The sequence below is a fragment of the Pristiophorus japonicus genome, chromosome 1 (genome assembly GCF_044704955.1).
Source record: "Pristiophorus japonicus isolate sPriJap1 chromosome 1, sPriJap1.hap1, whole genome shotgun sequence".
Classification (NCBI taxonomy): domain Eukaryota; kingdom Metazoa; phylum Chordata; class Chondrichthyes; family Pristiophoridae; genus Pristiophorus; species Pristiophorus japonicus.
This window is the reverse complement of record NC_091977.1, coordinates 50,442,321-50,503,097: the sequence shown is the minus strand read 5'-3', so window position 1 is coordinate 50,503,097 and position 60,777 is coordinate 50,442,321. Positions and strand designations below refer to the sequence as shown.

The 60,777-nt window shown below is 44.1% G+C and overlaps 1 protein-coding gene across 1 annotated transcript; it reads right to left on the bottom strand.

Moving 5' to 3' along the window:
- Positions 1-44,130: 44,130 nt before the first annotated feature.
- On the bottom strand, positions 44,131-58,644 carry LOC139260987 (G2/mitotic-specific cyclin-B1-like). The gene is made up of 9 exons (XM_070877067.1): positions 58,624-58,644; positions 52,639-52,773; positions 51,475-51,585; positions 48,316-48,483; positions 45,951-46,109; positions 45,498-45,734; positions 44,921-45,061; positions 44,712-44,822; positions 44,131-44,241 (listed from the first exon to the last, which is right to left on the bottom strand). Exons 1-9 carry the CDS (start codon positions 58,642-58,644, stop codon positions 44,131-44,133), a joined length of 1,194 nt encoding a protein of 397 aa, XP_070733168.1.
- Between the last annotated feature and the right edge of the window lie 2,133 nt (positions 58,645-60,777).

The window sequence follows — 60,777 nt, the reverse complement described above, 5'->3', positions numbered from 1 at the left end:
ATAGTGTTCATGTGATGCTGCATCTAGTAGGGATTGTTACATTTCTCTAGTTTGTGATCGGTGGAAACAAGCTGCAATTGACTTCCACTGTTAACTGGGAACAACAGGTTAACTTTGCATTGGAGTACAGTTGAGTTGAATTTAAAAACAAATGGTTTCTGCAATGCTGATTACATGACACTTCTTTCTTATCCTAGCTCTTATTTGTCTGAGAGTGTAAGCAAGACTCAACCCAAAGATAGTTTGATGGAAAGACTTGCAACAAACTCTAGTATTGTGTCCAAATTCTGGGCACCACACTTTAGAAAGCATGTGAAGGCTTTGGCGAGGGTACAGAAGAGATTTGCTAGAATGGATCCAGGGATGAGGGATTACAGTTACATGGGGTTGTTCTCCTTGGAGCAAAGAAGGTCCGATAGAGATGATTAAAATCATGAAGGGTTTAGATAGAGTAAATAAAGAGAAACAATTTCCAATCGCTGAGGGATCAATAATGAGAGGGCACAGATGTAAAGTGATTGGCAAAAGAACCAGAGGCAACATGAGAGAAAACTTTTTTACGCAACAAGTAGTTAAGATTTGGAATGCACTGCCTGGGATACAGATTCAATAGTAGCCTTCAAAAGTGAATTGGATAAATACGTGAAGGAGAAAAATTGCAGAGATATGGGGCAAGAACAGGGGAGTGGGACTAACTGGATTGCTCTTTGAAAGAGCTGGCGGAGACGCAATGGGCCGAATGGCCTTCTGTGCTGTATTATTCTATGAGATGATAGACTCAGTAAAAGGAGAACAGTAGATGGAAAAGAGAAACAAACCAGAAAAACATGTGGGGAGAACAGGAAGAGGGAGAGAACAATGTTTGTTGAACCTTAACCCTTCGTCTTAGGCGGTCCCTCGTATCGAGGATGACTTGCTTCCACGCCAAAAAGGGCTGAGTTCACAGGTGTTTCAATGAAGGATCTAATATTCCAGATCCTGAACTACATGTTGAAGGGTGTGCATGGATTTTTTTAACGTGGTGGTTGTTGCACACCGGCCACCACACGGGCTTGACAGCTAGGTCCTGGCCCAGTGGCAAGGATTAACCAAGACGACAGGAAACCACCTCTGCTGCACGGGCCAAGTGTGCACATATTACAGTGTGGGCTGGCCTGTGCTATCCCTGAGCCCTCGCCTCTTCTGGGCCCCGATCACGTCACTCTACAATGTCTCGCCGCTCCTCTGCTGCTTGCCGCCTCTCCGGCTGTACCTGCCCATGTTCCAATCACTAACCTGGATTATGATGACGTCTAATCCAGTCACCCTCTCCACTGCCGTCATACCTCTTGCACCAGCTCGCGCTGCTCCCTGCAGTGATATGCTCCTTTTAAGGCCCCCAACCTGCCACTGGTGTACCTCGCAGGTCGGGCCCGCGTTGGCTGCCGACCATTACAATTAACATAACCACAACATTAATGTCCAACTACAACATGTGTGACTTTTTAAAATTTCATTTCATTACATTTAGTTTCTGGGCCACGTTCACCTGTGAAATGGGGATGTATTCAAATGTGAATGTATGTGCTCACTCATGGCAACAAATCCCTGGATTAAAGCTTCATTCATGGTCAAAGGAAATAGAGTTAGGCAGCTGTGTCATTAACTAGGTGCCCATTAATGTCTGTTTTAGTTTTCTTTTCATCCAAATGTGGTTTGGGTCTATGGGCTAGGTCGCCACAGGAAAACTTGACATTAATTGAAATTAAAAACATTATGGAATAAACTGTCAGGTCAGAACACAAATAAAGACCAATGAATTGTGACGTTAGTTAAGGCAATTGTCTGGAAGGTCCAAAACTGATCTGAATGAGCATACATGCTAACCTATAAAACTCAGAAAAACTGACAACTTAAAAACAATGTACAACTGACAATCAGCATTGAGTAAGGCAACTGAATATGTTTTTTTGTATTGCATTGTATTCCAGCAATTTTGATGGTGTTTTGGAATCACATTCCACAATTCGGTTTGTTTTTCTGTGAAAACTGACACCTGATGGTCTCGTGTAGCACATATAAAGCAGTTACAGTGGGATATTATATCCAATATTTCATACGTTATTATAAAAAAAATAGAAAAGTACATAAAAGTGCAATTTTTGCAGTGGTGGATTAAATTTTTTGTGAAAGGTAATGTAATCTCTGGTAGTGCAAAATGTATTTCTAGGAAGAGGGAATCTGAGGGTTATCAAATCCATAGAAATTACATGTACTGAACCGGTACTCAATTTTCTAACTTTAAAGTTTGATGTAAGCAAAGGGGAGTATAAAATAAGTTTCCCCTTCCATAAACTGACCACAATACTGTAAGATAAAACTTACCTGCATGCTGTGATAGTGTTTTAATAATGCTTTTGTTTAACGATATCATAAAATTAACTTAAATGCATGTAAGCTTAGCTAACCATGGTAAAAGCTGTGAAACAAAGCATGATGGTAAATTGAGCCAATATTATGTTAACTATTGTAACTGCTGAAGTAGCTTTGTTATGTTAGAGCTAGGACGGTCAAGGCCAGAACATTAATTAGCCACAAAATAAAACAAAGATCTACAATACATTTCTTATCACTAAAGCTACAGACCAAACATAAATAATACAAAATTGTTTATATAGAAGTTGTCAGAGGAAAATATTCCATTTGCAAAAATACCAGATAAGATGTTGAAGGTCGAAAGCTAGATATTAATTGCAAGAGTTGAAACCCAAGAAGCTGCAAGCTGTCACATGTTTGTATGTGGGGAAAAAGGAAGAGCAGCAGCTATTGAACCCTGAAGGCAGCACAAACACAGAGGAAGAATGGGAGAGAACTACAGTCAATAGAACACAGCAAGAGACTGCACTGGAGTCACTCGGTGGGCACCGCCGGGGTTTTGTGGAACATACTGTCAACTATCGCCTTGCTGAGTATGACGTCTTTGTACTGGATGTAAACCACTTAATAAAATCTGTTGTGCTTATTTCATCATCGGGGTCGAGGATGACTTGCTTCCACGTTAAAAATGAGTACTCAGGTGACTGATGAACTCATTTTAAACAGTGGAAGATGCCTGTGCGTGAATTCTTTTAACGTGGGGTGGCCGTTGCACACCAGCCACCACACGGGCTTGACGGAGCAAGGCCTTGGTCCAGTGGCAAGGGGATCCAAGACGACTGGAGACCAGGCTCTGCCGCATGTGCCAATACATACACACAAACTCAAACATACTCTTACTGTCCTCCTTCCTTTCTCCTTCCCACAGGACCTCTCTCTACGTGGAATTCATAGGACACAATGTGAGCCTCACGACCTCACAGCCTCACTATTGGCCTGTGCTGAGCCTTCCTATGCACAGTATTATTTCAGCCCCAGGTGCACCCCTCACTGCAGAAAGGTGCAGAAGGTCCCCATCAATGTGGGGATTGAGGAAGAGAGACTAAAGTTATGTACAAACCAACCAACAGAATGGAATGTACTGCAGCCTTTGTATTGCATATGGATCTTTTTCGGGGTTAGGTACCAAGACGTCTAAATTAGATGGAAAAGACATGCCACCCTTCTCTACTTGAAGAAGTAATATCAGGAAAACATGGAGGATGTGGATATTAATGGGGCACATGCCTGCCATTTTATATTAATATAATGAAAACATGATATTGGAATTTAAAGTAAACTTTTCTGTAGCACACCACAAATGCAATTTTACTCTGTGATCAAATTAAGTCTAGTACTTAAAAATCAGCATTTCACATAGTATTTAAATATAAATTTGTGATAACATATTTCAATTCAAATAATTTACTGCTGGAGTAATTTTAATTAAGAGATTGACCTGCTACTGCTATTAATAAGCATCAGAGGCCAAAACAATTCAAGTCATAATTTTTCGGGCTAGAAAGCAAGTTTCATGCACAGGGTTAAGATTAAGAAACCTGAACTCCTGTAAAAAAAAAAAAACACTTTTAAAGTTCATGTATATGTGCATATGATTAAAGTATTGTAAATATAATAAATGTAAAGATACAATCCAATCAAGCTGGTGATTACAACTACAGGATAGGTTGATATGGTGCTTATTTACAATATACCTGTACCCAGCGTGGTTTGTTGTGGTCACTGACATAAGTCTCATATCTTACAATACATGTTAATGAATCATAAGAGGTCAAGTCAGTGCTTGTCTAGTTGCTCTGGGGTTTAGGTATGTTCCCTGATCCCTGTGGTTCACCATTTATCAGTAAATTAATAGAAAAACCTACATACTAATGTAACTTCTTAAATCAACCAAGATCAGAAATAGCTATTATCAAGGTAATTGTTTTTATTGAGGCATTTTGTAAGTGTATATAAAACCCACCTCAGTACAGATAATTCAACCCCCACGCCAATTATAATGCCACACAAATAACAACCATGGGATGTGATTTTAATAGTCTGGAGCAGCGCTATATTTTTTAGTATTTTGAATGATAAGGGAATCAAGAGTTTATGGGGAGTGGGTGGGGAAATGGAGTTGAGGCCAGGATCAGATCAGCCATAGAAACATAGATACATAGAAACATAGAAAATAGATGCAGGAGTAGGTCATTCGACCCTTCGAGCCTGCACCGCCATTCAATGAGTTCATGGCTGAACATGCAACTTCAGTACCCAATTCCTGCTTTCTCGCCATACCCCTTGATCCCCCTAGTAGTAAGGACTACATCTAAATCCTTTTTGAATATATTTAGTGAATTGGCCTCAACAACTTTCTGTGGTAGAGAATTCCACAGGTTCACCACTCTCTGGGTGAAGAGGTTTCTCCTCATCTCGGACCTAAATGGCTTACCCCGTATCCTTAGACTGTGACCCCTGGTTCTGGACTTCCCCAACATTGGGAACATTCTTCCTGCATCTAACCTGTCTAAACCCGTCATAATTTTAAACGTTTCTATGAGATCCCCTCTCATTCTTCTGAACTCCAGTGAATACAAGCCCAGTTGATCCAGTCTTTCTTGATATGTCAGTCCCGCCATCCCGGGAATCAGTCTGGTGCACTCCCTCAATAGCAAGAATGTCCTTCCTCAAGTTAGGAGACCAAAATTGTACACAATACTCCAGGTGTGGCCTCACCAAGGCCCTGTACAACTGTAGTAACACCTCCCTGCCCTTGTACTCAAATCCCCTCACTATGAAGGCCAACATGCCATTTGCTTTCTTAACTGCCTGCTGTACCTGCATGCCAACCTTCAATGACTGATGTACCATGACACCCAGGTCTCGTTGCACCTCCCCTTTTCCTAATGTCACCATTCAGATAATAGTCTGTCTCTCTGTTTTTACCACCAAAGTGGATAACTTCACATTTATCCACATTATACTTCATCTGCCATGCATTTGCCCACTCACCTAACCTATCCAAGTCGCTCTGCAGCCTCATAGCATCCTCCTCGCAGCTCACCCTGCCACCCAACTTAGTATCATCCTCAAATTTGGAGATACTACATTTAATCCCCTTGTCTAAATCATTAATGTACAATGTAAACAGCTGGGGCCCCAGCACAGAACCTTGCGGTACCCCACTAGTCACTGCCTGCCATTCTGAAAAGTCCCCATTTACTCCTACTCTTTGCTTCCTGTCTGACAACCAGTTCTCAATCCACATCAGCACACTACCCCCAATTCCATGTGCTTTAACTTTGCACATCAATCTCTTGTGTGGGACCTTGTCGAAAGCCTTCTGAAAGTCCAAATACACCACATCAACTGGTTCTCCCTTGTCCACTCTACTGGAAACATCCTCAAAAAATTCCAGAAGATTTGTCAAGCATGATTTCCCTTTCACAAATCCATGCTGACTTGGACCTATCATGTCACCTCTTTCCAAATGCGCTGCTGTGATATCCTTAATAATTGATTCCATCATTTTACCCACTACCGATGTCAGGCTGACCGGTCTATAATTCCCTGTTTTCTCTCTCCCTCCTTTTTTTAAAAGTAGGGTTACATTGGATACCCTCCACGCCATATGATCCAGAGTCTATGGAAAGTTGGAAAATGACTGTCAATGCATCTGCTATTTCCAAGGCTACCTCCTTAAGTACTCTGGGATGCAGACCCTGAGGATTTATCGGCCTTCAATCCCATCAATTTCCCCAACACAATTTCCCGACTAATAAGGATTTCCCTCAGTTCCTCCTTCTTACTAGACACTCTGACCCCTTTTATATCTAGAAGGTTGTTTGTGTCCTCCTTAGTGAATACTGAACCAAAGTACTTGTTCAATTGGTCTGCCATTTCTTTGTTCCCAGTTATGACTTCCCCTCATTCTGACTGCAGGGGACCTACGTTTGTTTTTACTAATCTTTTTCTCTTTACATATCTATAGAAGCTTTTGCAGTCCATTTTAATGTTCCCTGCAAGCTTCCTCTCGTACTCTATTTTCCCTGCCCTAATCAAACCCTTGATCTTATTGAAAGGCAGAGCAGGCTCGATGGGCCAAATGGCCTAATCCTGCTCCTATTTCTTATGTGTTATGTATACAAGTACACTGTTGCTATGTAATTAAAATACTGATCAGTAAATATATTGAAAAGGCTGGGATTGGCCCACAACACAAGACTCAGGTTATTTTGAGTAGTAAATGGTACACTTACAAGGAATACACAGTTAAACACTGGAGGAAAAACTTAGTGTAGTTCTATTTTCATCTGAAATTTTTGAGCTAGTTGAATTTTGTTAGAAATACCAGTTTGCATGTTGAATGTCACAGACCACTCCATGGGCATGCAATGGTCGGTGTTCGTTGCAGTTGCACTAATCAATCGTTTGCCTATGTTGATTGAAGGTGAGCAGCAAGCGTCTGCCCATTGGTCAGCTGCCGTACAGGTAGCATGTTCACACTGAATCCAGGGTACTTCAGTGCCATATTCGGTATGGACGTTTCCAGCTTTATTATAAGTTCCTGGAGCTCGTGATTAAGATTTTGTAGTTCTTGATTTTCTAATACTGTGATATTACGTTCCCTCACAGTCATATCTCTTTCCCGACTCAGAGAAGCCAATTCTTCTTCCAGTTCTTTTATTCTGAAGTTGAAATTAGTTATTATTACAATAAAGCAGCCAAGACATAATTGTACAGATGCAGCCTTGAACATGCTAAAAAAGATGATGAATGTTAGACCAACATTCATTTTATGAATGATTTCTCCCCCCTCTGGTTGTTTAATTTTTTTCTGTTTAAATGCCCACCCCCATACCAAGGGCCATTCCCAGAGACTGATCGCTGCCAATGTTGCTCTGCAACCAGGAAGGAGGTCTGGATGACTTACCCTCAGATTGCCCCTTACATTTTGACAGGGATTGTAAATTCATCATTGTTGGGAATTACAGAGACCAGGGGGCCGAAATTCAGGGTCCGTGTAAGGCCCGTTACCGCCGTTTTGTGGCGGCCATGCGGCGGAATCGAGTCGAGTTCATTGTCCGCCCAGACCTAAATTCAGCTCGGGGATTTTTCGGCCTGTCCCCACTTCCGCCCCGCTGCTGCCGACCGCCGCAAGCACGTCATCAAAGTGCGCCCCCGCTATCCCGCACCTCCATTTCAATCCGCCCCAAACTTGCTGAAAACAATCCATGAGCTGCTGAACGGAGCCCCCGACAGCTTTTTCTGTCGGTGCACCTTGTCTCTCTGCCCGAATGCCGCTGTCGCCATCTTATTTTTTTTGCCATCTGGACTATTGTTCCCCCGAGTTTGGCCAGGCCGCCAACAGGCAGCCTGGCATCCCCACTTGGTTGCCAGGCCGCTAGCCGGGCCAAAACCCTCCCTGGTGACCCAGTGGCCGAAGCTAAAAAAATTCCCAATTCTCTTCCCTTTAACGGAGGGGAGAGAGCGTGGTGACGCACACGCGCAGTGACATCACCACCACTGCCGTGACAGCGGCGGAGACTCGATCCCGCCCAACTTCCGCCCCTCAGCATGACTTACCGCCGCCCTTCCGCCCCCCCACTATCACCGACTTCCGGTCCAACGTTAAAACATCTTCGTCCTGAAAATCCATCGGATGGCTGCCTCATCGCTCCCGGTGGAAAAAAACAGGTAAAAATCATAGGTGGCCAGCTTTCTGGTGTGCCTGAATTTTGCCCCCCAGCTCTTCACGGGAATGTTAATGTGGGAATTTAGCGCTGTTGTACTTATTTGCTGTTCACATTTTGGAAACAATTTATGTTTTTGATGTTACCTCTGTAAATATTCTTTCCTCATATGCTCCACCTTTTGACTTAACTCCAGATTGTCTTCTTTTAGATTTCGGTGAACTTCTTTAGAAAGGAGAAAGACTTCCTTCAAGGTTTGTTTTTCACAAATAGATGTGTGTTCTACAAAGGTCAAATTAAATTAATATACAACTAGAGTATCTCAAGTGGCATCACACATGGATTAAATCATGGAATAATTGAGTATGTAAATTTTTAAAATTCCCTTACCCAACAGATTTACATAAATTAAAAAATTATGTTAAATGAACCCGACGTGACCCTCCTCGCGGATAGAGGCAAATCGACACACAGCCACTCTTTGGCAGATCGTACCCAAACCCACTCTCAGCTAGACCTGACCTGACCCTGCTCCCGGCAGAACGCGATCTCAATCTAGCCTCAGGCAGATGCACCTATCCTAACCCTGAACTTAGGCAGAGCCCAACCCGACCAATCATCAGATGGACCAATCGTCAGACAGACCCCGACCCACCGTCAGACAGACCCCAACCCCATCGTCAGACAGGCCCCGACCCCACCGTCAGACAGACCCTGACCCCATCGTCAGACAGACCCCGACCCCACCGTCAGACAGACCCCAACCCCATCGTCAGACAGACACTGACCCCACCGTCAGACAGACCCTGACCCCATCGTCAAACAGACCCCGACCCCACCGTCAGACAGACCCCAACCCCATCGTCAGACAGACCCCGACCCCACCGTACAGACAGACCCTGACCCCACCGTCAGACAGACCCCGACCCCGACCCCACCATCAGACAGACCCCGACCGTCAGACAGACCCCGACCCCACCGTCAGACAGACCCCGACCCCACCATCAGACAGACCCCGACCGTCAGACAGACCCCGACTGCACCATCAGACAGACCCCAGACCCCACCGTCAGACAGACCCCGACCGCACCGTCAGACAGACCCCAGACCCCGACCCCGCTGTCAGACAGACCCTGACCCCACCGTCAGACAGACCCCAGACCCCGACCCCACCGTCAGACGGACCCTGACCCCACCGTCAGTCAGACCCTGACCCACCGTCAGACAGACCCCGACCCCATTGTCAGACAGACCCCGACCCGACCATCAGACAGACCCCGACCCCATCGTCAGACAGACCCCGACCCCACCGTCAGACAGACCCCGACAATCAGACAGACCCCGACCCCACCGTCAGACAGACCCCCGACCCCACCGTCAGACAGACCCCAGACCCCGACCCCACCCTCAGACAGACCTCCGAACCCACCGTCAGACAGACCCCCCGACCCCACCGTCAGACAGACCCCGACCCCACCGTCAGACAGACCCCCGACCCCACCATCAGACAGACCCCCGACCCCACCGTCAGACAGACCCCGACCCCACCGTCAGACAGACCCCCGACCCCACCGTCAGACAGACCCCCGACCCCACCGTCAGACAGACCCCGACCCTATCGTCCGACAGACCCCGACCCCACCTTCAGACAGACCCCCGACCCCACCATCAGACAGACCCCCGACCCCACCGTCAGACAGATCCCCGACCCCACCGTCAGACAGACCCCGACCCCACCGTCAGACAGACCCCCGACCCCACCGTCAGACAGACCCTGACCCCACCATCAGACAGACCCCGACCCCACCATCAGACAGACCCCCGACCCCACCGTCAGACAGACCCCGACCCCACCGTCAGACAGACCCCCGACCCCACCGTCAGACAGACCCCGACCCTATCGTCCGACAGACCCCGACCCCACCATCAGACAGACCCCCGACCCCACCATCAGACAGACCCCCGACCCCACCATCAGACAGACCCCCGACCCCACCGTCAGACAGATCCCCGACCCCACCATCAGACAGATCCCCGACCCCACCATCAGACAGACCCCGACCCCACCGTCAGACAGACCCCCGACCCCACCGTCAGACAGACCCTGACCCCACCATCAGACAGACCCCGACCCCACCATCAGACAGACCCCGACCCCATTGTCAGACAGACCCCCGACCCCACCGTCAGACAGACCCCGACCCCATCGTCAGATAGACCCCGACCCCACCATCAGACAGACCCCCGACCCCACCATCAGACAGACCCTGACCCCACCGTCAGACAGACCCCCGACCCCACCGTCAGAGAGACCCCCGACCCCACCATCAGACAGACCCCGACCCCACCGTCAGACAGACCCCGACCCCACCGTACAGACCACGACCCCACCGTCAGACAGACCCCGACCGTCAGACAGACCCCGACCGTCAGACAGACCCCGAACCCACCATCAGACAGACCCCGAACCCACCGTCAGACAGACCCCGACCCTACCATCAGACAAACCCCAGACCCCGATCCCACCGTCAGACAGACCCTGACCGTCAGACAGACCCTGACCCCACCGTCAGACAGACCCCGACCCCACCGTCAGACAGACCCAGACCCCGACCGTCAGACAGACCCAGACCCCGACCGTCAGACAGACCCAGACCCCGACCGTCAGACAGATCCAGACCCCGACTCCTCACAAGATCTACCCACCCAAGGTCCACTATTGAGTTAGAATGGATAGATTGGCATTATCGGTAATGCAGAGTACTGTATAACCTACCTGGCTCAGGTGTCAGATTACTGAGCTTCACTGAGTTCCAATCTTCCGACACCAGATTTTTCATCTTGGAGCTACGTTGAATCGCTCCTCAAAAAAAACAAATATATTATTGGTGCTGGGTAGACGGCATAACTTACAAAAATAAAATGTAAAAAAGGAGCACAAGCAATACCAGGAAAGAAACTTGGGCATGCGTGGAGTGGCGCTCCTTAAATGAACGTCTGAGGCTAGTGGAGGCTCAGCTGTATCTATGCGAGTACGCTGCAATTGGTTTGTACATTTTGCCATTTTATTCACAGAAGCATCGGATGAACATAAGAACGTAAGAAATAGTAGCAGGTGTAGGCCATCATCATAATCATCATAGGCGGTCCCTCGAACAAGGATGACTTGCATCCACACAAGTTCACAGATGTTTCAATGAAGGACCCTTCGATCCTGCTCTGCCATTCAATAAGATCATGGTTGATCAGATCTTGGCCTCAACTCCACTTTCCTGTTTGCTCCCCATAACCCTTGACTTCCTTATAGTTCAAGAATCTGTCTATCTCAGCCTTGAATATACTCAAAGACCCAGCCTCCACAGCTCTCTAGGTAGAGAATTCCAAAGATTCACAACCCTCTAAGAAATTCCTCTTCATCTCTGTTTTTAATGGATGACCCCTTATTCTGAAACTATGCCCCCTAGTTCTAGATTCCCCCAGGGGGAGAAACATCCTCCCTGCACCTACCTTGTCGAGCCCCCTCAGTATCTTATATGTTTCAATAAGATCATTTCTCATTCTTCTAAACTCCAATGAGTATGCGCCCAATCTGCTCAACCTATCTTCATATGACAATCCCCTCATCTCAGGAATCAACCTCGTGAACCTTCTCTGAACAACCTCCAATGCAAGAATATCCTTCCTTAAATACGGAGACCAAAACTGTACGCAGTACTCCAGGTGTGATCTTACCAATACCCTGTACAGTTGTAGCAGGACTTCTCTATTTTATACTCTATCCCCCTTGCAATAAAGGCCAACATTTCATTTGCCTTCCTGATTACTTGCTGTACCTGCAGACTCACTTTTTGTGTTTCATGCACAAGGACCCCCAGATCTCTCTGGACTGCAGTATTTTGTAATCTCTCCATTTAAATAATAATTTGCTTTTTTATTCTTTCTACTGTACTGGATAACCTCATATTTTCCCACTTTATTCTCCATCTGCCAAATTTTTGCCCACTCACTTAACCCGTCTATTTCCCTTTGCAGATTCTTTGGTAGAAATTGCCCACCGCCCAAAATGTGGCGCTCCCACCCTGATTCGATGTTTTTTACCGCAGTAGCGGTCAGGTCGCCTCTTTCGTGACATTCGGCTTTGTTTTTTTTTGTTTTGAACCGGAAGTCGGTCATAATTAGGGCCGGTGACTATACCTGAGGGACAAAAACGCAGCGGTAACTGCAACTGAGGGGCGGAAGTTGGGGGGGTGCGGAGTCACCGCCACCATGATGTCATCCCGGTGCTGCGTTAATACGGCTCTCCCCTTCACTTAAAGGGGAGAGCCTCTGCGCTTTTTAAACTTTGGCCCACTGGCCACCAGGGAAGGTTTAGGCCGGGCCAGCGGCCTGGCACCCAAGAAGGGGTGCCAAGCTGCCTGTTGGCGGCCCGGCCAAACCCGGGGGCATACTTGCTGGCTGACATGGCAGTTGCCGTCGCGGGGTTAGATCGGTGGTGCGCACAGTGATGACGTGTTTAACAGCGATCGGCAGCAGCGGAGCGGTAAAGGGGAGATTGGGGTACCGCCAGGAAAACTCGGGAGGGCAATTGGCTTATCAGCGGCCATTCCAGAAAAAGTCGGCGGCCACTCCACTCCACAGCGTGGCCGCCGATTTGCGATGGTAACAGACCTTAAGTAAAGGGGAAATTTCGGCTCCTGGGTATCCTCACAACTTGCTTTCCCATCTATCTTTGTATCGTTAGCGAATTTGGCTACAATAGACTCGGTTCCTTCATCCAAGTCATTAGTCACTGGCCTAATGGTTGGTAACAATTAAACCAACACCATTTTCAAAAATAAAGACAGAAAATGTTGGAAATGCAGTCAGCATTTGTAAAGAGAGAAGAGACAGGGTTATTATATTTTGGGTGTGTACCTGTTTATCTCTTAGCCATCAGCCTGATGAAGGTACGCACCTGAAACATCATAACCTTTTCTTTTCACTTTGCACATTCTGACTGACACGCTGTGTATTTCCAGCGTTTGGTTTCCAGGATTTGCAGTTTGTTTGTTTTTTTCCTGTTGTTTAGCATTGTCAAACACTTTCCTCTCACTGAGCCCAGATGGAGAGAGCCATGTCAGCTGTGTCTCAGAGAATACTTTTTTGATACATTGAGATTGTATGGATCTTCTTGCTGCGATGTGATCGAGACGAAAATTGAAATTAGGGAGGTTTTAGCTGATATAATTGGTGAAGAATGAAAATAGAAAATAACTAATTGGAAAGGAGGAAGCTTAGAAACTTAAGCAAAGAGGAAGAAGAAAATTAACAAACAAATTCAATGATCATGGCATAGAGAATGATCATGACAGATATGAAATGCTATCAAGGTTAGCAGTACTCCCATGCTGTTCCTCATGATAAGCTGGAGGATATGCTGTTTGTTTAACAACAGGAATGTTACACTCTAGGGTTGTAATTCCGGTGGTGGATACCCGATCTGCTGAAGTGCATCATGCATCCCTGGAAAATCATCTCCAAGGTCTCAAACGTGCCGAAGGTGCCCAGTGCACTCCGAAGCATGCGGAAAGCACAAGAGGGTTGAGAGCCTTCACATAAGGTGTGGCCATGGCTCATTAGGCCCCAGTCTTCTATGGTAATTAGGGAGCTGTTCCATAATGTGGCTGGAATCCCTGAACAGCACTCAAGCCAGACTTTTGGAACGTAAACTGGAAAGAAGTCCACCATTCAATCCCGGCCTTTTACAATCCTGCACCCCCTTTGCATATTCCTGGCCTTTGTATCCAACATGTCCAGCGTCCTTCCCTCCTGTGTCTGCCACACAATAGGCAACCAGTAGCCCTTCACTAGCCGGTGATACACGACTGCGCGAGCCTGTAGTGTTCATGGTGAAGAGATGCACTTGGATCACCAGAAAATTATGTAAATGGCTGACCTTGCTTTGTTCAATTAGGTCAGCTCATTTGTGCACATTGTTGCCCTCACCATATAGAATCTCCTGTGTTCTCCTGTGGCAAATCAAACGGTCAAAAAATATATAGACTTCTCTGCTTGTGCTCTCGGGCAAAAGCTGGAGCGTGCTGTGGGACAATCCTATTTTTTTTTTAATTATTCATTCTCGGGATATGGACATCACTAGCAAAGCCGGCATTTAATGCCCATCCCTAGTTGCCCTCGAGAAGGTGGTGGTGAGCTGCCTTCTTGAATTAGGCATAATAAATCTGAGGAATTTCAAAAAGAAATAAGATGTGAAGTGGATGGAAGAATTTTACATCAGAATGCTGTAGATAGGAGCGTTTAACCTACACTATAATTAAAAAGAATAAATCTTTGATAAAGTGGAGAAATTAAACCCTTACATTTATTTGAATGCTTTCTGCTGCTGGCTCTTCATTAGTGGTTACTAACTAATTCAAGTTGCTTTTCTTTTGTTAATATTTAGTCAGTTGCATATTTCAACCTCTTAGTATTTAGTTTACAATTATACATACATAAAATACAGCTTATTTAAGCCCGGCGTATTTAGGTGCGGGTTGGCAAGAGAGTGTGCAGGGGCACTGTTCGAGCTTAACCAGCTAAAACTGCACGGCCTAGAAGCAACTTGCATTTATATAATGGCCTTGAAATCCCGGCCTCCCCAGGTCCGTGTGGAGTGTGTACGGACCAGAGAAAGCATCGCAAAAGCTGTTTTTTGGTGTACAATGTGCATGGTGAAAACCAGCTTTTCCCATCTGTCAAGTGTCTGGCTTGACAGATCCTCCGCATCTCGAGGTGAAGGACATTCCCACGGCAGAGATTGGGCTATTTGCTCATCTCTTGCCCTGCGAATGTCCTTAAGACCCTTGTGCCTGGTAAAAAGCAGGCACATAACCTACTTTTACCAACATGAGAGTTTTAAAATATACAAAAAAATATAAAAATAACATTTTAAAAACACATTTTAATGTTAAAAACCCTGCTCACTAAGATAAGTTTATTAAACCATAATTAAAACTTTAAAAAAAAACGATGTATTATGTATTTATGTGAAGTGTTTTAAAAAAAAAGTTATGTAGTGTTTGGGGGTGTTTCTCATTCATAGTAATTGGAGTCTCGGACTTGCGAAACTCCTATTACTATGAATGAGAAAATAGTTTACCATGATTGGGTGTCCAGGCCCACATGACTCCTACGGACGTCCCAACGTGAACACGCTCCGTTGCGCAAGAAGAGGAGGCCCCAGGACCGGGATCTCTGCTGGGCGCAGCAGGAACAGGTAGGTGCGGATCTTTTTAGCCATTTTAGAAACATAGAAACGTAGAAAATAGGTGCAGGAGTAGGTCATTCGGCCCTTCGAGCCTGCACCGCCATTCCATATGATCATGGCTGACATTTCTGGCGAGGGCCCGCGGGAAGCAGAGGACCGAGATTTCAGGGCCAATGTCTTTAATATAAAAGAAACGTCCCAAGGCATTTTACAAATAGGTGTAGGGAAACAGTTACCAAGCCAGGAAGAGATCAGGAGGGTTGACCAAAATCATGGTTGAAAATATGGGTTTTGAGAAGGTTTATAAAAGGTATAATGGAAAAACAGTGAGGCATGACCTCATCTCTCTCATCTGGAGGGAGGAGAGCATGCCGGGAGATCCTAGAGATGCAGTGATCGTGACCATCTTTAAAAAAGGGGGAAAGTCCGACTGCGGCAACTACAGAGGAATCTCCCTGCTATCAGCCTTGGGAAAGTCGTGCCAACCCTCTTCTCGATCTTCCTCGCTGCAATACTCCATCTCACGCTCAACAAGCTCCCCACTGGAGTGGAACTAAACTACAGAACCAGTGGGAACCTGTTCAACCTTCGTCAAACTACAGTACACGGACTACGCTTGCATCTGCGCACATTCAGAGACTGAACTCCAAGTCATAGTCAACATCTTCACCGAGGCGTACGAAAGCATGGTCCTTACACTAAACATCCGAAAGACAAAGGTCCTCCACCAACCTGACCCCACCACACAGCATTGCCCCCCAGGTCATCAAGATCCACGGCATGGCCCTGGACAACGTGGACCACTTTCCACACCTCGGGAGCCTATTATCAGCAAGGGCATACATCGATGACGATGTTCAACATCGCCTCCAGTGCGCCAGAGCAGCCTTCGGTCGCCTGAGGAAGAGTGTTCGAAGACCAGGCCCTCAAATCTGCCATCAAGCTCATGGTCTACAGGGCTGTAGTGATACCCGCCCTCCTGTATGGCTCAAAGACATGGACCATATAGAGTAGACACCTCAAATCGCTGGCGAAATACCACCAACGATGTCTCCACAAGATCCTGCAAATCCCCTGGGAGGACAGACGCACCAACATTAGTGTCCTCGATCAGGCCAACATCCCCGGCATCGAAGCACTGACCACACTCGACCAGCTCCATTGGGCGGGCCACATTGTTCGCATGCCTGACACAAGACTCCCAAAGTAAGCGCTCTACTCAGAACTCCTACACGGCAAGCGAGCCCCATGTGGGCAGAGGAAACGTTTCAAGGACACCCTCAAAGCCTCCTTGATAAAATGCAACATCCCCACTGACACCTGGGAGTCCCTGGCCGAAGACTGCCCTAAGTGGAGGAAGAGCATCCGGAAGGGTGCTGAGCACCTCGGGTCTCATCACCGAGAGCATGCAGAAAACAAGCGCAGGCAGCAGAAGGAGCGTGTGGCAAACCAGTCCCACCCACCAATTCCTTCAACGACTGTCTGTCCCACCTGTGACAGAGACTGTAATTCCCGTATTGGACTCTTCCGTCACCTAAGAACTCACTTTTAGAGTGGAAGCAAGTCTTCTTCGATTTCGAGGGACTGCCTATGATGATGAGGATGATTAGGTTTATAAAAGGTAGAGGGAGAGGTGGAGAAACAGTGAGGGTTGCTGATCAATCATCAATGATGCTTTGGAATACTACTGACTTGTCTAGTTCAAGTAACCGGTTACCAAATGTGCTACCAACAACACCAACTTGTATTTATATAGTGCCTTTAATGTAGTGAAATGTCCCAAGGCACTTCACAGGAGTATTATGAGACAATAAATTTGACACCGGGACACATAAGGGGAAATTAGGACAGGTGACCAAAAGCTTGGTCAAAGAGGTATGTTTTAAGGAGCATCTTGAAGGAGGAAAGAGAGGCGGAGAGGTTTAGACAGAGAGTTCCAGAGCTTGGGGCCTAGGCAACAGAAGGCACGGCCACCATTAGTTGAGCGATTATAATCAGGGATGCTCAAGAGGGCAGAATTAAAGGAGCGCAGACATATCGGGGGTTGTGGAGCTGGATGAGATTACAGAGATCGGGAGGGGCGAGGCCATGGAAGGATTTCAAAACAAGGATGAGAATTTTGAAATTGAGGCATTGCTTAACCAGAAGCCAATGCAGGTCAGCGAGCACAGGGGTGATGGGTGAGCGGGACTTGAAATGAGTTAGGACATGGGCAGCAAGTTTTGGATCACCTCTAGTTTTCGCAGGGTAGAATGTGGGAGGCCAGCCAGGAGTGCTTTGGAATAGTCAAGTATAGGGATCAACTTGGTCTAATTTCACATCACAAGGTGTGTCATCTTGAAGACAAACAGAGGCCACTTAATACCTCCCCCAAGGGGAATTAACACTCCTTGGGCAATGGACAATTGACAGTCTCAGCACTTGGAGGGAGAGAAGGAAGTGGCATTCTTCCTACACCAAATTCTTGGCTTTAGTGCCCAGCATTCATCATCGTAGGCAGTCCCTCGGGATCGAGGAAGACTTGCTTCCACTCTTAGCATGAGTTCTTAGGTGGCTGAACAGTCCAATACGAGAACCACAGTCCCTGTCACAGGTCGGACAGATAGTCATTGAGGGGAAGGGTGGGCAGGGAACCTGGTTTGCCGTACGCTCCTTCCACTGCCTGCGCTTGATTTCTGCATGCTCTCGGCGACGATACTCGAGGAGTTCAGCGCCCTCCCGGATGCACTTCCTCCACTTAGGGCGGTCTTTGGCCAGGGACTCCCAGGTGTCAGTGGGCATGTCGCACTTTATTAGGGAGGTGTTGAGGGTGTCCTTGTAACCTTTGTTCACCTTTTGAATGACTATATAGGACTGAGTTCCTACAATGCCAGTGAATGTCATGCAACCAATGTTATTAAATAAGTACATTAAGATTTGTTGAGGACAGAATCCTCAGCATTGATGGTTATGGTTGGGTTGCAAAACATTGGATAATATCTGATTTAAAAGAATATTCATTCTTTTTCAGTTCAAAAGTAGGTTTTCTGACTGAATTTTGAGTATAAAGACATAAAAGGATATACTTTTCTATGTTTGAAAAGGTAGAGAAAAATATTTTATTAAATTGTGATTGCTTTATAATGACAGTTTAATAAAATAATTTTTGTTAACTTTAAACATATGGGTAAAATATATCCGAATATCTTGATTTTAACTATCCAGTGATAAAAGGAAATTTTATACAATAAAAAGTGACATTTCAGTCAATGGTATAGGGAAAGTTAAAGGGTACAATGCCCCTACATGGAATGGACAGGTTTAACTTCCATACTTATAATTAATAACGCATATAACTCCCTCAGACAACACTTATCTTATCCATGTATTAGAAAACAGCAATTTGTACTTATAAAAATAGAACAAATCATATTCAAAATAACTTTAAATTTGGATGCTGATATATTATATTAATGAACTTTAGAAAAGATGGTTGGAAGTATATAAAAGGGTTACTGGGACCTAATATTTCTGAAATGGACTACTGTCAGACCATAATAGATATACCAAAGTTTGAACAATTCAGGTCATTCTTTACCTGTAGATGATGTGCATTCCTTTTTGTCGGTAGCTGTTTGAAGAGTCTGAGCAAGGTACCAATATCCCATCTCACCCAGCACACTGCAAAATGACTTGAACACGTAGCCATCAGCATTTCTAACAATCTCAAGAAGTTTGGCCACCTTCAGCTCTGCCAAGTCCTCTAGCTGTATGGATTACCAATTACCTGTGTTAATTTGTTTTGGTCTCTTTACAAAGATATGATTTTTTTTTTATTGTGCTTATTTTCTGCTTCATATCATTCAGAAGCAAATCATTACATTGCTACAAGGTTATTGGAAGACAAGAAAATAAGGAATGGGAAAAAAAAGACTGCTTGGCTCATCAAGCCCTTTACTGCAACAAACCATTTACAATGAGCTCTTTCCATGCAAGGGTCTACTCCCCAGATGGTTATCAGAATGATCAGCATGATCCCATGCAATCTAAACCAATCTCCTCAGTGTAACAACCAACCAAAGGTAAAAGTTTCAAAATAATGAAGATCTGTGAAATTCCTGTATGACCCATTCCCAATTAAGTGAAACTTCAGGATATGAATCTAACTTTAGAATCCCCACTGTTAAATCCTGAACAGCTGTATTCTATTGTTGATGTTCTGCAGAGAACATTATCCTCTATGCTTATCTTCATAACATTCAATCCAGTTTCTTAACAAGATATTTATCCAGACTTGCTAAACGAGGTAATTGATATGCTATCCACCACTTTGCTGAAGTCTCTACCACAGTCATTATTCTGTAAAGGAAGTAATTACTCTCATTTCTAAACTTGCTTGAGATATTTTTAATGTACTTCTGTTCTCTACTTTTACAATCACAATTTAAGTGATATAAACTGCTGAAATCTGCATCAATAATCACATCCAAATACTTTTCTATTTTTATATTTGCTGATGAATACTCTGTGTTCTTACATTAAATTCATCATCATAGGCAGTCCCTCGGAATCAAGGAAGACTTGCTTCCACTCCTAAAGTGAGTCCTTTGGTGGCTGAACAGTCCAATACAAGAGTCACAGAGACTCTGTCACAGGTGGGACAGACATTCGTCGGGGGAAGGGCAGGTGGGACTGATTTGTCGCATGCTCCTTCCGCTGCCTGCGCCTGACCTCTTCATGCTCACGGCATTGAGATTCGAAGAGCTCGATGCCTTCCCGGATGCACTTTCTTCACCTAGGGCGGTCTTCGGCCAGGGACTCCCAGGTGTCAGTGGTGATGTCGCACTTTACCAGGGAGGCTTTGAGGGTGTCCTTGTAATGTTTCTGCTGCCCACCTTTGACTCATTTGCCCTGAAGGAACTCTGCATAGAGCAATTACTTAGGGAGTCTCGTGTCTGGCATGCGAACTATGTGGCCTTCCCAGTGAAGTTGATCGAGTGTGGTCAATGCTTCAATGCTGGGGATGTTAGTCTAGGTGTGGACACTGATGTTGGTGTGCCTGTCCTCCCAGGGGATTTGCAGGATCTTGCAGAGACATTGTTGATGATATATCTCCAGTGACTTGAGGTGCCTTCAGTACATCGTCCATGCCTCTGATCCATACAGGAGGGCAGGTATTACTACAGCCCTGTAGACCATGAGCTTGGTGGTAGATTTGAGGGCCTGGTCTTCGAACGCTCTTTTCCTCAGACGGCCAAAGGCTGCACTGACGCACTGGAGGCGATGTTGAATCTCCGCATCAATGTCTGCCTTTGTTGATAAGAGGCTCCCGAGGTATGGAAAATGGTCCACGTTGTCCAGGGCCACGCTGTGAATCTTGATGACTGGGGGGGCAGTGCTGTGTGGCGAGGACAGGCTGGTGGAGGACCTTTGTCTTACGGATGTTAAGCATAAGGCCCATGCTTTTGTATGCCTCGGTGAATACATCAACTATATCCTGGAGTTCAGCCTCTGAATGTGTGCAGACACAGGCGTCGTCCACATACTGCAGCTCAACGACAGAGGTTGGGGTGATCTTGGACCTGGCCTGGAGGCGGCGTAGGTTAAACAGCTTCCCACTGGTTCTGTAGTTTAGTTCCACTCCAGTGGGGAGCTTGTTGACTGTGAAGTGGAGCATGGCAGCAAAGAAGATTGAGAAGAGAGTTGGATTAAATTAACATTAAATTATTATCTATATGGTTCCTAATAATACAGCATTAAATATTCTCTTTTTCTTAGGCAGTCCCTTAGAGTCGAGGATGACTTGCTTCCACACTAATATGAGTTCCTAGGTGACTGATGAGACCAATGCGGGATCTACAGTCTCTGTCACAGGTGGGACAGACGGTGGTTGGAGGGATGGGTGGGTGTGATGCTTGGGTTGTCGTGCACTCCTTCCGCTGTTTGCGCTTGGCTTCCGCGTGCTCCCTGTGAAGACACTCGAGGTGTTCGGTGACTTTCCGGATGCTTCTCCTCCACTTTGAGCAGTCTTGGGCCAGGGATTCCCAGGTGTCGGTGGGGATGTTGCACTTTTTCAAGAAGGCTTTGAGGATGTCCTCGAAGCATTTCCTCTGCCCACCTGGGACTTGCTTGCTGTGACGGAGCTCTGAGTAAAGCGCTTGTTTTGGGAGTCTAGTATCGGGCATGCGGACGATATGGCCCGTCCATCGGAGCTGATCGAGCGTGGTCAATGCTTCGATGCTGGGGTTGTTGGCCTGAGTGAGAACATTGTGGGGGGCAGGTTGATAGAGAACCTTTGTCTTACAGATGTTTAGTGTAAGGCCCATACTCTCATATGCTTCGGTGAAGGAGTTTACGATGGTTTGGAGTCCGACTTCCGAGTGTGCGCAGATTCAAACGTTAGCTGCATACTGTAATTCAAAGACAGAGGATGGGACGACCTTGGATCTGGACTGGAGGGGACGGAGATTGAACTGTTTCCCGTTTGTTCTGTAGATTAGCTCCACTCCAGCGGATCATGTCCATTGTGCCCCTTAGTGGGCGTAATCCGTATTGCGACTCCTGGGAGGAGCTCTTCAGCCACTGGGAGAAGGCGATTGAGGAGGAGTCTTGCGATAACTTTCCCTGTGGCAGAGAGCAGGGAAACTCCTCTGTAATTACCGCAATTGGACTTGTCACCTTTCTTGAAGATGGTCATGATTACAGCATCTCTGAGATCCCCTGGCATGCTCTCCTCCTTCCAAGTAAGAGAAATGAGTTCATGGATTTGCGCCAATAGTGCTTCTCTGCCATGCTTTAGTGCTTTGGCGATGATCCCATCTGCTCCTGAGACCTTGTTGTTCTTCAGTTGTCGATGGCCTTTTCAACCTCATGCCGGGCTGGGGTTGTGCTGAGCTGGTGGCGGGTAGCATGCTGCGGCTAGTTGCTGGAGCTTCTGCGCCTTTCCCACCCACCATCTATTCTTTAGGTCGCGAGTTTTATGTTAGATCTCGGCCTTCAGACGTCTATAGAGCTGCCTTCTTGCTCTCGAGTTGTGTTGCTGTTTTCAGTTCAAGAATGCCTTGCATTTGCAGCTTATTAGCTCCTGGATCTCCTGGTCATTCTCCTCGAACCAGTCTTGATGTTTCCTGGTGGAGTGACCGAGCGTCTCTTCACAGGTGCTAATTATGGAGGCCTTGAGGGCAGATCAGGCGCCGTGGACACTCTGCGTCTCCGGTTCATTGGAAATTGTCAGGTTTCTGGCTGAATCGGGCTTTCTTAGCAGGGTCTTTGAGTGTTCCAGCGTTGATTTTCCTGTGGCAGCATTTCTGTTGCCGCTGCTGCTTTGGGGCTACATTGATGAAAATGACAGAGCAGATTAGGCAGTTGTCAAGCCAGCAGTCATCAGCTCCTGTCATTGTACGGGTGATGCGGACGTCCTTGCGGTCTCTTGCTAAATACTAAAGCAGCAACAACTAGATTTATTGTGGTTAAAAACAATTTTATCTTCAGGCAATATTCAGCAACTCAACCTGTACTTACAAACTCCATCTTGCAGACTGGCCTACTTGTCCAATATGGTTGTAACTAATTGCATTTAATTGAAACATTGAGGGAACATCCATAAATTCTTAAACCCTGAATTTCTGCGGGTGTCTCCTGGACTTCTGCTGTAATTTCGGTGAGATTGGCGTAATCCTCCGAGATATAAACGTGTGTTTTATCTGTTACGCCATTTCTCCAGGAGCTCTGCCATGTTTCCACTGGAGAAATTGTAGGCATCATACTTAAATTGAAACATAACCACTTTGGCCCTGATATTCCATGGGAGGCAATAGGAACATTAAGAACAGAAGTAGGCCATTCAGCCATCAGGCCTTCTCCACCATTCAATTAAATCATGGTTGATCTGCACCTCAACCCCATTTTCCTGCCCTTGCTCCGTATCCCTTGATGCCCATGCCTAACAAAAATCTTTCAATTCAGCCCCAATTGTCCCATCATCCACAGCCTTCTGGGGAAGAGAGTTCCAGATTTCTATTATCCTTTGTGTGAAAAAGTGCTTCATGATTTCACTCCTGAATGATCTAGCTATAATTTCAAGATTATGTCCCCTTGCTCATGATCCCACCACCATAGGAAATAGTTTCTCCGTATCTACCCATATCAAATCCTTTTAACATTTAAACCCCTCGATCAGATCACTCCTCAATCTTCTATACACAAGGGAATACAAATCAGGTTTACGCAACCTGTCCTCATAATTTAACCTCTGAGCCCCAGTATCATTCTGATGAATCTGTGCTTCAAGGCCAATATACCCTTCCAAGGTGTGTTGCCCAAAACTGAACACTGTAATCCAGGTGGGGTCTGGCCAAAGCTCTATATAACTGAAGCATAACTTCCTCCCCAATGTAATCCAACCTCCTTGAGATACAAAATATTTGGCACTAATAGTGGAATTGCAACAGCCATCAATTCAGACCCCACTGGGGGGAAGGCATCTAATTGCATGAGGCTGTTGGGTACATGCAGCACTAGGGCACATCTCGAGCATCCACCTGCTCTCACCTCCCGCTAACTTCTGAACTGCTACCATCATTATCATAGGCAGTTCCTCGAAATCAAGGAAGACTTACTTCCACTCTTAAAATGAGTCCTTAGGTGGCTGAACAGTCCAATATAAGAACCACAGTCCCTGTCACAGGTGGGACAGATAGTTGTTGAGGGGAAGGGTGGGTGGGACAGGTTTGCCGCACATTTTTTCCGCTGCCTGCGCTTGCTTTCTGCATGCACTCGGCGACGAGACTCAAGGTGCTCAGCGCCTTCCCGGATGCATTTCCTCCACTTTGGGCGGGCTTTGGCCAGGGACTCCCAGATGTCAGTGGGGATATTGCATTTTTTCAGGGAGGCTTTGAAGATATCCTTGTAACGTTTCCGCTGCCCACCTTTGGCTCGTTTGCCATGAAGGAGTTCCGAGTAGAGCGCTCGCTTTGGGAGTCTCGTGTTTGGCATGCGAATAATGTGGCCTGCCCAGCAGAGCTGATCAAGTGTGGTCAGTGCTTCAATGCTGGGGATGTTGGCCTGGTCGAGGACGCTAATGCTGGTGCGTCTGTCCTCCCTGGGGATTTGTAGGATCTTACGGAGGCATCGTTGATAGTATTTCTCCAGCAACTTGAGATGTCTACTGTACTTGGTCCATGTCTCTGAGCCATAGAAGAGGCCGAGTATTACTACAGCCCTGTAGACCATGAGCTTGGTGGGAATGGTGGCTGCTATCATTCAAATATTGACAAACTAAATTAACATAGTGTAGATTGTAATGTGATTTCAATTAAAGATTACAGAAGTGTCAATGTAATAGGCATTTAAAAATAAAATTAGGCTTTGGTTAATAAAAAGAAAACTACAAATATTTTGAGAAGTATGGAGTGATCATTCTGATAACCATGAGGGAGTAGACCCTTTAAAATAGCATTAGTATTTTCACAGAAAATGCTGGAAATATACAGCAGACCAGTCAACACCTATGAAGAAAAGAAAGACTTGGATTTATATAGCGCCTTTCATGACCACCAGACATCTCAAGCGCTTTACAGCCAATGAAGTACTTTTGAAGTGTAGTCACTGTTGTAATGTGGGAAGCAAGCTTCCACAAACAGCAATGTGATAATGACCAGATAATCAGTTTTTATGATGTTGATTGAGGGATAAATATTGGCCCGGACACCAGGAATAACTCCCCTGCTCTTCTTCGAAATAGTGGCACGGAACCTTTTCCATCCACCTGAGGGAGCAGACGGGACCTCGGTTTAACGTCTCATCTGAAAGTCGGCACCTCCGACAGTGCAGTGCTCCCTCAGCACTGCACTGGAGTGTCAGCCTAGATTTACGTGCTGCACAACCTTCTGACTCAGAGGCAAGTGTGCTACCCACTGAGCCACAGCTGACATAAGTTAACAGAGTAAAGAAGGTCACATTGTCAATGGAACAAAGGGAAATCAAAGAGAATCCTACCTCAATCTGTCCTATTTGGTCAGTGGTTAAGACTCCCTTCTCCTTCAAACCCCGGTATAAAGGAGGAGATAACTTAAGTTGTTTGACAAGGAAAGGGAAGTAGGACCGAATTACACTGGAATGGAGGTTATCTCTTCGACCAGTCTTTTCACCTAATTTTAAGGAATATGAGAATGATAATTAAAGTGCTGCTACAAAGAAGACAGAAATGTTACCTCAATTCTGTATTGCCGCCAGATTACATGCACAAATGACAAATCCCTGAGCAGCCATTGTAAATGGAATATGCACTGGGTTATTGTATAAAAACAGCAGTTCCATCTGAACTGAAATGGCAAACTGCAGCTGGGGCAAGGTCGGGATTCGATGCAGTAACTTACAATAAGTTAGTTGCTCTCTAAAAGTTACTTTCTTTTTTCGGTTGCTGAACGATGTGGACATCGCTTGAGGATGGTCTTGGATGCGGGAATTGATAAAAGCGAGGAATCTATGCTGGCATCATGTGGCAGGGCGGTGTCCCGGCCCGGCAGAAGCACTGCAGCCCAATCCTCGGGGGATTGCTCCTGGGTTCCAATCCCAAACCCCAGCCGCTTGAATTCCCATCAGGAAACTTAACTCACAGGCCTTTCAATCAACTGTTGGGATTGGCATTATTTACCAATACTCAGGTAGAACCCACAGAAACGAACTGACGTGTGAGCGCAGACTTCTTTCTGTCTTTGTTGTAGGCAGTTGCTAGGTAGCATTCGGATTTAAGGGAGTTGCTTAGCACTCAAGCAGGGATAAGTTCGGAACAAATAAGGTGCGGCTAGAGCATGTAAACACCCAATGCACAATGATAAAACTATCTAGCAAGATGTCCTTTTAGGGGGAAAGAGATGGAAGAGGGGCTGGATTTCATCTAGCTAACAGTTGGATAGTGATCACGAGAACAGTGTCTTGTTTACATACTAAAGGTGGTTTCAGTGGGACCAAAAGAAAGTGATTAGCGGAATAGGGAGTAATTACCGTGCGGGGGAAGCTGACAGAGTTGTAACTTGTGTGTGGCTGAGGAAGTATCTAAAAGGGTTAAGGACCTAGAGTTGAAAAATGAAATTAGGCTGGATAGCCTCTTGTTAGATATATTCAAAAGGGAGTTAGATATGGCCCTTACGCTAAAGGGATCAAGGGGTATGGAGGGAAAGCAGGAAAGGGATACTGAGTTTGCATGATCAGCCATGATCTTATTGAATGGTGGTGCAGGCTCGAAGGGCCGAATGGCCTGATCCTGCACCTATTTTCTATGTTTCTCTTGTTGGCCAGTATGGACACGATGGGCCGAAATGGCCTCCTTCCATGCTGTAAACATCTATGATTCTATGATTCTGTGAAGTAGGTGTCCGCTAAGGCACAGAGCGTCACCACAGATCGCAACATTAACAGAGTGGGAAGCTGAGAATTTGGTGAGAGTGGCAATTCGGGGCATAGGGGTAAAGAAGTGCTAATTTTTGCCTTTTAACACTTGTAGTGGTTTGTGTAAGCTTGAGGCAGTGTATTTAAAACCAGGAACCTGATACGTCCTTACTATACAGTATAAATGCACACGAGGCCCATGCTTGAGAGAAGGTCAGTCTGTGACCTGTCCTTTATTCCTTAGCACTCAAGTGATGAAGGTGGGTGGAGCTTCCCCTTTTATACCTGAAGGTCCAGGTTAGGAGTGTCTCCCACCTAGTAGTCATTGTTCTCACAGTGTACAACTTAGGTCAGATTATACATGGGTTACAATGCTGGTTGAATACATGACATCACCTCCCCCCCAAAGTCTTATTGGGATCACAGGTTGAGTCTCTCTGATGGTTTACGCTCTCTTGTAGAGCGCCTGAGTTGGGGCTCCGGTTGTTGGGCGCTGGCCTGAGTGTCTGCTGTTTGCGGTGCCTCAGGCCTATCCAGACTGCCCACAGTGACTGGGCTCTCCTCCCTTTGGTTCCGGTGTGCAGTCACCTGTAGTGGAGTGAACTCTATATCGTGTTCTTCCTCTGCTTCTTCTATGGGGTTGCTGAACCTCCTTTTTGTTTGATCCACATGTTTGCGGCAGATTTGTCCATTGGTAAGTTTAACTACCAGAATCCTATTTCCCTCTTTGGCAATCACAGTGCCTGCGAGCCATTTGGGCCCTGCAGCGTAGTTGAGGACAAAAACAGGATCATTTACATCAATACATCGCGCCCTCGCATTCCTGTCATGGTAGTCATATTGTGGCTGGCGCCTGCTCTCGACAATTTCTTTCATGGTAGGGTGTATAAGGGATAGCCGGGTTTTGAGCGTCCTTTTCATTAGCAGCTCTGCGAGTGGAACCCCTGTGAGCGAGTGTGGTCGGGCTCTATAGGCCAACAGGAGGCGTGATAAGTGCCTTTGTAGGGAACCCCCTTGGATTCTGAGCATCCCCTGTGTGATTATCTGCACTGCTCGTTCTGCCTGGCTGTTTGAGGCCGGCTTGAACGGTGCCGTTCTGACATGGTTAATTCCATTGCCTGCCATGTAGTCCTGGAATTCAGTGCTTGTGAAGCACGGGCCATTGTCACTGACCAAGACGTCCGGTAGACCGTGGGCGGCGAACATTGCCCGTAGACTTTCTACCGTGGCAGAGGATGTGCTTGAATTTAAAATGTCACACACGATCCATTTGGAGTAGGCATCTACTACAACCAAAAACATTTTCCCCATGAAAGGACCTGCGTAGTCCACATGGATGCGTGAGCAAGGCTTGGCGGGCCATGGCCAGGGGCTAAGGGGGGCTTCCCTGGGAGCATTGCCCAGCTGGGCACACGTGTTGCACCTGCGAACACAAAGTTCCAGATCTGCGTTTATCCCTGGCCACCAAACGTGTGACCTGGCAATTGCCTTCATCATGACAATGCCCGGGTGCTCATTGTGAAGTTCTCTGATGAACACCTCTCTGCCCATCTGGGGCATGACTACGCGGTTTCCCCACAGTAGGCAATCAGCCTGAATCGAGAGTTCATCCCTGCGCCTGTGAAATAGTTTAAATTCCTCAGGGCATGCCCCGTACATGGCTGCCCAGTCCCCATTCAGGACACATTTCTTGACTAGAGATAATAGCGGGTCTCTATTTGTCCAGACTTTAATCTGACGGGCTGTCACGGGTGAGCCTTTGCTTCCGAAAGCTTCAACAGCCATGACCATCTCAGCAGCATGCTCGGTAGCCCTCTCAGTGGTGGCTAGTGGGAGCCTGCTGAGTGCATCGGCGCAGTTTTCAGTGCCCGGTCTGTGCCGAATTGTGTAGTCATAGGCAGCTAACGTTAGTGCCCACCTCTGTATGCGGGTCGATGCGTTTGCATTTATGGCCTTGTTGTCGGCCAAAAGGGACATTAGGGGTTTGTGATCTGTCTCCAGCTCAAATTTCCTGCCAAACAGGTACTGGTGCATTTTCTTTACAGCATATACACATGCGAGCGCCTCCTTTTCTACCATCCCGTAGCCCCTTTCTGCCTGGGACAGACTCCTGGAGGCATAAGCTACCGGCTGTAACTGACCCTTGACATTTACATGCTGCAACACACACCCGACACTATAGGACGACGCATCGCATGTTAACACAAGTTTCTTACATGGGTCGTATAGTGTTAACAGAGTGTTGGAACATAACAAATTGCGTGCTCTATTAAAAGCCCTTTTCTGGCTGTCCCCCCAGACCCATTCGCGACCTTTGCGTAGGAGCACGTGTAGCAGCTCTAGCAGCGTGCTCAATTTGGGAAGAAAGTTACCAAAATAGTTCAGGAGCCCCAGGAACGAACACAGCTCCGTCGTGTTACGGGTCTGGGTGCTCTCTGTATCGCTTCCGTCTTGGATGCAGTAGGGCTGATCCCATCTGCTGCTACCCTCATCCCCAGGAATTCTACCTCTGGAGCTAGAAAGATGCACTTCGCCTTTTTCAGTCGCAGCCCTACCCGGTCCAGTCTGCGTAGCACCTCCTCCAGGTTGTGGAGGTGTTCTTCAGTATCGTAACCCGTGATGAGGATGTCGTCCTGAAAAACCACCGTCTCTGGAATCAACTTGAGGAGGATTTCCATATTTCGTTGGAAGATCGCGGCGGCTGAGCGAATCCCGAACGGACATCTGTTGTACTCAAACAACCCCTTGTGTGTCGTGATGGTGGTCAGCTTCTTCGACTCACTCCCCAGCTCCTGGGTCATGTAAGCTGAGGTCAGGTCCAATTTTGAAAAAAGTTTGCCACCGGATAGAGTCGCAAAGAGGTCCTCCGCTCTCGGTAGCGGGTACTGGTCTTGGAGTGACACCCGATTGATGGTGGCCTTGTAATCACCACATATCCTGACCGACCCATCCGCCTTGCGAGATGATGCCTTCCCTCAGCAGGCGGTCCAATTCGCCTTCTATCTTTTCCCGCATCATGTACGGCACCGCTCTGGCCTTGTGGTGTACTGGCCTGGCGTCCGGGTTTATGTGAATCACTACCTTGGCTCCCATGAAAGTGCCGATGCCGGGTTGAAATAATGAGTCAAATTTGTCCAGGATCTGTGAGCATGATACTCGCTCCACAGAGGAAATTGCATTGACATCGCCCCATTTCCAGTTCATGACAGCAAGCCAACTCCTACCCAGTAGTGTGGGACCGTCCTCTGGGACAATCCAGAGTGGTAACCTGTTCGCCGAATCTTTGTGGGTCACGACTACCGTGGCGCTGCCTAGCACCGGAATGATCTGCTTTGTGTAAGTCCGTTGCTGTGCGTCAATCGGCGATAATTTTGGCCTCCTGGCCTTGGACGCCCACAACTTTTCAAACTGTTTGATACCCATCAGGGACTGGCTGGCCCCTGTATCTAGCTCCATTGATACTGGGATGCCATTGAGGAGCACTTTCATCATTATCGGTGGCGTCCTGGTGTATGAACTGTATATGTGCTCCACATGAACTCGCTGAACTTCAGCTTCCAGCGATTTCCCCCAGCATTCATTTCTGCAATTTCTGCAGGTATTTTGCTCATCTCTGCAAACTTCGGCTGAGTGTGTGCCTCCACGCCTCCAACATGAGCTGCTGTTGGAAACAAAAGGTCCCTTGCCAGTCGATCGTCCTTGACTGCCCCTGTGACTGTCCTTGAGTGCGCCCTTAACAGGTGTTGATGGCCCCATTACTGGCCGCATTGTCCCTTGCAATGGCGTGAATTGCCGTTCAACTTGCCATTGTCTCTGTCGAACTCCCCCTCTGGGTTTGACTACATGTTGGGGCATGCCCGACTGCCCTTGTCTGCCTGGAGAACTGTGTGCTGCTTTAACAATGTTGAATCTCTGTCCCAACCATTCCTTAACATAGTACCTCTCGTCTGTTCTGCTAGTGGCCATGCTCGCGTGGTTTAAATCCCAGTTTCTCGTCGCCATTGATACGTCCTTACTATACAGTATAAATGCACACGAGGCCCATGCTTGAGAGAAGGTCAGTCTGTGACCTGTCCTTTATTCCTTAGTACTGAAGTGATGAAGGTGGGTGGAGCTTCCCCTTTTATACCTGAAGGTCCAGGTTAGGAGTGTCTCCCACCTAGTGGTCATTGTTCTCACAGTGTACAACTTGTGTCAGTTTATACATGGGTTACAATGCTGGTTGAATACATGACAGAACCTATAACTAATCCTTTATTAAATTCATAATTTAAACTAGTTAAATTATTTATTTTTAACTAAATATAAACAAAGTGAATTAATTACATAAAACGTTATTTAATTAAATATATCCAATGTTGGAGAGATATGCTAGTTAGATAGAGATGCACAAAACATTCTTAACAAGATAGATAAATTAATGGCACAAATAGAGATAAATGGGTTTAATGTAGTAGCCATTACTGAGACGCATGGCCCAGAAATTGCGGTCGGAGGCTTCCCGCAGGCAGATGCCTCTGACCTGAAAATTTTTCCAATCTACCTGGTGGTCCCGGAGGTTTGGAGACTTACGATCCTAACCTCTACGCAAAGGCCTTCATTGACGCACAAGTATCCCAGGATTGTAAGTGTTTTGTATGCATCACTGGGATCACGTGGGCCAGCCCAACCTATCAGAGATGGGGGATCCCCATTCATACTTGCAGTGATTCCGTATATACCGAACCATCATAAGTATGAATGGGAATACCCCCAAAAACACAGGAACACTGAAATTAACTATACAAGATAAATCACATATTTCAAATTATTAAAAATGGAATGTAATTAATTCTTTAAAGCAAAAATTTAATTTTTGAAAAATAAATTTACATATTTTAAAGGGTCTAAAAATAAACGCACCTTATTTAACAAGATTTAAAATGTTTAAATTATTTTTTAAATGTCTTTTTCTGTACTTTAAAAGTCTTAGGCTGATAAAAGGAGGCCTTATGCCTGCTTTTTCCAGTCATAAGAATTTGAAAGACATTCGCTGGGCAGAAGTTGGGCAAATAGCTCGCGGAGACGCTTTAGTTTTGGATGCATGTGATCTGTCAACAGAATTTTTGACAAATCGCAAGTGCCAGGTTTAGGTGCATGCACTTCACATACCTAAACCCCCGGAACTTGTAGGAGCCGTACCCGCCCGTGGGGTGCATGATTTCAGGCCCATGGTTGCAGGGTGACCAAGGTTGGGATCAAAATATTTCAGGGTACGTGACTTTTAGAAAAGGTAGGCAAAATGGAAAAAGAGATGGGTTAGCCCTGATAAAGGATGAGATAAAGGCTGTAGGAAGATAGGATCTTAGCCTGGAAAATCAGAATGTAGAATCAGCATGGATGCGGCTAAGAAATAACACAGGGCAAAAAAACTAGTGATCATAGTGTTGGACAGAGTATAAATCAGAAAATTAGAGAAGCATGTAAAAAGAGTAATGCAATAACCCTGGGGGACTTTAATCTTCTATAGACTGGGCAAACCAAATTGTCAAAAGGAGGGCGAGTTCATGGAATGTATTTTCTAGAACAATATGTTGTGGAACCAACTAGGGAACAGACTATTTTAGATCTAGAATTGTGTAATGAGACAGGGTTAATTAGTGATCTTATGGTAAAGAATCCTCTAGGAAAGAGTGATCATAATATGACAGTATTTCATATTAAGTTTGCGAGTGAAGTGGTTAAGTCCAGAACTAGGGTCTTAAATTTAAACAAAGCCAATTATGGAGGTATGAGGGATGAGTTGGCTGAGGTAGATTGGGAAATTAGATTAAAAGATATGATGGCAAGCATTTAAATAAATAATTCACAATTCTCACGAATATACATTCCTTTGAGGAATAAAAACTCTGCTGGAAAAGCAGTACAGCTATGGTTAACTAGAAAAGTTAAGGATAGTATTGGATTAAAAGAGGCTTACAATGTTGACAAAAAGAATAGTAAGCCTGAGGATTGGGAGAGTTATAAAAATTAGCAAAGGATGACCAACAAATTGACAGATGAGAGAATAGAATGAGAGTAAACTAGCCAGAAATTTAAAAAACAGATTACAAGAGCTTTTACAAGTATGTAAAAAGGAAGAGATTAGTGAAAGTAAATGTGGGTCCCTTAGATACAGAAACAGGAGAAATTATAATGGGGAATAAGGAAATGGCAGAGATGTTAAACAAATATTGTGTCTGCCTTCACAATAGAAGACACAACGAACATACATTGTGGGGAACCAAGGGCCGAATGAGATTGAAGAACTTAAAGTAATTAATATTAGTTTTTTAAAAAAGTAAGAGAGAAATTAATGGAAATAGAATCTGACAAATCCCCTAGACTTGTTGGCCTACACCCCAGGGTTCTAAAAGAGGTGGCTGCAGAGATAGTGGATGCATTGATCTTCTGGAATTCCCTAGATTCTAGAATGGTCCCCATGGATTGAAAGGTAGCAAATGTAACACCGCTGTTTAAGAAAGAGGGAGAGAAAACAGGGAACCATCGGCCTATTAGCCTGACATCAGTAGTAGGGAGAATGCTAACATCTATTAAGGACGTGGTGACAGGACACTTGGAAACTCACAATGATTAGGCAGAGTCAACACGGCTTTATGAAAGGGAAATCGCGTTTGACAAATCTATTTTGAATTTTTTGAGGGTGTAACTAGCAGGGTAGATAAGGCAGAACTAGTCAATGCAGTATATTTGGATTTTCAGAAGGCATTCAATAAGGTGCCACACAGAGGTTGTTACACAAGATTAGGACTCATGGGATTGAGGGTAATATATTAGCATGGATTGAGGATTGGTTAATGGATCGAAAACAGATTAGGGTCACTTTCAGATAGTAGGGTGTAACTAGTGGAGTGCCTCAAGGATCAGTGCTTGGGCCTCAGCTATTTACAATATATACTGATGACTTAGATCAGGGAACCGAGTGTAATGTATCCAAGTTTGTTGATGATACAAAGCTACAAGGGAAAGTAAGTAGGACACAAAGAGATTTCAAAGGGATATAGATCGGTTAAGTGATTGGGCAAGAAGGTGGCAGATGGAAATGGCAGATGGCAGGTGGCAGATGAAGTGTGAAATGTTCCACCTTGGAAGGGAGAATTGAAAAGCAGAATATTTTTTAAAACATGAGAGGCTAGTAAATGGTGGTATGCAGAGGGATTTGTAGTTGTAGTTGTTGGAGGTCAATCATCTCAGTCCCAGGAGTTCCTCAGGGCAGTGTCCGAGGCTGAACCATCTTCAACTGCTTCATCAATAGGTCAGGCATGGAGATGTTCGCTGATAATTGTAGAGTGTTCAGTGCCATTGGCAACTCCTCAGATAGTGAAGCAGTCCATGCCTGAATATAGGAAGACCTGGAAGGCATTCAGGCTTGGAATTATAAGTGGCAAATAATATTTGCACCACACAAGTGCCAGGCAATGACTATCTCCAATTAGCGAGAGTCTAACCACTGCCCCATGACATTCAACGTTATTACCATTGCCAAATCCCCGACCATCAATATGCTGGGGGGTCACCATTGACCAGAAACATAACTGGACCAGACACATAAATGCTGTGGCAACAAGAGCAGGTCAGAGGCTGGGTATTCTGCAATGAATGTCTCACCTCCCGACTCCCCAAAGCCTTTCCACCATCTACAAGGCACAAGTCAGGAGTGTGATGGAATACTCTCCATTTGCCTGGATGAGTGCACTCAAGAAGCTCAACGCCATCCAGGTCAAAGCAGCCCGCTTGATTGGCACCCAATCCACTACCATAAACATTCATTCCCTCCATCACCGACGTACCGTGGCTGCAGTGTATAGCGTCTACAAGATCCGCTGCAGCAACTCGCCAAGGCTTATTCGGCAGCATCTCCCAAACCTGTGACCCCTACCACCTAGAAAGACATGGGCAGCAGGCACATGGGAACACCATCACCTACAAGTTCTCCTCCAAGTCACACACCATCCTGACTTGTACATATATCTGCCTTCCTTCATCATCGCACGCAGCATTCGAAATAAAGTAAATGAGTTGATGGCACAAATCATTACAAATGGGTATGATTACAGGAACATGGTTGCAGGGTGGCCAAGACTGGGAATTAAACATACAGGGGTATCTGACAATTCTGAAAGATAGACAAGAAGGGAAAGGAGGTGGGGTAGCTCTGTTAATAAAGGAAGATATCAGGGCAGTTGTGAGAGACGATATTGGCTCTAATGAACAAAATGTTGAATCATTGTGGGTGGAGATTAGAGATAGTAAGGGGAAAAAGTCACTGGTGGGCGTAGTTTATAGGCCCCCAAATAATAACTTCACGGTGGGGTGGGCAATAATCAAGGGAATAATAGAGGCATGTGAAAAAGGAACGGCAGTAATCATGGGGGATTTTAACCTACATATCGATTGGTCAAATCAAATCGCACGGGGTAGCCTTGAGGAGGAATTCATAGAATGCATACGGGATTGTTTCTTAGAACAGTATGTTACAGAACCTACAAGGGAGCAAGCGATCTTAGATCTGGTCCTGTGTAATGAGACAGGAATAATAAACGATCTCCTAGTCAAAGATCCTCTCGGAATGAGTGATCACAGTATGGTTAAATTTGTAATACAGATTGAGGGTGAGGAAGTAGTGTCTCAAACGAGCGAACTATGTTTAAACAAAGGGAACTACAGTGGGATGAGGGCAGAGTTGGCTAAAGTAGACTGGGAACACAGACTAAACGGTGGCACAATTGAGGAACAGTGGAGAACTTTTAAGGAGCTCTTTTATAGTGCTCAACAAAAATATATTCCAGTGAACAAGAAGGGCGGTAAGAGAAGGGATAACCAGCCGTGGATAGCCAAGGAAATAAGAAGAGTACTAAATTAAAAAATAATGCGTATAAGGTGGCCAAGGTTAGTGGGAAACTAGAAGATTGGGAACATTTTAAACGACAGCAAACAATGACTAAGAAAGCAATAAAGAAAGGAAAGATAGATTACGAAAGTAAACTTGCGCAAAACATAAAAACAGATAGTAAAAGCTTTTACAGATATATAAAACGGAAAAGAGTGACTAAAGTAAATGTTGGTCCCTTAGAAGATGAGAAGTGGGATTTAATAATGGGAAATGTGGAAATGGCTGAGACCTTAAACAATTATTTTGCTTCGGTCTTCACAGTGGAAGACACAAAAACCACGCCAAAAATTTCTGGTCACAGGAATGTGGGGAGGGAGGACCTTGAGACAATCACTATCACTGGGAGGTAGTGCTGGACAGGCTAATGGGACTCAAGGTAGACAAGTCCCCGGTCCTGATGAAATGCATCCCAGGGTATTAAAAGAGATGGCGGAAGTTATAGCAGATGCATTCGTTATAATCTACCAAAATTCTCTGGACTCTGGGGAGGTACCAGCGGATTGGAAAGCAGCTAATGTAACGCCTCTGTTTAAAAAAGGGGGCAGACAAAAGGTAACTATAGGCTGGTTAGTTTAACATCTGTCGTGGGAAAATGCTTGAAGCTATCATTAAGGAAGAAATAGCGGGACATCTAGATAGGAATAGTGCAATCAAGCAGACGCAACATGGATTCATGAAGGGGAAATCATGTTTAACTAATTTACTGGAATTCTTTGAGGATATAACGAGCATGGTGGATAGAGGTGTACCGATGGATGTGGTGTATTTAGATTTCCAAAAGGCATTCGTTAAGGTGCCACACAAAAGGTTACTGCAGAAGATAAAGGTACACGGAGTCAGAGGAAATGTATTAGCATGGATCGAGAATTGGCTGGCTAACAGAAAGCAGAGAGTCGGGATAAATGGGTCCTTTTCGGGTTGGAAATCGGTGGTTAGTGGTGTGCCACAGGGATCGGTGCTGGGACCACACCTGTTTACAATATACATAGATGACCTGGAAGAGGGGACAGAGTGTAGTGTAACAAAATTTGCAGATGACACAAAGATTAGTGGGAAAGCGGGTTGTGTAGAGGACACAGAGAGGCTGCAAAGAGATTTAGATCGGTTAAGCGAATGGGCTAAGGTTTGGCAGATGGAATACAATGTCGGAAAATGTGAGGTCATCCACCTTGGAAAAAAAACCAGTAAAAGGGAATATTATTTGAATGGGGAGAAATTACAACATGCTGCGGTGCAGAGGGACCTGGGGGTCCTTGTGCATCAATCCCAAAAAGTTAGTTTGCAGGTGCAGCAGGTAATCAGGAAGGCGAATGGAATGTTGGCCTTCATTGCGAGAAGGATGGAGTACAAAAGCAGGAAGGTCCTGCTGCAACGGTGTAGGGTATTGGTGAGGCCGCACCTGGAGTACTGCGTGCAGTTTTGGTCACCTTACTTAAGGAAGGATATACTAGCTATGGAGGGGGTACTAGGCTGATTCCGGAGATGAGGGGGTTACCTTATGATGATAGATTGAGTAGACTGGGTCTTTACTTGTTGGAGTTCAGAAGGATGAGGGGTGATCTTATAGAAACATTTAAAATAATGAAAGGGATAGACAAGATAGAGGCAGAGAGGTTGTTTCCACTGGTCGGGGAGACTAGAACTAGGGGGCACAGCCTCAAAATACGGGGGAGCCAATTTAAAACCGAGTTGAGAAGGAATTTCTTCTCCCAGAGGGTTGTGAATCTGTGGAATTCTCTGCCCAAGGAAGCAGTTAAGGCTAGCTCATTGAATGTATTCAAATCACAGATAGATATTTAACCAATAAGGGAATTAAGGGTTACGGGGAGCGGGCGAGTAAGTGGAGCTGAGTCCACGGCCAGATCAGCCATGATCTTGTTGAATGGCAGAGCAGGCTCGAGGGGCTAGATGGCCTACTCCTGTTCCTAATTCTTATGTTCTTATAGACCTGGTACTGAGAATTGTGCCAATGCACTGAGTCGTCTGCCCTTCCCCACAACGGAGATGGAGACGCCTCAACCTGCTGATCTACTGTTAGTAATGGATGCTTTTGCGAGTGAAGGAACACCTGTCATTGCTCAACAAGTTAGGATCTGGACCAGCCATGACCCTATTTTATCTGTTGTGAAACTATGTGTACTCAGTGGTGATTGGTCTGCCATACCTATGGAGATGCATGAGGAGACCAAACCTTACAACCGTCGCAAGGATGAGCTGTCCATTCAGTCAGACTGCTTACTGTGGGGTAATCGTGTAATCATGCCTAAGAAAGGTGGAGAAAAATTTATACGTGAACTTCATAGCACTCATCCTGATATTGTCATGATGAAGTCCATTGCTCGGTCTCATGTATGGTGGCCTAGAATTGACTCTGATCTGGAATCATGCATGCATCAGTGCAATACTTGCATGCAGCTAAGTAAAGTACCAGCGGAATCTCCCTGAGTCTTTGGTCGTGGCCATCCAAACCATGGTCGAGGATCCACATTGATTTTGCGGGCCCGTTCCTAGGAAAGATGTTTTTTGTCGTAGTAGATGCATATTCTAAGTAGATAGAGTGTGTTATTATGTCATCCAGCACATCTACAGCTATCATTGAGAGCCTTCGTATCATGTTTGCTACTCATGGTTTGCCTGACATTGTTGTGAGCAACACCGGATCTTGCTTCGCAAGTCTTGAGTTCCAGGAGTTCATGAAACTCAATGGCATCAGACATGTGAGATCAGCTCCATTCAAGTCTGCTTCTAATGGTCAAGCAGAGCGTGCCATTCAAACGATCAAGCAAAGTATGAAACGTGTAACTCAGGGTTCACTGCAGAGACGGTTGTCATGTATATTGCTCAGTTACAGGTCAAGACCTCATACGCTTACTGGGGTTCCTCCTGCTGAACTACTGATGAAGAGAAATCTCAAGACCAGGCTTTCGCTTGTTCATCCTGATTTGAATGATCGCGTTGAAAACAGACGTCAAAGTCAGCAATGGTATCAAGATCATGTTGTCGTGCCACGTGACATCTTGGTCAACGATCCAGTTTATGTACTGAACTATGGTCAAGGTCCAAAGTGGATTGCCGGCACTGTTACAGCCAAGGAGGGTAACAGAGTATTTATTGTCGTGCTCAAGAATGGACAAACATGCAGGAAACACCTTAACCAGGTTAAACACGGATGAATTGGAACCGAATGAGGAAGATGCAGTCAGTGACCAACCAATCATTGTTCACTCACCGTGGCGCCCTCTGGTGTCTGCTGACATTACTGACTCTGACCCTTCAGTCTCTGATGTGGTCATGACCACTGCTATCAGATCAGCCACTCAGCCCTCAGTCTCAACGGACTCAGAATGCTCGCCCAGAGCCAAAGTTGAACTGAGACGATCAACTCGTGAAAGGAAAGGCCTAGACCATCTTAATTTGTAAAAAGACTTAAGATTTTAAAAAAGGGATATTGTTATGCATTAATGCTTGGGGGTCAGCAGACACCAGAGGGCGCCACGGTCAGAGGTCATCAGGCTGTACGCATGCGGCATGTGTGCTTGGTCACCTGTATATAAGCTGGGTGTCTTTGTCACGCTGGCACTCTTGGGCTAGAATAAAGATGAATCAGGTTGCACCTGAGTGAGTTTACAGTAACCAGACTCGAGTCATTACACTAAGCAATCATATTCTTGCCTTGGATAGAGTGCAATGAAGGTTCACTAGATTAATTCCTGGGATGAGGGGGCTATTCTAAGGATAGATGGAGTCAAAGAGGCGTGTATTATCTTCAGATTAGAAGAATGAGGTGATTTAGGGAGCTTGACAGGGTATATGCAGAGAGGCAGTTTCCCTTGGCTGGAGAGTCTAGAACTAGAAGTCATAGACTCAAGAAAAGGGGTTGGCCATTTAGGACTGAGATGGAGAAATGTTTTCTCCAGGTTGTGAATCTTTGGAATTCTCTATCCCAGAGGACGGTGGAGGCTCAGTCGACGAGTATATTCAAGACAGAGATTTTTGGGCACTAACAGAATCAAGGGATATGGGGATAGAATGGGAAAGTTGAGTATGATGTAGCTCAACCATGGTCTTATTGAATGGTGGAGCAGGCTTGAAATTCTGTGCAGCCTGCTCCAATTTATGTTCTTAAAGACACAAAGATAATTATTCAGAATAGATCTGAATGATTCCAAATGTAAAGGCCTTTGTGTTGTCATAACACGCCCTCACTTACGAACATAAGAATTAGGAGCAGGAGTAGGCCATTCAGCTCCTCAGGCCTGCTCAGCCATTCAATAAGATCATGACTGATCTTCTACCTTAACTTCACTTTCCTGCACTGTCCCCATATCCCTGGATTCCCTTAATATTCAAAAATCTATCCAGATCTCTGTCTTGTGTATACTCAATGGCTGAGGACCCATGGTTCTCTGGGGTAGAGAATTCCGAAGATTCACAACCCTTTGAGTGAAGACATTTCTCATCTCAGTCCTTCATGGCTGACCTTTTATTCTGAGACTGGCCCCTTTTTGTAGATTCCCAGCTAGAGGAAACATTCTCAGCACTTAACCCAGTCAAGCCCCTTAAGAATGTTATGTTTCAATTAGATCACCTCTCATTCTTCTAAACTTGTGAATATAGCCTAGTCTACTCAATCTTTCCTCTGGGCAATCCCTTCATCCCAGGACCCAGTCTAGTGAACCTTTGCTGCACTCCCTCCAAGGGAAGTATATCTTTCCTTAGCAAAATTCGGGGCCCAGGGGAGATGTGAGTTTGGGGCCAGGGGCAGCCCGGGCCAGTCCACACTGCGCTATGTGCACGCGCTAGGTCCGTGCAGCACAGCAGGTCTCCAGCCATCTTGGGTAATCCTTGCCACTGGACCAAAACCTAACTCTGTCAAGCTCGTGTGGTGGCTGGCGTGCAATGGCCACCACACGTTTAAAAAAAAAATCTACGCAGGCATCTTCCACTCTTCAGGATGTAGTTCGGGACCTGGAATTTTAGGTCCTTCATTGGAACACCTGTGAACTTATCCTTTTTTGGCGTGGAAGCAAGTCATTGTCCTTTCGAGGGACCGCCTATGATCTTTCCTTAGGCAAGGAGACCAGAAGGGGCAGTCATGTTTGACAAATTTGCTGGAGTTCTTTCAGGATGTAACGAACAGGGTGGATGAAGGGGAACCAGTGGATGTGGTGTATTTGGACTTCCAGGAGGCATTTGACAAGGTGCCACATAAAAGGTTACAGCATAAGATAAAAGTTCATGGGGTTGGGGGGGAATATATTAGTTAGCTAATTTTCTATCCATGCTAACAGAAAACAGTCAGGATAAATGGTTCATTCACTGGTTGGCAACTAGTAAGGTGCCGTAGGGAATCAGTGCTGGGACCCCAGTTATTTACAATCTATAAGCGCGATTTGGAAGGGACTGAGTGTGAAGTAGCCAAGTTTGCTGATTATACAAAGATAGGAGGAAAAGCAATGTGTGAGGAGGACACAAAAAAATCTGCAAAAGGACAGACAGGCTAAGTGAGTGGGCAAAAATTTGGCAGATGGTGTATAATGTTGGAAAGTGTGAGGTCATGCACTTTGGCAGAAAAAAAAAATCAAAAGAGCAAGTTATTTAAATGGAAAAAAATTGCAAAGTGCTGCAGTACAGCAGAACCTGGAGGTACTTGTGCATGAAACAAAAGGATAGCATGCAGGTACAGCAAGTGATCAGGAAGGCCAATGGAATCTTGGCCTTTATTATAAAAGTAATAGCAAAGGAGTATAAAAGCAGGGAAGTCTTACTACAGTTATAAGGTTTGGCAAGGCCACACCTGGAATATGTGTGAAGTTTTGGTTTCCATATTTACGAAAGGATATACTTGTTTTGGAGGCAGTTGAGAGAAGGTTCACTCGGTTGATTCCAGGGATGAGTGGGTTGACTTATGAGGAAAGGTTGAGTAGGTTGGGCCTCTACTCATTGGAATTCAGATGAATGAGAGGTGATCTTATCAAACATATAAGATTGAGGGGGGCTTGGCAAGGTGGATGTTTCCACTGATGGAGACTAGAACTAGAGGGCATGATCTTAGAATAAGGGTTTGCCCATTTAAAACAGATGGCAAAATTTCTTGAGGATTGTTAATCTGTAGAAGTCACTGCCTCAGCTGTGGAAGCTAGGACATTGAATACATTTATTCACAGAAAGCGACAGTTTCTACAATAAGGGGATAATGGGGAATGGGCAGGGAGGTGGAGCAGAGTCCATAATCAGATCAGCTATGATCTTATTAAATGGTGGAGCAGGCTCAAGGGGCCGTATGGCCTACTCCTGATCCCATTTATGTTTTTATGAATGCAAACATTTCCCAGTCTCTTACCATTCAACAAATATTGCACCCCCCCACCACCACTAGACTGGATAACTTCACACTTTCCCACATTGTATTCTATTTGCCTCATTCATGCCTGCTCAACTGGTCTATAATTTTCTGCAACTTTTGTATCATTACTTTCTCACCTAACTTTGTATCAGCAAACTTAGATATGCCCTTAATCTAATGTAGATTGTAAATAACTGAGGCCCAAGCACTAATCCTGGTGGTGCCCGGTTAGTTACAACCTGCCAACCCCAAAAGTCCAGCTTTTTCCTTGTCCATTAACCTATCCTCTACACATGTCTACCCCCAATCCCAAGAGTCCTAATTTTTTGTAATTAGTGTAAGTGGGATTAGGTTGGATGGTCTCTTGTTAGCTAGCAGACACGATGGGCTGAAATGGTCTCCTTCTGTGCTGTAAACTTCTATAATTCTAGCCTTGTGTGGCACCTTATCAAATACACTAGGCACACTTATCCATCCTACTAGCTACAGCTCCAAAAAAATGATTTTCTTTTCATAAACAGCCAACATGGTTTTATGATTTAAGTGCCCTGTTACCATATCCAATAGATTCTAGCATTTTGCCTACTACTGATGTTAGCTAACTGGCTTATAGTTCATTTCCTCCCCCTCCTTAAATAGCAGGGTTTGGTTTGCTACCTTCCAATCCTTGGGGTTGGTTCTAGAATCTAGAGAATTTGGGAAGATTAACAGCAGTGCATCCATCATCTCTGCAGTTATCTTAAAACCTGACAATGCAGCTGGTCGGATCAAGGGGATGTGTCATCACTTAGTCCCATTTTCTTCAAGTTCATTCTCTAGACCCTTGGTTCCCCGTTACTTCTGGAATGTTTGTGAAATCAGATGGCTAGCATTTAAAGAATTAAATACATAATTTACAAATACATTAAGACAAATAGTTTAATATCTGCCATTTCCTTATTGCCCATTATAATTTCTCCTGTCTAATGGTCCCATGTTTACTTTCACTAATCTCATTTACATACCTAGAGAAACATTTGTCACTTGGCAATTTACATTCTGTCCTCCTCACCCCCCCCCCCCCCTCCCCCAATTTATTGGTCCTCCTTTGTTGAAATCGATAATCCTCAGGCTTACTACTTTTGGCAACATTCCAAGCCTCTTCCTTTGATGAATACCATCTTTAAACTTCTTGTTAGCCAAGGTTGGACCACTTCCTGTGGAAAGTATGCCTTAATTTGTTACATATTAATTCTTTGAATGTTAGCCATTGCTTGTCTATAGTTTCCCAATCCACCTCCCCTCACCCATGTAGTTGGCTTTGTTTAGATTGAAGACCCTAGTTTCAGACTTATCACTTTCAAACTATAAAATTGTCATATGTTCAATCTTCCCTAAAGGCACCTTTACTACAAGGTGATTAATTAGCTCTCATTGGATCCAAGATCACTTGTCCCCCAATTGGTTGCTCAACATACTGAGCTTGTCCTCAACATCACCAAATTTGGTTTGCCCAGTCTAGGTTACAATCCTCCCATGATTATTGTATTACCCTGGTTACATGCACCTCTAATGTCCCAATTTAGATTCTGTCCTACATTACAAATACTGTTTGGGGGCCTATAGACACCAGTGTTCTGCCCCTTGCTATTTTAGCTCCACCTAAACAGATTCTACTGAATTTTGAACAAAGATCATTTCTTTCTACATCCCATCCTTTATCAGGGCTACTCCTCCTCCTTTTCCATTTTGCCCATCTCTTCCAGGATACTTAACTTTTAGAATATTTAGTTCCCAACTTTTGTCACTTCCAAGTCTCTAATGGCTTTAGATCAAACTGCTTAGTGCAGATATAGTGCCTTTAGCTTTGACTTCTATTTTCCCCTGACAATAAAATGAATCACTGATGCCCCATTACCTTTGTTTGTTTCCTGACCCACTTATTTTTTTTTAAAACCCAAAATTCTGCTCTAGAGCCTTGATATTTCCCTGGCTGCTTTTAAATTTACTCTTTCCCAAATCCTAGTGGTATTACATTGAAGTACATATTGAAGCAGAGACTTGCATTTAAAAGTGGCTTTTATTGATTAAATAGGAGTAAAAAAATAAATTTAAAAAACAGTGCCAATAATGGGTTCAGTGGGACAGATAACATACAGCTTCAAGGATTTTAAAGCTGTTGGAGTAATGGTTTTGACAAATTGAAAATCAAGGCAGACGTCAGCTGCAAGATGGTGCTGATCCTCATTTGGCTGCTTCTAGCATACTTGTTCTTAACAGTCTGCATAAAAGAAAACAAGTTGAAGGACTTTAGCAAGCCATATGCTAGGATGAATTATATAGAACTGTATTTAACAGTATGCTAGCCAGTCTTTGGTTCAGATCATCTAGGGTATCTAGAGTGCAATTGTTAGGGTTAGCTGCTAACCTGGCCAGTCTCAGCTCATGAGCTGTTTATGGCTTGCAAGATGCTTGTAAATTTAGGGCAATAGTACTTTTTATATTACAGCTCTGACCATCTAGAGCAAGACTGGTGTAAAAAGAAATTATAGTGCAGTAAGGTAGGGTTGTGTTTTTTAACCAGCTAGCCATTCAATGTAATGACAACGCTCCCAGGGGAGGTTATTTATTGGGGCAAGTTTCTGAATTTCAGGTACACTAGAAATGAGATGAAACATGAAATTCCAATTAGTGAAAGATCTAGTCTTCATTCAGTTAAAAATCATGGCCAAAACTACTGACTGGACTTACCATATGTCTGGTGAGGCAGTTATTAACCTGCACAACATTCTTAGCCATGTGTTGCATAACTGGAAGTAGTTCATCTTCTCTGTAGGCCAAGTAATACTGCAAGAGGTGTGTCTGAAAACAAATTACACATTTTTACTGCACTAGTTGAATCCTGGTTACAGTGTGCATGTACCAGTTATTAGTCATTGCCTTCAAGAAAATATACTCACCCATTCACCACAAGTGAGGAGTTTCTGAGCAAGGTGGAAGGCAGCTGCAGCAATTAGGGATGGGGGATAATGCACCATCTCATAATCCCCCATTGTCAGCTCCATCAAGTACTTGGCGAGAGCATGGTGGTCAGTGCTAATCTGAACAAAGACAATATAAATGTAGCGAGTTTAAAAATTGAATATTCAGATGTTTGTAACCAATTACAAGAGATCAGAAAAGCTCAATGAACTCAAGCCATGCAATAGCACACTAATCTGCCAATTCATTCCATTATAGAATTGATGGATCAAATAAAACAATGGAATAAATGCCAAGTTTGGTATTAGATGATTGAAAGATTTATGCATAGCTAAGTTAAGGTATACAAGAGAGATACAATAAGTTTGAATGGCAACCTCAATTTCACTTGCCAAAGATCAGCAGAGACAGGTTAGTTTAGGAAAAATTCACTTCTGAAATTAAGCTTTGAATATTTTCTGTATTGGCTATTTTGGATATACTGAACTGATACACCATGTGCTTGTACAAAGACAAAGGGTAACAATATTGGTCTGTTAAAGAATGGAAGCTTACTTCTGCAACCTTTGATGCTCGCCTGAGAAAGTGCAGTGGAAGTGGTTTGCCAAGAGAAAAGTCAAGTTTCTTCAAGATCAACCTCTCCATTTGACGTATGTGAGCACTAGAGTAAGCATCATCAGTGATGATGACAAAGTCCCCAATCTCTGGAGGATAGATCTCTTCATATTTGGAAGCAATAAGCATTGCTGTTACACCAACAAGTTGTAGATTCTTCTTCTGTACTGGGTTAACCTAAGGAGAAAGTCATGGTTGTGCAGAATTACAATGCCTGTGTCACAAGATATTTAGAGCCTCAATTACCAGTTCTGACTTTCTTTTTCTGTCAGGATTACAAAGAGTAGGCAAGATGTGTTTTATTGAACCATTGGGCTGTAAGCATTAATTTGACTATTTGAACTGGTTAATTATTTAAACAAGTACATTTCTCCCCCCACCTAAAATTCTTACCTGAAGAAATCTGTCCAAGATAGACACAGTCAAGTACATAGTTTCTGGAAGTAGCTTGAATTTTATCTGAACCTGCACAAGCCAGTCTATTAGGATAGCACGCATGGCTCCAGTGATCACTCGTCCCACCAAGTAGTTTGGTCTCACTGCCTGTACAATCTGTATAAATAAAATATACACTTGATAGCAGGAAATTGGCATCAACACTTTACATGCTGATTTGTTATGAACTTTTGCATAGAAGCAGTCTTATCTGCATGTTAAGGTTTCAAGTACAACAAGGATTTGAACATTTTTGAATCAAGAGGAGTGACAGCACAATTTAGAAAGACCAGACCAAAGCTAGGGGCCATGTATACAAGATGAATAAATCCAGTAAGGAATTCAGGAGAAACTTCAGGAGCAAAACTTGCTACCAACTAGAGTACTGGAGATGACTAGCATAAATGCATTCAAAGGGAAGCTAGATAAAACACAAGGGAGAAAGGAAGAAGTTATGCTGGGAGGGTTAGCTGAAGGAGGGGGCTTGGATGAAGCAGAAACATTGGCATGGACAGTTGGTTTGTGCTATAAATGATATGTAAATCTATGCAAGATGAAATAGAGACAAGTCATCTAATATTTTCTATTCCTCTATAGACATGCCTTTAGTAGGAAGGTCCATCCCCAGATCTTCAAAGTATGGATCCCAGGAAATTACTACTTTAATGACCTGGGCAAGAACAGCTGAGGATGGGGGTAACAAAAAAAAAAAAACAAAAAAAAAAAACCATGGAAAACAGTCAGTAGGAAGAGATGACATTTGTAGTGTTTTTACCTTGTAGGGGCTTCCCAGTCAAATGAAAGTTTGCTTTCAGGTTGCTGGGAAGCAAATAGACTTTCCTTCAGTCGATTTGATTGCACCTCTAGAAAACCAACCCACCACATTTATATTAAAATATCTATCCATTTCTGGATAGTGGCCAAAGTCCTGCCTGCAACCACACTTTCTGGCAACCCACTTCAATGGTTCTATTAGACATTGGTCCTAAATTGGCTGCTGCATTCCTTGTGCTTTTGTATCTTGCTGCATCAGTGTGTACAGTTTTAAACTTGATTACATACACCTCAATCAAAAGTACCTCCAGACATCTGCAAGGCATATTTCATAGTGCTACATTAGCACAAGGCTACAGAGCATCATGAGGATTCAGATAAAGTTTGCTTGACATCAAGGGCTTGGGTGTTCATGTTGGCAGCAACTAGAGGTGTACATGGCATTCTAGTTCAATCCGTGTGCCCCCAGAGGATCAAAACAATCAATGTGGCAAAATAAGCTCAGCATCTCATTTGCTTGTGTTTATTGTTGCCTCAGGAGAGCATGTGACCAGACACTATAGAAGTTCCCCCAGCCCAGCAAGTTATTTTCCCACCCATGGACTGGGCATGCCTTCTATACTTTCAATATGCAGATACAGCACCTTAAATTTGTTGATATTGAACTTGGTTCCACTGGTCAGTCCAGGTGCAAACCCTGGGCTGCTCAGACAAAATACAAGAGTGGGGAGGTTAAGCTAGAAGAGTTTTTCAAAAAACCACACACTAGTTACAAGGCAGTTGCCAGAACTGGGGAACTTTATAAGATTGAATAGGAGGGGAGACACAAATGTATAAAATTGAGGAGCCTACATAGAGTAGATAGGAAGGACCCATTTCTTGTAGCAGAGAGGTCAATAACCAGGGAGCACAGATTTAAAGTAATGGTAGAGAGTTGAGAATTGCACAGAGTGGTGAGGGTCTGTAACTCTGCCTGAAGGGTGGTAGAGGCAGAAACCCTCATCGCATTTAAAGTGCTGTAACCTACAAGGCTACAGACCAAGAGCTGGAAAGTGGGATTAGGCTGAATAGCTCATCAGCAGACTGGGCCAAATATTTTTATAATTCTACAAGGATTGCCTCCTGAAAGTGACACTTCTAATCACTTCTCCCAAGGTTTGGAGTGAGCTTCAATTTTATCTACATTGCACAAGTCCAGAATTCTAGGGCATTTAGAGGCTGGCTAGAGGTGGGGTCAGTATGAATCCTTGGGTCACACATCTATCTCAGTCTTATTGACTACTACATTCTGCTTCCTTTAGCCAGTCAGTCATCATCACCCAGATTAACCATTGCCCTTTGCTACTGAGCCTAAAAGGTGACCCATCTAAAGCACTGTTGGCCATCATTTAGTAGGAGTTACCCTTCCTACTTAGTACTCATGTTTTGTTGATTGAGGTTTGAATGGTTTCCATTTTGACAATATTGCAGAATATTCATCCTACTACCCTGATAATATACTGCTTTACACCAGGAACTATTTAGCAGGTTGAAATAAAGGAAAACTAACCTCAAGTTGTCTCAAATATTTGTAGATATCTTTAACATATTCACTGCACAGTATTGGATTGTTGCCATCATTTATATCAACATCTTCAACAAGCAAGATTTCATCAGAGAAGGCTACACATAACTCTTCAGACATGCATACTGAAATGTCCATTGGGGATGGTGGAACCTGCATCAATATATACAATGAGTTAACCTGAACATTAACAGGCAGTCTAGGTACAAGTACAAGTCAAGCATCAATTTCTCATTTCCAATTGTACATCATACAAGCCATCTTATTGAAAAAATGCTCAAATCTTTATATTCCTAAAGAAATTGAGCATGTCCAATGATCAATTGTTTGGAGATCCACCATTTGAAATATTTGCTCTTTAATTATAGATGGCCCAGTATAAATTGCTTTACTCAGCTTATTGTAAAATATATGCAACATGTCAACTAAAGCAGTGAATCAAAAAGTTTCCCCAAAAGTGAGTAAAAAAAAAAGTCTTCATTTCCTTGTGAAAACCATCTAAATGCTTTCAAATTGCCAAATTTTTTTATTTGTTTCTTTAATGACTTAATTCTAGAAAATGTAGTTACTTCAATTCAAGAAATTTAGTTTACATTTGTTTAAAAAAAACACTTGTTTGACAAGAATGAGAAAATCATGGGTCTACCTAGCTTGACCAGTTATCCTCTTAAGGACCATGAATTCCTTCATATACAGAAACTAGTCTAGTTTCCTTTTGAAACTGTTCAAACTGGCAAGAAAATTAAAAGCCTATGGGATCAAATTGGATGCAAAATTGGCCAAGTGGCAGGAAGCAAAGGGTAATGGTAGACGGGGGTTTGTAGCTGGAATGTGGTTTCCAGTAGGGTTTCACAGGGCTCAGTACTAGGTTCCTTGTTTTGTGGTATATCAATGTTTTAGACTTCAATATAGGGGCATGTTTGAGAAGTTTGTAGGTGATACAAAAATTGGCTGTGTGGTTGATAGTGAGAAACAAAACTAAGACTGCAGGAAGAGATCAATGGACTGGTCAGGTGGGCAGAACAGTGGCAAATCAAATTCAATCCAGAAAGTTGATGGTAATGCATTTGGGGTGGGCTAAAAAGATATGGGCATACAAGTATTTATGGAACACCTTTAATGTAGTGAAATGTCCCAAGGTACTTCACAGGAGTATTAGATTTTTAAAAATTTGACACCGAGCTGCACAAGTAGAAGTTGCACAGGTGACCAAAAGCTTGGTCAAAGATGTATGTTTTAAGGAGCATCTTGGAGAAAAGAGGTGGGGGGGGGGGGGGGGTGGTGGAGAGAGGCAGCTGTTTAGGCAGAGAGTGTGAGCTTGGAGTCTAGGCAACAGAAGGCACAGCCACCAATGGTTAAGTGATCATCAGGAGAGCAGAATTGAGAAGCACACAGATATCTTGGGAGGTTGTGGGGTTAAAGGAGATTAGAGATAAGGAGAGGAGAGACCATGGAGGGATTTGCAAATAAGGATGAGAATTTTAAAGAGGAGTTGCTTAACCAGAAGCCAATGTAGGTCAGCAAGCACAGGGGTGATGGGTGAGCAGGACTTGGTGTGAGTTTTGGATCACCTCTAGTTTATGTAGGTTAGAATGTGGAAGGCCAGCCAGGAGTGTATTGGAAGAGTCAAGTCTAGAGGTAACAAGGCAGAGGAGGGCTTCAGCAGTGGATGAGCTGAGGCAAGGGCAGAGATAGACAATGTTAGAGGTGGAAATAGGCAATCTTCAGCTGCAGATGTGGTTGAATGTTCATTTTAGGGTCAAATATGACACTAAAGTTGCAAAGTCTGGTTCAGTCTCAGACAGAAGTTGGAGGGATGTAGTCAGTGGCTATGGAACAGAATTTGTGGCAGGGACTGAAAGCAATGGCTTCAGTCTTCCCAATATTCAACTGGAGAAACTGCCTGCTCATCCAGTACTGGATGTCAGACAATCGAGACTAGAGAGGTGGTAGTGAGGTAAAGCTGGGTGTCATCAGCATACATGTGGAAACTGACGCTGTGTTTTCAGATGTTGCCAAGGGACACCAACATGTAGATGAGAAAGAGGATGGAGCCAAGGTAGGATACTGAGAAATGTAGAGGAACCTTGGGAGTACATGTCCACAGATTCCTGACAGTAGCAGACAGGTAGATAAGGTGGTCAAGGCAGCATATGGAATGCTTTCCTTTATTAGAAGGAGACATAGAAGCCAAGAGCAGAGAGTTGTGCTTGAGCTATATAAAACACTGGTTAAGCCACTGCTAGTGTACTATGTATAGTTCTTGTCACCAGAGGAGAGGCGCAATTTACAAGGATGTTGCCAGGACTGGAGAATTTTGGCTATGAAGAAAGATTGGACAAGCGGAGGATGTTTTCTTTGGAAGAGGGGGAAGCAGAGGGCACACGATGGTGTATAAAGTTATGAGAGGCCTAGATAGTGGATAGGAAGGACCTATTTCCCATAGCAGAGAGGTCCATAACCAGATGGCATAGATTTAAAGTAATTGGTAGAAGGATTAGAAGAGTGTTGAGGAGAAAGGTTTTCACCCAGAGGGTGGTGGAGGTCTGCAACTCACAGCCTGAAAGGGTGATAGAGGCAGAAACACTCACCACATTCAATACTTGGATTATGCACTTGAAGTGCCATGACCTACAAGGCTACAGACAAGAGCTGAAGTGGGATTAGGCTGGATAGCTCTTCAGCTGGCACAGATATGGGCTGAATGGCCACCTTCTGTGCCATAAATTTCCATGAACCACCTATACTGTCAATTGTGTTGATCCTAAATCTTGCTAAAGATAGGCAATAGTTCAAGGATTATTTAAGTTTTTCATTTTGAATCCATCTCTGAACGGTTGTACACTATTCCTAGCTTAAAAACTTGCTCACAATCTCAAGTCCTGGGGGTACAGGATATTCTATTTTAAAAGCTCCAATATCAAGTTAGTTCCAATGATTAAAGTTGATCAAGTTACTATTTAACTTGATGCTCCAAGAATTGCCAAAAATTTGCACTTCAAAATGTTGAGTTGACAGAATTCTTCATTTTAAATTCCTAAGTTCCATAAGCCAAATTGCACGTTGCCAAGCAAGGGCTTATATTTAAAGCATAGGTTTTTTTTTTTAAAAAAAAAAACTAGATTTTTGAAATCCAAACTTTACATCTTCAGTGGAGTATTCTTTTGCTTGTAGAACTGCTGGTTTACACATCTTCACTGGTTCCATTTTTGGGGCCAGAGTTTTCCCCATATTTGGAGCAGTCACAGTTTGATCCTAGAGTTTAAATACAATTCTTGAGTTTATGGTCAGTTATATCCACCTTAACCAAAACAAGCCAGCTCAACTATCATGGTTTTTAAAGAGAAGATAAATCCAGGATATGCTAGAGGTATAACAATTCTCTACCTGTTGAGGCCCTTCCAGATTCTCCAAAACTAAATGGCCACTTTGTCTAGAACCAAAGGATCAATACAATTGTTCACAAGCCTATAATATCCATGACAACACCATTATATTTACCTTTTTCTGACTAAATAGGCACATGCATTCTAGACCCACCCCATATGACTTGGTCAGTGGAGCCAAGAGGTTGTGGGTGCAAGCTCCATTATGAACTTGGGCTCAATCCAAGATGATCTTTTAATGACACCAAGAGGCTGCTATATTATTGGAGACATCAAATCAAGATACCACATGCCTGCTTGGGTGAATGGTGTCACTATTTGAAATTAGAGAATTTTCCTGGTGTCCTGGCCAATATTCTCCTCCAACCAAGCCAGTAAACAGGTTACTCAGACTGGAGAACAAGTTGACCACCATGTTTACTTACAAAACCAATGCATTGGTTGCAGCACTTTGGACATCAAGGAGCTATATAAAATGCAAGTTTTATTTACAAGCATGGCTTCTTCATCTACTAGTGCTCCAAAATAGAAGCCCATCAAGATTGGAGATAGTGGCTAAAATTCTCAATATAAAAACCATTTACAGATGGAGATTGGGAAATGCAGTCAAATCTGAATAGCAAGTTGAAGTAACAGAACTCAACATTGCAATTTCAGCACAAGTGCACATGCTAAGCTATTAAAAGTAGACAAGAAACACCAAGTTTAAAACCCCAATTGCTAGAAACTAGATACTGAAAGATTAATTTGAAGGAGCATTTTGTGTTTGCAGTCTTGCTAGGCTACAAGTGGTTTAAAACATACCAAAAATCAAGAAGTTGTTGCACAGGGAAAGGCTAGTGAAAGGGGAGGGAACAGATGTTTATATAGTTTCTCCAGTTATGACCTCAAGTGTAAAGTCAGTGTCTTAAAGCAGATTCACCTTTTTCAGAGCCAACTTCATTCCACATGGCTTATTCTTGATATCCACCAAAGCAATTCTGCGTTCCAAGCCAGTCACTGGTTGAATATTTTTTGATTCGATGTCTGCTGCATTGGCAGCAGCAACTCTGGTAGCCTGGAGGGAAAATGTGACAGTTATCAGGAGGTATTTATGGTAGATTAGAAAACAGGAGGCATTCAATTGTAAAATTTCAACATGTGGTTGGGGGTGGAAAAATGTCAGACTTTGTTCTCCCAGCACATTTTTTTGCACCCAAGACATACAAGAGCCAGAGCAGCAAATTGCTAGTGTGCAAAATCACTTTGTAGTTTAATCAATTTTTAGTCTACAAGTGACAATCACAGCATAATTTAAAAATCTATCTGCTTGACCAAGTTTTTGGTCACGAGCTGCAATGTCTCCTTTGAAAGTATCAATTGTGTGTCTGATTACAAACAACTGAAGCACCTTGGGACATTTTACTATGTTAAAAGCTGCTTACAAGTGGTTGTACATCACCCACATTGCATACAATTAGTAAATACAAGGCCTAATGTAAACCTTTATATCCACATTAGTAAAGTGAAGCATTCCCAATATTTAGTACAAGTAAGTGAACATAAGGGCATAAGGAAAAGCTTCCTGTGCCCTTATCTATTGTAGGTTTGATGTCTGCTATGCATTAATGTAGACAACAGACAAGGGTGTACAAGTCAGACAGGATTCAAAGTGATGGAAGAAATGAGATATTTGTGGCAGTACCCATTTATTTTGTGAGTAAAGATAGAATATTTCAAGCCAATATACCTGGAAAATATTTACTGCAGAAAAAAAGATATTAGGGTGCAATTATATACTTTTCAGAATGCCTTATTTTAAAATCAAGGTAATGGGTGAGAATAGGAGAGGAAAAGGAAGAATGCTGGCTTTAAAAAAGGGAAGGAAGTAGTCATAAAATGCTGAGTATACACCTAGTCAGCATCTGTAAAGACAAAGGACAGGTTAGACATTTCAGATATGTACCCATCACTGTCAGACTCATTAGCAGTCACAAATGAGAGCTGGTCACACTGGAATGAAGTTATGATAACAAAGTTCAATCTTGGAGCCTTGCTATTTTTAAATACTGGTTTGCACAAGAGAACAAGCAGCAACATCGCCAATTTTGCAAAGATAAAAACATTGGAATCAGGTGAATTAAACAAACAGATATAGAATCTTTTAGGTCAAGTCAATAGGCAGCTGTTTGTGGTCTAGGTCAAGTTGGAGAAAGGCAGCTAGTTAATAAATCCAAGGGTATAGTGGACCTAATACTGGCATTGGTTTAACAAGTATACAAGACACCATGTTGTATTAGCAGAGAGAACAGGAGGTTTTATTGAAGATGATCAGACCCTATCAGAGGCATTTTGTACAGTAACAATTCATTCAAGTATCACTGTAGAGGGAAGAGGTGAAGTGATTCCAGGTGAAATTGATTTATTTCAAAGTGAAAGCACTTGTGTAAGCAAATACAAGACAGCCAATTAAAAAATACACAGCAAGATCCCACAAGGGAAACTTGACCAGCTAATCTCACTTGGTTAGATTGGTCAAGCAAGAAAACATTTCCTGCTCTCCAAGTAATGTTATGCATCATTTTATAGCCAATTGAACATGGGACCTTGGTTGCATTTGAGCTAAAGACAGCACCTCTGACACTGCAGCACTCAGCACTGCAGTGTCAGCTTAGATTATGTGCTCAAGTTAGAGTGGGACTTGGAACAGAGTCAAGCTGATACTACTGCCATACAGCAGTTGAACGTGACCTTAAAAAACCTACATTTGCCCTTGCTTTACCAAGTGCTCACTAATGTGGGTATAACTAGTCCATCATTTCCTGCTTTATTCCTTAAATAGGAATGCAAAACTTTTCACCTTGCAGTATGCCCAAGATTTTTGGAAAGTTAGTTAGTGGCTCCACTATTTCAGTTAGTACTTTGGGATGTACAACATCCAGGCCTGTTGACTTGACCCACATTCAATTTTTTTTTCTATTTTAAGAGAAAATAGGAAGGAAAAAAAAAAAAGAGGGGATTTCTCAAAAAACTTTATATAGCACCTTTAAACAGTAAAACATTCTAAAAGGTGCTTCACAGAAGTGTTAAGGCAAAAATTTATCACTAAGCCACATAAGGAAAAATTAGGGCAGATATTTAAAAGCTTGGTTTTAAAAAAGGAGAAAAGAGGGGGTGGAAGGTAGAGAGATTTAGGGTGGGAATTCCAAGACTTAGGGCTGAGGCAGCTGAAGGCATAGCCACCAATGGTTAAGCAAGGCCATGGAGGGATTTGAAAACAAGGATTTAATTTTTTTTTTTATTAAATCAAAGCATTGCTTAACCAGGAGCCATGTAGGCTAGTGTGCACATGTGGTGATAAATGAGCAGGACTTGGAGAGTTGGGACACAGGCAGCTGAGTTTTGGATTACTTCCAGTTTATGTAGAAGATATGTGGGAGGTCAGCCAGGGGGTTCGCTGGAATAGTTACACCTGGGGAGGTAATAAAGGCATGAATGAGGGTTTCAGCAGCAGATGAGCTGAGGGAGGGGCAGAGACAGGAAATGTTAGAGGGAGAAAACAGGCAGTATTAGTTATGCTGCAGATATATGGTTAGCAGCTCAGTTCAGGGTCAAATATGGCACAGTACCAAGGTTGCAAACAGTCTGGTCCAGCCTCAAACAGATGCTAGGGAGAAGGATGGAGTCAGTGGCTAGGACCAAAACAATGGCTTCAGTCATGAGGAAATTTCTGCTCATCCAGTACTGGCTTTCAGACAATTTACAAACTATAGGAGGGTCAAGAAGTGGTGATAAAGTAGAGTTGGACATCAGTGTACATGTGGAAACTGATACTGTGCTTTCAGATTATGTTTCCAAGGGGCAGCATGTAGAGAAGAGGAGAAATAGGAAGAGTTCCCAAGGATCTATCCTTGGCCACCAGAGGTAACAATGCAGGAGCAGGAAGAGAAGGCATTGCAGGATCTGATTTAGAAAAGAATGGAACCTGAAGAATGGAGAATTGAAAGTTGATCCCTTAAAGAAAAAGGGTGAGAATAACTTCAAATCCCCAGATGTCTAGGGACTTACAGGGGAGGATAAATTTTTTTTAAAAAAAGGGAAGCTTATGTCATATACTGACAGCTAAAGAATATAGAAAGTTCAGAGGTAAATTTTTTTTTTAAATTAGGAATGCTAAGAGAGCATGAAAAATTCTTGGCTAGTAAGATTAAGGAAAACCCAAAGATGTTCTATTAATATTAAGAGTAAGAGGATAACTAAAGGGTATGATAATCTGTGTGGAGGCTAAAGATGTTAGTATCGTTCATAATGAATACTTTGCATCTGTTTTCACAAAGGAAAGGGGCAATGCAGATACTGCTATTGAGGAAGACATATTTTGGATGAAATTTAAAAAAAAAAATAATAAAGAGCAGGGAGGTATTAAGGGGTTTAGCAGCTTTGACAGTAGACAAGTCCCTAGGCCTGGATGAAATGCATCCCAGGCTGTTGAGCAAAGGAAGAGGAAATAGCAGAGGCCTTGACCATTATTTTCCAATTCTTTTTGGATGTGGGCATGATGCCAGAGGATTGGCAGACTGCTAATGTAGTACCCTTGTTTAAGGAGGAAGAACAGGCCCGTCCACCTAACCTCAGCGGTGGGGAAATTATTGGAACAATTCCTGAAAGACAGGAGAAATCTACATTTGGAAAGGAATTAATTAGGGATAGTCAGCACAGATTTGTGAAGGGAAGGTTGTGTTTGACTAACCCGATTGAATTTTGTGAGGTGGCAACCAGGAGGGTTGATGAGGCTAGTGCATACGATGTAGTGTATATGGACTTTAGCAAAGCTTTTGATAAGGTCCCACATGGTAGACTGGTCAAAAAGGTAAATGCCCATGGGATCCAGGGCAAAGTGGCAAGTTGGATCCAAAATTGGCTTAGAGGTAGGAAGCAACAGGTAATGGTCGATGGATGTTTGTGACTGGAAGGATGTTTCCAGTGGGGTTCCATATTGGGTCCCTTGCTTTGTGTGGTATACATCAATGATCTAGATTTGAATATAGGGAATATAATTAAGAAGTTTGCAGATGACACAAAAATTGGCTGTGTGGTTGATAAAGAAGAGGAAAGTCATAGACTGCAGAAGGATATCAATCTACTGGTCAGAACAGTGGCAAATGGAATTTAATTCAGAGAAGTGAGGTAATGCACTTGGGCAGGGCATACACATTAAGCAGTAGGCCACTTAGTGCAGTTGAACAAAGGGACCTTGGTTCTGTGGCCAAACACTCCCCTGAAATTAGCAGGCCAGGTGGATAAGGTGGTTAAGAAAGCATACTTGCCTTTATTGGCCAAGGCATAGAATACAAGAGCAGGAATGTTATGTTTAAATTGTATAATACAATGGTTAGGCCACAGCTGGAGTACTGCATGCCATTCTGGTCACCATATTATAGGAAATACATGATTGCACCCTCGAGTGCAGAGGAGATTTACTAGGATGTTGCCTGGAATGGAGAATCTTAGCTATGAAGACAAATTGGATAGGCTGGGTGTATTCTCATTGGAGCAGAGGAGATCTCATTGGAGGTGTATAAAATTGAGGGGCCTGGATATAGTGGATAGCAAGGGCCTATGTCTCTTGATGGAGGGGTTAATGGGCATAATTTTAAAGGTGGTTGGAGAAAGGTTTAGAGGGGATTTCAGGAGAGGCTTCTTCAGGAGGGTTGTGGGCATCTGGAACTCACTGCCTGAAAAGGTGGTGGATGCAGAACCCTCACCACATTTTCTTTAAAAAAAGGTGCTTGGATGGGCACAAAGTGCCATAATCTGCAGAGTTAGAGCTAGAGCTCATAAGCAGGATTAGATTGGACAACCTCATTGGCTGGCAGATACAATGATGATAAGTACTGCAGGGACTCAAATACAGCTAGGGTGATCTCCTGGATGGGTCAGGAGTTTTCCCAGATTTTGTTAGTTTGTTTCTCTACAGGTGCTGCATGCCCTGCTGAGGATTTCCAACATTTTCTGCTTTTATTTCAGATTCCAGCAGCCACAGTATTTTGCTTTTATATAGGCTGTTAATAATTTCATCCTGGGAAAGTCCAATTAGAGTCAAGCACTCACAATTCTAAAGCAATGCTAAATACTCATTTACAAAAAAGTGGAACCAACATCTCAAGTGGTCAGTAAAGCACAGAAATTTATAGTTCAGCAAATACTTGAGCCAAGACATATTTAATGTGAATGTTGTGCTAAAGTCAAGAACAAAATTACAAGAGCAAGGGATGATATTCTCAATCTGATTCAGGAGGATCTAAATATTAGAGCTTTCGGCTTGTAACTGAAAATATTCTTAATCTGAATTGGGGGCGGGGGAAGAGAGCGAGAGCGAGAATGAATGGTGTCCGTGTAAAGTAACAAGGGAGTACTATACACACACGCACAAAATAATGTCAACTATGGGTCTGAATTTAGAAACAAAATTATGTTTTCACTGCTGTTTTTTAAAAAAAATTTTTTTTAAAAACTGTTGAAAGTCCAATACCGATAGACATCCAATTGGTGGAAACAAGGCAGTCTGCATTATTGACTGGGTCACCACAAGGCATTGGGGCAATTAACTCAATTGTCAGGGTTATTAAGGTAGGTTGCGTAAAAGACGCGCTATTTTAATAGATAACCCTGAAACGAATGCATTTGGAGGGATGCACATGACAGCACACAAATGATGTCCTCGCCAGGTAACAAACGAAACGATCGGCAAAGTTTGAAACTCTAGTAGAGCTTCAATAATTCGCTTGCGCCCAGCAAGCCAACTGGTTTGATAAAGTGCCACTCAAGACACTAAAACAAATTAAGAAACATGAATTTAATTTTTCAATCTTAAAAAGCCGTTCTAAAATGTTACATTAAGCTACTGAAGCGCTACGAGCAACCTTACCCTTCTTGTTCGGAAAGCCATTGTGTCACAGTCTACTTGTTATCGAACTACTAGCAGCTAATGTATTATCACTCGTCGTCATTCTAATTCCCCACGGCTCCCCGGTTCTTTTAAATCTGCCGCCTCAAGTTCTGATTGGAACAGACCAGAAAAACTAATTGAGGTTCCTTATTGGCTGAAAACAGCCACTCTGAGCCTGAGGACTAGACACCTTCCAGCCAGTTAGCTTTCACCGACTGGAGTGCTACAGGATGGATCAGAATTATGATGTCATCATCATAGGCAGTCCCTCGGAATCGAGGAAGACTTGCTTCCACTCCTGAAGTGAGTTCTTTGGTGGCTGATCAGTCCAACACAAGAGCCACAGACTCTGTCACAGGTGGGACAGATAGTCGTTGAGGGAAGAGGTGCGTGGGACTGGTTTGCCGTACACTCTTTCCGCTGCCTGCGCTTGATTTCTGCACGTTGTCGGCGTTGAGACTTGAGGTGCTCAGCACTCTCCCGGATGCACTTCCTCCACTTAGGACGGTCTTTGGCCAGGGACTCCCAGGTGTCAGTGGGGATGTCGCACTTTATCAGGGAGGCTTGAGGGTGTTCTTGTAGCATTTCCGCTGCCCACCTTTGGCTCGTTTGCTGTGAAGGAGTTCCGAGTAGAGCACTTGCTTTGGGAGTCTCGTGTCTGGCATGCAAACTATGTGGCCTGCCCAGCGGAGTTGATCAAGTGTGGTCAGTGCTTCAATGCTGGGGATGTTAGCCTGAATGAGGATGCTGATGTTGGTGCGCCTGTCCTCCCAGGGGATTTGTAGGATCTTGCGGAGACATCGTTGGTGATATTTCTTCAGCAACTTGAGGTACATGGTCCATGTCTCTGAGCCATACAGGAGGGCAGGTATTACTACAGCCCTGTAGACCATGAGCTTGGTGGCAGTTTTGAGGGCCTGGTCTTCAAACACTTTTCCTCAGGTGGCTGGAGGCTGCACTGGTGCACTGGAGGTGGTGTTGGATCTCGTCGTCGATGCCTGTTCTTGTTGATAGGTGGCTTCCGAGATATGGGAAGTGGTCCACGGAGTCCAGGGCCGCGCCGTGGATCTTGATGATTGGGGGGCAGTGTTATGCGGCGAGGACAGGCTGGTGGAGGATCTTTGTCTTATGGATGTTTAGCGTAAGGCCCATGCTTTCGTACGCCTCAGTAAATACGTCGACTATGTCCTGGAGTTCAACCTCTGTATGTGCACAGATGCAGGTGTCGTCCGCGTACTGTAGCTCAACAACAGAGGTTGGGGTGGTCTTGGACCTGGCCTGGAGACGGCGAAGGTTGAACAGGTTCCCACTGGTTCTGTAGTTTAGTTCCACTCCAGCGGGGAGCTTGTTGACTGTGAGGTGGCGCATGGCAGCGAGGAAGATTGAGAAGAGGGTTGGGGCGATGACACAGCCCTGTTTGACCCCGGTCCGGACGTGGATTGGGTCTGTGGTCGATCCGTTAGTCAGAATCACGGCCTGCATGTCGTCGTGGAGCAGGCGGAGGATGGTGACGAACTTTTGGGGGCAGAGTTGAAAGAGCTGCATCGCACAAAAAGGAACCTCACCATTGTTTAAACTACATTTAAAAATGATCACTTTCCTGCTTTCTCTCCATACCCCTTGATCCCTTTAGCCATAAGGGCCATATCTAACTCCCTCTTGAATATATCCAGTGAACTGGCATCAACAACTCTCTGCGGTAGAGAATTCCACAGGTTAACAACTCTGAGTGAAGAAGTTTCTCCTCATCTCAATCCTAAATGGCTAACCCCTTATCCTTAGACTGTTTCCCCTGGTTCTGGACTTCACCAACATCGGGAACATTCTTCCCGCATCTAATCTGTCCAGTCCCGTCAGAATTTTTTGTAGCCATTTCTAAGGAAGTGATCTCAAATAAAATTCCATGAACATTGAGGGAGACAGAGGCCAAAGCTTGATGGCCCTGCACAAAGAAGTAAAGATAAGTGTTAGACCCCAACAGGCACTATCAGTGGTGGGTAGGGTAGTGTAGCGTTTATGTTACCAGACTTGTAATCCAGCAAATCTTAGTTCAAATCCCACCATAGTATTTAAGAATTTGAATTCAGTTTAAAATATATCTGGAAACAAAAACAAATTGGTATCAATAAAAGT

Coding starts and splice junctions, on each gene's coding strand:
- LOC139260987 (XM_070877067.1), bottom strand. CDS start 58,644: ATGGCTTTCCGAACAAGAAGG. Junction 52,774..58,623: donor TGGCTTTCCGAACAAGAAGG/GTAAGGTTGCTC, acceptor TTTTCCCTCCAG/GCTACCAGAGTTGCTGCTGC. Junction 45,062..45,497: donor GAGCATCAAAGGTTGCAGAA/GTAAGCTTCCAT, acceptor GTCTTTGTTCAG/ATTAGCACTGACCACCATGC.